Source organism: Eretmochelys imbricata, chromosome 14 (assembly GCF_965152235.1).
Source record: "Eretmochelys imbricata isolate rEreImb1 chromosome 14, rEreImb1.hap1, whole genome shotgun sequence".
NCBI classification, from domain to species: Eukaryota; Metazoa; Chordata; order Testudines; family Cheloniidae; genus Eretmochelys; species Eretmochelys imbricata.
The window spans coordinates 42588464-42659889 of record NC_135585.1 but is presented as its reverse complement, the minus strand read 5'-3'; the positions used below and the strand labels follow the sequence as shown (position 1 = coordinate 42659889).

The following is a 71426-nucleotide window of genomic DNA, read 5'->3' as shown; positions in this document are numbered from 1 at the left end:
TTCATGCTTCAAAAAAAAAATTCCGACTATCACCTTCTAGGAGCAGAAGGAAATCAGGACAAAAAGTAACAAACTTTTGAATTAGAATGCAGTCTTCGGCAGGCTGCAGAGTAGATTCTCTCTAACCCTCCTCCCGAGCCCGGCAACAGAGATGCCAGGATGACACAGGGCAAAAGAATGTCTGCTGCATGAAGCATCATCTAAAGTCACCTTCCAAGGAGTTCAAGAGAAACCAGGATAAAATCAAGGATTCAAAATTCCTATTGTTACTGCTAGGTGGGGTAATAATTTGCTACCCAAAGAATACATCTGATGTTGTTGGTGGTGGTATTGTTTAGATGAAAAAACAATCTCCATTAAAAAGAACCCAGCTGAAAATTTCCAACCAGCAGTAAATGTTAAATAAATTGGGGAACATTAATCTTGCCTGATAAGAGCCTGATTTCAAACTCATTGATTCGATCTCATCTCTGTGATTTCTCTTTCAAGGGGATAGTTGTGTGGAGGTAACAATTGAATAAGCAGTAAAGTTGGCAGCACACAGAATGTTTTTTACAGAAGAGCCCCTTTAAACCCTGGCTTAGAGTTGAACCAAGCAGCCAAAGCCTGTCTATCCTGACCCCGTTCAAGGACACACGGGAGCTGACTGGGAGTGGAACCCAGAGTTCCTGGCCTAGCTCCACACTGCTGCTGGCTGAGTATAAATGGTGTAAATGGGTGTACAGAACTTACACAGAAGACACAGAAGACATGGGGCTGTGTTGGCATTTTATTCTATTAGATTCATGCCCAAGTGGTAAGCTTGGTGATGGTCGCAATGGAGGGACCTTCTTTGCAGGAACTGTTGGATTTGGAGTGTGCTTTGTTCCATCCTTCATACTGTATTTTATCAAGCCACACCTTGTGCCAAATCCTCAGATTGGGTAAAGTGATGAAGGAGGTTACACAAGTGTGATAATATTACTGATTGATTGTCAGAGGTGAGGAGCACTAAGAACACCTAGTCATTGTAAGTGATGAGTTCTATGTACCTTTGACATTCCTAGAATGAGATATTAGGGAAAGGAGAAACAGGGCCATTCCCTCCGTCACTCTAGTCCTGATCATTGTCCTTCTCATTCCCTCCACAGCCATCACACAGTGTACTGAGGAAGAAAATGTCCAACCAAACCTCCATGATCGAATTCTTTCTCCAGGGATTCTCTGATGTTCGGGAGCTGCAGATTTTACAAAGCAGTGGTGTTTCTACTGCTTTACCTGATATCCCTGCTGGGGAACCTTCTCATCATCACAGCCAGAGCCCTTGACCGCCACCTTCACAACCCCATGTACTTCTTCCTGATGAATCTGTCCATTCTAGACTTTGGTTCCATCTCTGTCACCATTCCCAAATCTATGGCCAATTCCCTCATGAACACAAAATCGATTTCTTATTCTGGATGAGATACCCTAATCATTCTTTTCTTATTCTTTGCTTCAGCAAATTTTCCCTTACTGACCATCATGCCGTATGATTGATACATCGCCATCTGCCAACCATTGCCCTTGGAGACAGTAATGAACAGGAGAGCTTTCGTCCAAATGGCAGCCAGTGCCTGGATCAGTGTTATTCTCCACTCTGCAGTGCACACCAGGAACTCGTTTGCAATATCCTTCTGTGGAGGCAACGTGGTGGACCAGTTCTTCTGTGAAATCCCCCAGCTCCTCCACCTTGCCTGCTCTGACTCGTATCCCAGGGAAATTGTTGATATTTCTTTTTACGTGCTTTTAGGTTTAATCTGCTTTGCTTTTATAATTGTGTCATATGTTCAGACCTACTAAACAGTGCTGAAAATCCCTTCGAAGCAGGGCCAGCATAAAGCCCTCTCCACCTGCCTCCCTCACCTCACTGTGGTCTCCTTATTCCTTTTCACGGGCACCTTTGCCTTCCTGAAACCAACCTCCAACTCGACCTCAGATCTGAATCTCTTGGTGGCTGTTCTCTATTCTGTGTTGCCCCCAATGATGAATCCGATCATCTACAGCATGAGAAACAAGGAAATGAAAGGTGCACTGAGTAAACTGATAGGTTGGAGGTTATTCAGCAAGAATATAATGTCTATATTTCTCCACTGATCGCAAGTTCATTCTATGTTTCTTTATAAATAGAATCATCTGATGACATTATTGCCTTCATGACAACATACTTTGCAATCTTTTTATGCAGAATTGGGTATTTGCATTCATAAAAATCCAGACAAATTTAACCCAAGAAAATTGGAGTTACTCTAGGTTTACATCAATGTAATTAAGATTGGAATCTATCTATCTATCTATCTATCTATCTACTGATAGACACCACCATTCTATGTGATAGTCAGTAGCCATAGCAAAGTTCCTAGTGGGTTCTCTGGCTCTTCTTTGTCAGGATAATAACTCTGACGGAGGTATCAACACATTTGTTCTTTGGTTTTTGTGTGTTTGTCAGTTTTTTAGTTTAATTTTGTTGAGTTGTTTGTTGCTTTTATTTGTTTCTTTGTTCCAGGTGGGTTTGCAGGTGGGAAGGCCTGTTGAGACGGTGAGAGTTTAGTTTGACAGGATTTTCAATGTTTGCCTTCTCTTGAGAGTGTTCATATGTCATCTCTTTGATGGGATTTTCTGAGTGAGCTGAAGGTTTGCTCCCCACAGTGATAAAAGGGTGCAAAAGAAGTTTCTGCGTGGCTAAGTTCCTCCTGACTCGATTATGTATATACTGTTGGGATATTATTGTATTATGAATGACGTCTTAGGGGAGAAAGAGCCTCAGGTAGCTGTCTTTTATTATTTTAACCTGAAGAAGAGCTCTGTGTAACTCAAAAGCTTGTCCCTCTCACCAACAGAAGATTGTCCAATTAAAGTTATTACCTCACCCATCTTCTCTGTCTAAGAGCTGTGTCATTCTTGCTATGGTGCAAAGACTGTTTGGAAGAGAAACTTTTTCCAATGTTTCCTAAAGAAAATCCAACTTGGGATAATGAGGCCAAGTTTGGATCCCATTGAAGTCACTGAGGTTTAGCCCCTCACTTCAAAGAAATTAGGATTTGGCCAAGAGCTTGTCTACACAAGGATCCAGAATTGGCTGACAGACCCCTGGAGAAAGTGAGTGTGACCGAAATGTAAGGGTCTGATATCCCAACTCATCTGAACCAGCGCCAATGTAGAGTAAACACATTCATATCACCAATTTAATACTTCTGAGGTTCTGGCCCAAAGTCTCTGGGCTACACTCAGCAGTGACATGAACACTGGTGTAAGTTACTTGGTTGGGATCATTTTGTTCTAGCCTCGATGTAAGTGGAAAAGTGCCGTCACATGCACTGATCTGGTGTTCCATACGCTATCCCATGTAGATCTACTCATTTCCAAGCTGAGAAAGGGTCTCAGAAGTTGTTACTATTAGAATACCATCTTTGTGCATGGTTCTGTACACTACATATATGACGGACAAAAACAGACCATGTGATTAGATAGAGAGACAGACAGATAGGATCATTTATTCTCCTAACACACAACCTCATTTAGTCATAATGACAGATTTCTCTTTAATTGTGAATTATGTTAGCTAGCTAGATAACAAATCACTGATGAAAATTATTGTGCTTCTTCCTGTCAATGATTGTCTTTGTCCACTTCATGATTCTCTTATAAGTACTCGTTATTAAACATTATTTAGCAAAGATTGTTTATGACTCTGTCTTACTCCATCACTCATTTACAAAGAGCTCATCAAAAGTACTCGGTGTTTAGACTTCCAGATGTTTTGACTGGATACATTTTAAACATGCTGTGTTTTGTTTCTCTGAATAAATGAACATATTACGCATGGGTTCCTGAAAAACCAAGGGGCTAATTCTCAGCTGGTTTAAATTGTCATCGCTCTGTTGAAGTCAATAGATCTCTGAGAATTTACACCAGCTGAGGATCTGGTCCAAACACATGAGTGGCCCCATTGAAGGTTTAAAGAAAAACTTATACTTAAGTCCCTGTTGGTAATGGGTTAGGGCTATGGATAGGGCTTAAGGATAACCCCAAACTGGTGTCAGACCCTGACACTGTGCAAGGTACTCTCCTTTCCCAATCAAATAAAGCCCTGCAATTGGTGCACTGGAATTATTCTCCCTTTCTGGGTTCTGGGTGATTAACGTGAAATAACAGTTTATCCCAAAGCCAGAATCTCTGGGTCTTCTTCTCCAAACTCACCAGTACAGTGTGCCGCTTCCTCACCAACCTCTCCCTCCTGGATTTCCTGCTCACCAGCATGGTCATCCCCATAGTGATCAATCAGGAGACGAGTTCCTTCCCTAGCTACCATGCCCAGGCCTACTTCCACTGCCTGATGGACAGCATGGAGTTCTTCTTCTTTGATATCATGTCCTCAGACTTCGAAATGGCATCTCATACCTGCTGCAATACCTCACTATCGTGAGCAATCGGATCTGCCTCTGCCTGGTGGCTGCCTCATGGCGAGGGGTGACATTTGCAGAAACACTTCTGTGACAAGTGCAACATGCCTTAGTCACTCAGGCCAGATTTTTAAAGGTATTTAGGTGCGTTGTGAGATCTTCAAAAACATCTTATCACTTAACACCCATGGATTTCTATAGGTATTAAGCATCTAGGTTCTTTAGGTAATCCTCCATAGGCACCTAAATACCTTAAAAAATATGGCCGTTATCATATGTAGAAGTGCCAAAGTCACGTTTGAAAATAAGATTTTGGTACCTAAATAACTGGGTGAGGGATGATAATTTTACCCAGTGGCTGTAAATGGAGGAGAATCTGTGTGTGTGTAAGTGTGTGTGTGTTTATATGAGAAGAAGAGGGAGAATGTCTAGCGAGACAAGGTAGAGCCAGGTCTACGCTGGAAAAGTTTTGCTGATATAGCAATACAAACAAACTCTCCTACTGTAAATGGACTAGTAGTTTTGCTGGTATTACTTACACTGGTTCTCTGAGAGAAACAAGCCACACCGCAGAAGCATTTGTAAGCTGGTTTAACCATGTTTATACGAGGGGTTTTACCAGCATAGAAATGTTCCCCAAAAAATCACACTTCCAAGCTGACATTGCTATGATGGTGAAAGTTTCTAGTGTCGATCTGTCTTATGTGTTTCTTTTTGTGAGATTACATGATAAGTGCAATGTACTGAGACATTGCTTTCAGTGTGTGTTTGCTAGTCAAGTACACTGCTCACATGTGTGGTGTTGTCAGTGTACATTATTGTGAGTGTATACCTGAGTTGCAATCAATGTGCATATGAGTTTTCTGTTCGTGTGTGTCCATGAGAATGTACAAAATCATGTGTTTATGGCGAAAAATATTGCGTAACTTTTGTGTGTGTTGTCAGTGCTTCTTCTGGTGTGCAAGTGTGCATTATTGTTGTGTTTGTGAATACACAATATTGTGTGTTTATTAGTGAAAAATATTGCGTGGCTACATGAGTGTTATGACTGTGGATTATTGTGCGTGTGTTTTTACGGGTGCATAGAATCATAGAATCATAGAATATCAGGGTAGGAAGGGACCTCAGGAGGTCATCTAGTCCAACCCCCTGCTCAAAAGCAGGACCCATCCCCAATTAAATCATCCCAGCCAGGGCTTTGTCAAGCCTGACCTTAAAAACTTCTAAGGAAGGAGATTCCACCACCTCCCTAGGCAACGCATTCCAGTCTTTCACCACCCTCCTAGTGAAAAAGTTTTTCCTAATATCCAACCTAAACCTCCCCCACTGCAACTTGAGACCATTACTCCTTGTCCTGTCCTCTTCCACCACTGAGAATAGTCTAGAACCATCCTCTCTGGAACCACCTCTCAGGGAGCTGAAAGCAGCTATCAAATCCTCCCTCATTCTTCTCTTCTGCAGACTAAACAGTCCCAGTTCCCTCAGCCTCTCCTCATAAGTCATGTGTTCCAGACCCCTAATCATTTTTGTTGCCCTTCGCTGGACTCTTTCCAATTTATCCACATCCTTCTTGTAGTGTGGGGCCCAAAACTGGACACAGTACTCGAGATGAGGCCTCACCAGGGTCGAATAGAGGGGGATGATCACGTCCATCGATCTGCTCTCTATGCCCCTACTTATACATTCCAAAATGCCATTGGCCTTCTTGGCAACAAGGGCACACTGCTGACTCATATCCAGCTTCTCGTCCACGGTCACCCCTAGGTCCTTTTCCGCGGAACTGCTGCCTAGCCATTTGGTCCCTAGTCTGTAGCTGTGCATTGGGTTCTTCCGTCCTAAGTGCAGGACCCTGCACTTATCCTTATTGAACCTCATCAGATTTCTTTTGGCCCAGTCCTCCAATTTGTCTAGGTCCCTCTGTATCCTATCCCTGCCCTCCAGCGTATCTACCACTCCTCCCAGTTTAGTATCATCCGCAAATTTGCTGAGAGTGCAATCCACACCATCCTCCAGATCATTTATGAAGATATTGAACAAAACCGGCCCCAGGACCGACCCCTGGGGCACTCCACTTGATACCAGCTGCCAACTAGACATGGAGCCATTGATCACTTCCCTTTGAGCCCGACAATCTAGCCAACTTTCTACCCACCTTATAGTGCATTCATCCAGCCCATACTTCTTTAACTTGCTGACAAGAATACTGTGGGAGACCGTGTCAAAAGCTTTGCTAAAGTCAAGATACAATACATCCACTGCTTTCCCTTCATCCACAGAACCAGTAATCTCATCATAGAAGGTGATTAGATTAGTCAGGCATGACCTTCCCTTGGTGAATCCATGCTGACTGTTCCTGATCACTTTCCTCTCATGTAAGTGCTTCAGGATTGATTCTTTGAGGACCTGCTCCATGATTTTTCCGGGGACTGAAGTGAGGCTGATTGGCCTGTAGTTCCCAGGATCCTCCTTCTTCCCTTTTTTAAAGATTGGCACTACATTAGCCTTTTTCCAGTCATCCGGGCCTTCCCCCGTTCGCCACGAGTTTTCAAAGATAATGGCCAATGGCTCTGCAATCACAGCCGCCAGTTCCTTTAGCACTCTCGGATGCAACTCGTCTGGCCCCATGGACTTGTGCACGTCCAGCTTTTCTAAATAGTCCCTAACCACCTCTTTCTCCACAGGGGGCTGGCCATCTACTCCCCATGTTGTGATGCCCAGCGCAGCAGTCTGGGAGCTGACCTTGTTCGTGAAGACAGAGGCAAAAAAAGCATTGAGTACATTAGCTTTTTCCACATCCTCTGTCACTAGGTTGCCTCCCTCATTCATTAAGGGGCCCACACTTTCCTTGGCTTTCTTCTTGTTGCCAACATATCTGAAGAAACCCTTCTTGTTACTCTTGACATCTCTTGCTAGCTGCAGCTCCAGGTGCGATTTGGCCCTCCTAATTTCATTCCTACATGCCCGAGCAATATTTTTATACTCTTCCCTGGTCATATGTCCAACCTTCCACTTCTTGCAAGCTTCTTTTTTATGCTTAAGATCCGCTAGGGTTTCACCGTTAAGCCAAGCTGGTCGCCTGCCATATTTACTATTCTTTCGACACATCGGGATGGTTTGTCCCTGTAACCTCAACAGGGATTCCTTGAAATACAGCCAGCTCTCCTGGACTCCTTTCCCCTTCATGTTAGTCCCCCAGGGGATCCTACCCATCCGTTCCCTGAGGGAGTCGAAGTCTGCTTTCCTGAAGTCCAGGGTCCGTATCCTGCTGCTTACCTTTCTTCCCTGTGTCAGGATCCTGAACTCAGCCAACTCATGGTCACTGCCTCCCAGATTCCCATCCACTTTTGCTTCCCCCACTAATTCTTCCCGGTTTGTGAGCAGCAGGTCAAGAAAAGCTCCCCCCCTAGTTGGCTCCTCTTGCACTTGCACCAGGAAATTGTCCCCTATGCTTTCCAAAAACTTCTTGGATTGTCTATGCACCGCTGTATTGCTCTCCCAGCAGATATCAGGAAAATTAAAGTCACTCATGAGAACCAGGGCAAGTGATCTAGTAGCTTCCGTGAGCTGCCGGAAGAAAGCCTCATCCACCTCATCCCCCTGGTCCGGTGGTCTATAGCAGACTCCCACCACTACATCACTCTTGTTGCTCACACTTCTAAACTTAATCCAGAGACACTCAGGTTTTTCTGCAGTTTCGTACCGGAGCTCTGAGCAGTCATACTGCTCCCTTACATACAGTGCTACTCCCCCACCTTTTCTGCCCTGCCTGTCCTTCCTGAACAGTTTGTAACCATCCATGACAGTACTCCAGTCATGTGAGTTATCCCACCAAGTCTCTGTTATTCCAATCACGTCATAATTCCTTGACATCACCAGGACCTCCAGTTCTCCCTGCTTGTTTCCGAGGCTTTGTACATTCGTATATAAGCACTTGAGATAACCTGCTGATCGCCCCTCATTCTCAATATGAGGCAGGAGCCCTCCCCTCACAGACATTCCTGCCTGTGCTTCCTCCCGGTATCCCGCTTTCCCACTTACCTCAGGGCTTTGGTCTCCTTCCCCCGGTGAACCTATTTTAAAGCCCTCCTCACTAGGTTAGCCAGCCTGCTCGCAAAGATGCTCTTCCCTCTCTTCGTAAGGTGGAGCCCGTCTCTGCCCAGCACTCCTCCTTCATGGAACACCATCCCATGGTCAAAGAATCCAAAGCCTTCTCTCCGACACCACCTGTATAGCCATTCGTTGACTTCCACGATTCAACAGTCCCTACCCAGGCCTTTTCCTTCCACTGGGAGGATGGATGAGAACACCACTTGCGCCTCAAACTCCTTTACCCTTCTTCCCAGAGCCACTTAGTCCGCAGTGATCCACTCAAGGTCATTCTTGGCAGTATCATTGGTGCCCACGTGGAGAAGCAGGAAGGGGTAGCGATCCGAGGGCTTGATGGGTCTCGGCAGTCTCTCCGTCACATCGTGAATCCTAGCTCCTGGCAAGCAGCAGACTTCTTGGTTTTCCCGGTCAGGGCGGCAGATAGATGACTCAGTCCCCCGGAGTAGAGAGTCCCCGACCACCACCACCCACCTCCTTCTCTTGGGAGTGGTGGTCGTGGAACCCCCCATTTCAGGACAGAGCATCTCATGCCTCCCAACCAGCGGAATCTCCTTCTGCTTTCTCCCCCCAGACATATCATCTGGTCCACAATCCGCAATGGTACCTGTGGAGAGAACATGAAAGCGGTTAGTTACCTGTGTCTGCGTTGCTGGAACCCGGACATTCCCCCTTCTTCTTCTAGAGGTCACATGTTGCCAAGCTTCTTCACTGGCCTCTTGGCTCCGCTGTGCAACCTGCTCTAAATCTTTAGAGCTTTGTGCCCATAGAAGCATACCCTGACTTTTGTTACATGATGGCGTATTTATGGCAAAATATGATTTTGTGCATGTGTGTGTTTGGAAGTGAACATTAATAAGGACTTACCGCTGAGCCTGGGATAAACATCAAAAGCTGCTGTCTTCCTGCAGCTCCTAAGATAGTGAGATCTGAGTCCGTTCAAAGGTGATGCCTCCAATGCATCATTTCCTCCCATGCCAAGTGCAGCTCATTTCAGGAGTCCTTCAACGTTTGTATTTGCTGTTTTGTTAATTTTAAAACAAAATTTGCAAGAATTATTTTGAGCCACAATTTCAAATGCCACTTTTATTCTGCATCCTGAAAGGACTCCAGAATGGTGCAAAAAATTCCATATTTGGGCTTTTATTTTCAAGGGAGTCTAAAGAAGTTAGTGCAGTAGATAGGAGTTCAGAACTTGTTCCAGGCCCAGGTCCTCCAAGGTATTATGCACCCAGCTCTCATGGGACTTGCTTTTGGTTTTGCCACTGACATACTTGGTGGCTCTGGGCAATAGCCAATACTTGGTGCTTCACAGCAGGTGAAAAATCAACTCATCCAGTGCTGAACATGAAATGTAACTTATTTCTTATGCCCAGAGGCCAGCTCAGAAGATCTCAGGTCCCATTCAGGCATCAAATGAAATGGTGCCCATGGATGAATTTAATCTGAGAATGACATCAGCCTCATGATAGCTTCGAATGGACGGAACTGTTATAATTCAACTCTATAGATGATGTGAAAGTAGAATGAATGATATTGAAATTATAATTCATTAAAGAAATATAGTTGTCAGGAAGAGAAACATTAAAGAGTGTGAGACAATGGGTCCTCAAACTAATTAACTTAGAGCTCCTACTGAGGTAGGAGATTGGTAAACGTTAGTATGCAAATAAGATATGTACGTATATTTGTCAGTTTCTGCTTCCTTTTGTCTCTTATGTTAAATTGGCTTTGGCTTATCTGTTTAAATAAGTTAGCTTGAGCTTTTGCAAGAGGCACACATATCTGGGTGCATTGGCAAAGCGCTTTGCTAATAAACAGAGTGGTCTGACAAACCTTCTGAGTCTTGAATCTGACTTTGACAATGATCAGGAAAAAAAGTCCCATTATTCACAGCTCTGTCTATCTAAAGTGTCCATATGGCTGCCATGACTGCATTCCATCACGATGTTTTCCGAAGTATAAATTGCAGGTTTCACCAAACAAAATTTTCACAGAAAGTCTTCACTTTCCTTGAACATTTTCTGTTTTTCATTTAAAGAAATGAAAACTGGAAAAACAAAGAGTATTGCCTGAAAATAGTATTTTTCATTTAATTTATTTAATTTAGTTTAATGTTTTTTGACAGTTTTCAGAGAAAAAAGTTCAGTTTTGAGAAATGTTGGGGATTTTCTTTAACAAAAAAACACAAAATTTTCATGAGGAAACAAAGTTTCCAACCACCTCTGTTTTAACCACTAACTCTTTAATATATTTATCCTCCCCGCAACCCTACAAGGCAGGGCAGTACTATTATATCCATGTTATAGACGGGAACTGTTGTCCGGACAGAATGACGTGCCCAAGATCACACAGGAAACCCATGGCAAAGCAGGTAGCTGAGCTGGGTCTCTCAGGTTCCATGTTAGCGTCCAGACCACCTCGACCATTCTTCCTCAGTCATTGCTGTCACGCTGTCTGGAACAGCTCACAACCATGAGTGCCAATCGCAGGTCAGACGGTCAGAACACAGGGCAGACACCCCAAACTGGTGGTATATTCGGTAATTAGATTTCACCAAGCCAGTAATAAATGTGAACTCCTGGATCACTATATTAGTATTACCATGGAGTCACAGACAGTCCCCTAGGATCTCCAGCCACTTTTACCAACCAGATAAGCTGGACTTTGTGATAAAAGGTTATTAAAACAAAGAATCACATTCTATTGGGTTACTCCCAACCCCAATGGGTCAGTCACTTATCCCAGGTCAATGGATCCTCTTGATCTCACAGCAAAGGCAATGCTGGCAGCAAATTTCTCTAGTAAACTAACTAAAGTTTTATTAGCTAAGAAAAGAAATGAAAGTTATTGAGAGTTTAAAGCAGGTAAAATACATTAACAGGTTTGGACAGTCCAAGTTTGTCAGTCCAAAGTGACAGCAGAGATGTGGTATCTGCTAGTTTTCCATAAGTCTCTCAGGGTTACCCAAGATAACTTTGGGGATCTCTGTCTTGCATCTTTTCAGGTTTCAGAGTAGCAGCCGTGCTAGTCTGTATTCACAAAAAGAAGAGGAGTACTGGTGGCACCTTAGAGACTAACCAATTTATTTGAGCATAAACTTTCGTGAGCTACAGCTCACTTCATTGGATGTATTTAGTGGAAAACACAGTGAGGACATATATATACACACAGAGAACATGAGAAAAAAACCAAACAAAAAAACCAAACCTGTAAGGAGAGTGATCAATTAAGATGAGCTATTACCAGCAGGAGAGCGGGGTGGGAGGAAGGAGGGGGAAACTTTTTGTAGTGATAATCAAGGTGAGCCATTTCCAGCAGTTAACAAGAAGGGGGGAAACTTTTTCTAGTGATAATCTAGGTGGGCCATTTCAAGCAGTTAACAGGAACAACTGAGGAACAGTGTGGGGGGGGTGGGGGGTAAGAAATAAACAAACATGGGGAAATAGTTTTACTTTGTGTAATGACCCATCCATTCTAAGTCTCTATTCAAGCCTAAGTTAATTGTATCCAGTTTGCAAATTAATTCCAATTCGGCAGTCTCTCGTTGGAGTCTGTTTCTGAAGTTTTTTTGTTGTAATATAGCGACTTTCATGTCTGTAATCGCATGACCAGAGAGATCGAAGTGTTCTCCGACTGGTTTATGAATGTTATAATTCTTGACATCTGATTTGTGTCCATTTATTCTTTTACGTAGAGACTGTCCAGTTTGACCAATGCACATGGCAGAGGGGCATTGCTGGCACATTGCTTGCATCTGGAATGTTCCCTGAAAGTGTCCAAACAGCTCAGAGAGACAGAACCATTCCCTGGATCCATTCTCACAGCTGTCTTCCCCGGAAAGCAATCTGGCAAGTGTTTCCATCACAGCATGGGTTTTTCCTCTGATGACTAAACGCAGACTGGGTCTGTGGATTTCCATTTGTGCAACACAATGACCCATGCTTTGAAGGTAGCATGTTCTTCATTTACATTTCCAAGGCTCCAATCGCATTTGAGGAGCAAACGTAATTACCGGGATACATGCGATGTAAATTACAATGTAACAGCAGACAACAATCCTTCCTTAGTTTTCATGAAGTTCACACATCAAGTAAATTCACACTTTTGATCTAGGGTTAATTAAGCAGAGGGATATACATAATGTAAAGGGATAGCATTCAACAGGTTACAGATAAGTGAAGGCAATATCATTCCCATTTCCTTTGAACTAAACACTTGAGTGAATTAGTACACTTAACATTTCTTTGATAGTCATACGTTAGTGATGGTGATATAGTATGTAGTCCTGTTTATTTGCCTGAGATAGAATTTTGGGTTTTGTTTGCCCACTTGAATTTTGAGGTTTTTAAATAGAATTGTTTGTGTCTTATACCCTTATCAACATATGTGAACAAGGGGTGGGGGGGACACCACCGTGTGTTGCTTCTGCCTACAGATGCAGGTTTTTCAATACAAAGAGAAAAGATAAGAAATAGGGTTCCAGTGTTGCTGGATATGGTGGGAGTTTGATATACAGTCTATAATTGACGCCTGCCTGACTCCTCTCCCAAGACAAGGTCAAGTAACCAGTTTGGGGGGGCCAGGGAGATGGGGGAAGCTATAAGGAATACTAAAAACCAATGAAAAAGGTAACCCTGACCGGTGCATAACTTCACTCCCTACCCCTCCCATGGGGTACAAAAGAGGTGGTACCAAAGCCCCCAGACTCAAGACCCTCCAAAACAGAATATGACCATAAATTGCAAGGGTGGTACCAGGGTTCAGGGTACCGGGGCGTACACTACAGGTATAATTAAGCCCACTACAAAGGAGGAGGGAGAGGAAGCTCTGTTGGTGTAAAGAGCTGGGGTTATGCATTGCCAGAAGTTTGGACACTGGCTACCTGCTTTCTGTCTGCATGACAAGAATCAAGGGAGGGTAGGGGAAGCCCTAACAACACACAAGTGAATCGGCCTATTGCTCTGACCTGAGCTGGCCTGTCAGTGTCACAATTGCTACGTGACCAGAGGGAGCGACATTACTCAGGTGTGCCTTCACAGGGATTAATAAACCCATGGCTGGCCTGGATCCGCCGACTCGAGCTCATGGGGCTTGGGCTCCGGGGCTGAAAAATTGCTGTGTAGACATTTGGACCCAGGCTGGAGCCCGAGCTCTAGGACCCTACACAGCAATTTTTAGCCCCACAGTCCAAGCTCTGCAACCCCGAGTCAGATGACCCAGGCCTGCCGAAGCCATGCCACAGGGCTTTTATCCCCGTGTAGACATACCCGAAAAGACTGGGACTCATGACACCCTGGTTATATTCCTCAAAACTGCTGTGTGACCTCTAGCCAGTCACTTCCCCTCTCTGTATACTCTGAAAAATGAAGATGATGATCCTGACCCGGCTTGATAAATCACTTTGAGATCTACAGCTAAGTTGTATTGTTATCTCGATCTACAGGGTAACCAGGCACAGAGCAGGGAAGAATACCTGAAGAATGCAGCTGGTTGGGAAATGGGTTTCCCATCCTGCAAGACTTTTCAAGATTTTGAGAGAGACAAAGAAGGTGAGGTATCATTTTTTATTGGACCAACTTCTGTTGGTGGATGGGACAAGCTTTTGTGCTTCACAGAGCTCTTCCTCTGGTCTGGAGAAGAGAACGATAGTATCCAAGATCAGTACAAGGTGGGACAGATTGTTATGCATAAGGGGATCACACATATTGTAGGAGACCATTTAAAATGAAGTGGGCAATTAACATGAGGTGGGCGATTAACACTCTGCAGAATAGGCAGCAGGGCCCATTGACTCCAAAGGAGCTACAGCCAATTTACACCTGCTGGGCGATAAATGTGAATTCAATATTTTTTAAAAGTCATGCAGCGTTGCATCTGCAGCCCATTGAGCTTTTTAGTTTAGTGCTGTCTGTAGTAAGAGAAAAATTAATGTAATGGCTGAGAAAGAAAGAAAAAGAAAGAAAGAAAGAAAGAAAGAAAGAAAGAAAGAAAGAAAGAAAGAAAGAAAGAAAGAAAGAAAGAAAGAAAGAAAGAAAGAACGAACGATTTGGGCCATTCATCCCAACAGAAGTTGAAGATGAGATACTTGAAAACTGTGCAACACTGAATTCCTCCAAAGTTCTATCCCTAGTGGGATTGAACCATTCTTCGCCACCAATAAAAGTTACACTTGTAATTAAACCCATGGGGCAAAGAGCTAAGAAAGTGCAGACGGGGTCAGAACTTTTGAATCAGCTTCGGATCACATTTGCAGGCAAAAAATATGGATTTATAACTGTGTAATGGGCTAGATCCCCAGCTGATGTAAATTGACATTGTTTGACGGAAATCCAAGGCCCAGATTCCCCGTTGGCATAAATAGGCCAAACTACCATGAACTCAATGGAAGTGTAACAATTTACACAAGCCCATGACCTGGCCCTTAGTTTTTAGTCTTCACCTCTGGGTACCTCTTGGTGACTGACTTCAGTCAGACAAGGCAGGCTGAGCTGTGGGTTCCTCTAGCAGAGGCATCCCAAGAGCTGCTGATACAATGCAGGAGGAAAAAAATGTCTCTGCTCCCCCAGAAGTGATTACGTGATGTTAATGAAGGAACAGGCTATTCCAGGCCAGCTGAGATTCTGGTGCGACAAGGCTCTTCGCTATTGTGGATCATGTGTCTCTGTTAGAAATCGCTGTTTTAGTCCCTTCCAACCCTGAGATTCTATGATTCATTCATTCTATGATTCATTCCACAAACACCTTGGGACATGCTTTGGGCCTCTGCCCTGCCTTGTTTTTAGCCAAGGGTCCTTCCAGGGATGCTGCCATCAAGTGAGATAAAGGGCGGGTACTGTTCTCCCTCTGTGGGGTTAGAGTTGGGCAGGTTGTCAGGGTGGTTTGCTCCAGAGGTGAGATCAGAGCTGGGCGTAAAGCCTTGGAGACCGGATTCAACTATTTAGCCCAGAGTAGGGACATCCTGGGCTGTGACAATATCTGAACCCTGCACAAGACAGGATCAGCTCTAGAGCTGGGAGGAGTTTTCAGTCTCTGATCCCATTTAGTCCTTCGTCTCCCAGCCAAGCCTGTCCAAGGAGGGGAGCAGGGAGCACCCCTCTGTGGAGTGGATCCCTGTCTACTAGGAACTGCAGAGAGACTCAGGAAATCCAGCGAAGGGACATGGAAACTGCTGCTGGATAATACAGTGATGGGGGCATGAGAGAGAGATGACCAAAGAATCCTGGTGCTGGAGGATCAAAAGCATCGCATGTTGGGAAAAAATCCACAACGACCAACAGACTACATTTTTGCTTTCAATTCTACATGTGAAGGTATTAATATACAGACAAATGTAATAATAGAGATATGAATTGTAATTGGAACTTTTAAAGACTTTTATTATCAAACAGCTAGAGCCTGTCAGATTTCTTTTCAGCAGAATGTAAGAACCGAAATATAAGTTACAATTTGAACTCTTTAAGGAATTAACTCTCAGTCTAGTCAGACATCTAGATCCAGTCAGAGAAAAAGAAGGTGGACAATGACTTTGCATCAGAAATCAGAAATGTTTGCAGGGTTTAGCAAGCAACAACTAATTTTTTTTTCAGCTAAAAACTACTGTAAACTGGAAATTGCACATTGCAAACCAAAGAATATTGGGATTTGCAGATTTCAAAAAAAAAAACCAAAATATCTGAGTATCGGAGATACTTTCCCTGAACATTTTTGTTTAGTTCAAAAACTCATTTTCCTACAAAAAACTCATTTTCCTACTACTACAAAAAAAATCTAAATTTCCAAACATCTCTAATTTAGAATGGAGCTTTAAACAAGGGAGGGGAACACTAATACTGTTCAATAATAGCATAATTTCAAAACCATTTTTTTCTCTTGAAACTGGGTTTGTTTCTGTGTCAAAGGGATAATTACTGGAAGGTCAAAATTGAATAAGCAGCAGAGCTGATAGCCACAGTTGATATGTTATACACACTAGCACCTTTAGACTCAGAGTTGAACCACCAGTTAAAGCCAGTCTATCTTAATGTTGCCAAAGGACATACAGGAGGTAAATGGGACTAGAACCCATATTTCCAGGATTTCCTAGGAAGTTAACAAGATAGACACAGGCCCAGGATTACAAAGGGTTTAAGCACCTAAAGAAGGAGAAAGGCGCCTTTGGGGATTTACAATAGCATCTGAGCAGGTTAGGTGCTATCTTTTAATCACAGGTTTCAGAAAAAGAAAAGGAGTACTTGTGGCACCTTAGAGACAAACCAATTTATTTGAGCATAAGCTTTCGTGAGCTACAGCTCACTTCATCAGATGCATACTGTGGAAACTGCAGAAGACATTATATACACAGAGACCATGAAACAATACCTCCTCCCACCCCACTCTCCTGCTGGTAATAGCTTATCTAAAGTGATCACTCTCCTTACAATGTGTATGATAATCAAGTTGGGCCATTTCCAGCACAAATCCAGGTTTTCTCACCCTCCGCCGCCCCCCCCCCCCACACAAACTCACTCTCCTGCTACTAATAGCCCATCCAAAGTGACCACTCTCTTTACAATGTGTATAATAATCAAGGTCTCACCCCCCACCCCCACCCCCCAAAACACATACACACAAACTCACTCTCCTGCTCATCCAAACTCACCACTCTCTTTACAATGTGTATGATAATCAAGGTCGGCCATTTCCAGCATAAATCCAAGTTTAACCAGAACATCTGGGGGGGGAGTAGGAAAAAACAAGGGGAAATAGGCTACCTTGCATAATGACTTAGCCACTCCCAGTCTCTATTTAAGCCTAAATTAATAATATCCAATTTGCAAATGAATTCCAATTCGGCAGTTTCTCGCTGGAGTCTGGATTTGAAGTTTTTTTGTTGTAATATAGCGACTTTCATGTCTGTAATCGCATGACCAGAGAGATTGAAGTGTTCTCCGACTGGTTTATGAATGTTATAATTCTTGACATCTGATTTGTGTCCATTTATTCTTTTACGTAGAGACTGTCCAGTTTGACCAATGTACATGGCAGAGGGGCATTGCTGGCACATGATGGCATAAATCACATTGGTGGATGTGCAGGTGAATGAACCTCTGATAGTGTGGCTGATGTTATTAGGCCCTGTGATGGTGTCCCCTGAATAGACATGTGGGCACAGTTGGCAACGGGCTTTGTTGCAAGGATAGGTTCCTGGGTTAGTGGTTCTGTTGTGTGGTATGTGGTTGTTCGTGAGTATTTGCTTCAGGTTGGGAGGCTGTCTGTAGGCAAGGACTGGCCTGTCTCCCAAGATTTGTGAGAGTGTTAGGTCATCCTTCAGGATAGGTTGTAGATCCTTAATAATGCGTTGGAGGGGTTTTAGTTGGGGGCTGAAGGTGACGGCTAGTGGCTTTCTGTTATTTTCTTTGTTAGGCCTGTCCTGTACTAGGTGACTTGGAGAGTGAGTTTGTGTGCGTATGGCTGTGGGGGGGGGGGGTGAGAAAACCTGGATTTGTGCTGGAAATGGCCCACCTTGATTATCATGCACATTGTAGGGAGAGTGGTCACTTTGGATAAGCTATTACCAGCAGGAGAGTGAGTTTGTGTGTGTGTGTTTTGGAGGCGGGGGGTGAGAAAACCTGGATTTGTGCTGGAAATGGCCCACCTTGATTATCATGCACATTGTAGGGAGAGTGGTCACTTTGGATAAGCTATTACCAGCAGGAGAGTGAGTTTGTGTGTGTGTGTTTTGGAGGCGGGGGTGAGAAAACCTGGATTTGTGCTGGAAATGGCCCACCTTGATTATCATACACATTGTAAAGAGAGTGGTCACTTTGGATGGGCTATTACCAGCAGGAGAGTGAGTTTGTGTGTGGCGGGCGCGGAGGGTGAGAAAACCTGGATTTGTGCTGGAAATGGCCCAACTTGATTATCATACACATTGTAAGGAGAGTGATCACTTTAGATAAGCTATTACTAGCAGGAGAGTGGGGTGGGAGGAGGTATTGTTTCATGGTCTCTGTGTATATAATGTCTTCTGCAGTTTCCACAGTATGCATCCGATGAAGTGAGCTGTAGCTCACGAAAGCTTATGCTCAAATAAATTGGTTAGTCTCTAAGGTGCCACAAGTACTCCTTTTCTTTTTGCGAATACAGACTAACACGGCTGTTATTCTGAAACCTGTCATTATAGGAAGACACAATCCATCCCCAAAAGAGTTCACATTCAAAGTACACAAGACAGACAAAGGGAAGGGGAGGAAAGAGAGGCAGCAGTGACTGCTCCATGGTCACAAAGTGACAGAGTAAAGACTAGAACCGAAGTCTCCTGACTCAAACAGCACAGAAATAAAGTCACGGAGGGGAATCACACAACAAAGCCCGTTGCCAACTGTGCCCACATATCTATTCAGGGGACACCATCAAAGGGCCTAATAACATCAGCCACACTATCAGAGGCTCGTTCACCTGCACATCCACCAATGTGATATATGCCATCATGTGCCAGCAATGCCCCTCTGCCATGTACATTGGTCAAACTGGACAGTCTCTACGTAAAAGAATAAATGGACACAAATCAGATGTCAAGAATTATAACATTCATAAACCAGTCGGAGAACACTTCAATCTCTCTGGTCACGCAATTACAGACATGAAGGTCGCTATCTTACAACAAAAAAACTTCAAATCCAGACTCCAGCGAGAAACTGCTGAATTGGAATTCATTTGCAAATTGGATACTATTAATTTAGGCTTAAATAGAGACTGGGAGTGGCTAAGTCATTTTGCAAGATCGCCTATTTCCCCTTGTTTTTTCCTACCCCTCCCCCCCCCCCAGACATTCTGGTTAAACTTGGATTTATGCTGGAAATGGCCCACCTTGATTATCATGCACATTGTAAGGAGAGTGGTCAGTTTGGATGAGCTATTGCCAGCAGGAGAGTGAGTTTGTGTGTGTATGGGGGTGGGGGGGTGAGAAAACCTGGATTTGTGCTGGAAATGGCCCAACTTGATTATCATGCACATTGAAGGGAGAGTGGTCGCTTTGGATAAGCTATTACCAGCAGGAGAGTGAGTTTTTGTGTGTGTGTTTTTTTGAAAAAAGGGGGTGGTGGGGGTGAGAAAACCTGTATTTGTGCTGGAAATGGCCCACCTTGATTTTCATACACATTGTGTGGAGAGTGGTCACTTTGGATAAGCTATTACCAGCAGGAGAGTGAGTTTTTGTGTGTGGTTTTTGGAGGTGGGTGGGGGGGTGAGAAAACCTGGATTTGTGCTGGAAATGGCCCACCTTGATTATCATACACATTTTAAAGAGAATGGTCACTTTGGATGGGCTATTAGCAGCAGGAGAGTGAGTTTGCGGGGGGGGGGGGGACGCGGAGGGTGAGAAAACCTGGATTTGTGCTGGAAATGGCCCAACTTCATGATCACTTTAGATAAGCTATTACCAGCAGGAGAGTGGGGTGGGAGAAGGTATTGTTTCATGGTCTCTGTGTATATAATGTCTTCTGCAGTTTCCACAGTATGCATCCGATGAAGTGAGCTGTAGCTCACGAAAGCTCATGCTCAAATAAATTGGTTAGTCTCTAAGGTGCCACAAGTACTCCTTTTCTTTTTACAACCTAGCAGTAACTGAGCGATGTGACCAGCCCACCATCACCCAGCAGTGGGAGTGCAGCTGGGATCTGGTGCCATAAATCAACGTGTAAGTAGGCATCAGGCGGTATGTGGGATGTTGGGGTGGAATCATCACAGAAAAGCTGCCATGCGGGAAGCTGGGTGATTCTGTGCTGTATTTCTCAGTTAAGTGGGAATCAGACTGTGCTGGCATTTTAGTAGTGAGTTGAGTTGGCCAAGTTGTGAGCCTGCTGTCTGTAGCAATAGGGGCATAATTTTGGCTCAAATTGTTGGATTTGGGTTGTACTTTGTTCCATCTTTCATCCTGCATTTGATCAAGCCACATCTTGGGCCAGATCCTCAGATTGTGTAAACTGACCCAGCTCCAGTGACTTTAAGGGAGCAGTGCCAATTTACACTCCTGTGATAATGCACCAGAGTAGTGCCCTGGTTGTAAGCGGTGAGGAGCTCTCACTACTCCAGACAATGGAAGTGACAAGTGCTGTGCACCTTTGACATTCACATCATGAGATATCATGGAGAGGGGAATCAGAGTCATTCCCTCTCTCACTATAACCCTGACCATTGCTCTTGTCCTTCTCTCCACAGCCATCACACGATGAACCAAGAACGAAAATGTCCAACCAAACCACCGTGACCGAGTTCCTTCTCCTGGGATTCTCTGATGTTCGAGAGCTGCAGATTTTGCACTTCATGGTGTTTCTAGTGCTTTACCTGGCAGCCCTGGCAGGGAATCTTCTCATCATCACAGCCATAGCTCTTGACCACCACCTTCACACCCCCATGTACTTCTTCCTGATGAGTTTGTCCATCCTAGACCTCGGCTCCATCTCTGTCACCATCCCCAAATCTATGGCCAATTCCCTTATGAACACTAAGTCCATTTCCTATTCTGGATGTGTCGCCCAAGTCTTTTTCCTCATCTTCTTTGTTGTAGCTGACTTCGCCTTACTCACCATCATGGCGTACGATCGATACGTCGCCATCTGCAAACCACTGCACTATGAGACTATAATGAACAGGAGAGCTTGTGTCCAAATGGCAGCCAGTGCCTGGATCAGTGTTGTTCTCTATTCTTCATTGCAGACCGGGAACACGTTTTCGTTAACCTTCTGTGGAGGCAACATGGTGGATCAGTTCTTCTGTGAAATCCCCCAGCTATTCAAGCTCGCCTGCTCTAACTCGTACTTCAGTGAAGTTGGGGTTATTGCATTTGGTGTGTGTTTAACCGTAAGTTGCTTTGTTTTTATAATTGTGACATATGTTCAGATCTTGACCACGGTATTGAGAATCCCCTCTGAGCAGGGCCGACATAAAACCTTCTCCACATGCCTTCCTCACCTCATTGTAATTTCCATGTTTCTTTCCACTGGTCTCTTTGCCTACATGAAACCCATCTCCAGCTCTCCGTCAACTCTGGATCTCGTGGTGGCTGTTCTCTATTCCGTGCTGCCGCCAGTGATGAATCCGATCATCTACAGCATAAGGAACAAGGAAATCAAAGCTTCCCTGAGGAAAATGACTGGGTGGAGGTTATTCAACAAGAATAAAATGTCTGCATTTCTCTGATGAACATGGTTTTATCTGTTTTTTTTACAAATACAATCAACTGATGACATTATTGTCCCCATAAGAATATGGTGTGTGATTTTTTTATGGAAAATGCTGTCTGTATAGTGGTAAATCCACGCTAACTCCACTCAGTCAGTGGAGTTCTTCCAGTTTTATAGCAGTATAAGAAAGATGAAAATCTATCGATCGCCTGCTTTTATACTGCCACCCCTCACCATGTTATCTGAGTTCCTTCCACGTAAAATCAGTAGCCATTAGAAAGTACCCAGTGGACTTCATGGAGTCTCTGGTTCTTCTCCTTTTTTGGGGTCAAAACTTTGCTTGGGGTATGATGGCTTTTGGCTTTCTGTTTGCTGATGTGACAAGGTGGGATATGACAGCATCAGATCATGAACTCTGTGTTTTGCTATCTGGGTAAATATTGACATGGTGACTTCAGAAGCCTGGGCTTGTTCAATAGCCGTCTATCGCTCTTTGTTCATGGTAGCTCTCCTACCTGAGAAAGGTGCATGTTACTTTGCTGAAGAAAGAAGAGAAATCACTCAGAGAAATCAAGACTGAAGTCTGGGGCCTTTGATTTTTGTTGCCTTTCACCTACAGGCCCTGCTGCATGGAACAAGTCTTTTGCTGTATAGGGAGTCTGGAAGTGAGGGCGGGGGGAGGGCGGGGGCATGGCTGGTGGGTCTGGAAGTTTTAATTTTAGCACATGACAAAGAGACAGGCGACCTATTTAAGTGCAGAGTCCTACCCTGTGTCAGGTGCCAACCATAATCCCATGTAAGAAGGACTTGCAGGAGTTCGTTCTATCTAATCTAATCTATCTGTCTATTGTAGGATTTCACACTGTCACCCACCACCATGCTATCTGAGCACCTTCCACATAAAATCAGGAGCCACAGCAAAGCCCCTAGTAGACCCTAAGGAGCCAGAGACTCCATTCCTTTTTTTGTTCTTCCCCTCAGGATAAAAGATATGATTGTGGTATCAGTGCAGTTGTTTGGTTCTGGCTTCTTTCTCAGATTTTTTAAATTTTATTTTAGGGGTATTTTTTGTTTTTTTTTTACTGGTGGATTGATTTGTTTCTTTATGAGGTGGGAGTGCCTGGGGACAGGAGCGCTGGAAGCTCCCTAGAAGTGTGGGGGAGGCACCGACACCTGAACCAAGGCCCCACCCCCACATGGCCTCTTCCCCTGAGGCCCCACCCTCATGCCGCCTCTTCCCCCCCGAGGCCCTTCCCCATGCTTGCTCCTCTCTGCCCCCTCCCCACCATCGCTCACCCTTAAGGCCAGTAAAAAGTGGGAGAACATACCCCTCCCACTTTTAAAAGTGATGGGGCCATGGCCCCCTGCCCCCCCACCCCCATCTCCATTCTGGTTCCTCTGCCTGGGGAGAGGCTGAGTGTTTGGATAGACAGTGTTGCAAGTGTTTTCTCCTTTATTGGGCGTGCCCGTATCTCATCTCCTTGATGGGGTTTTCCGAGCATTGGGTGAAGTAACATCTTGTATTGGCCCAATTTCTGTTGTTGGGAGAGACAAATTTCCAAGCTTACACAGAGCTCTTCCTCGGGTTTGGGAAAGGTGTCACAGCTAAATACAAGTTTCAGAGCGGTAGCCGTATTAGTCTGTATCAGCACGTTTTAAATTTTCATCCAGATTTGGGATAAAAACCAATTTCAAAATATTGGAATTTCCTCTACAATGAAAATTCCAACCAGCTCTAATTAGGGCTGGGACTTCCAAAGAGGCCAAAGGGACATAGGTGCAAAAATTCTATTGAAACTCTCTCAGGTTCCTTTGGTAAACCCAGCCTACGTCTTTACACTCCTTTGAAATCCCCAGCCTTAATAAGTAAAACACTTTCCAAAAGGTAGGGGGATACAAAGGTAAAAGTTAAAGTTTATTTACACTCTGATGATAAGACTGGTCTAGATACAAATATACAAAAATACAAATAAGTCAGGCATCAAGGGCAAGATATGTAAAGGTATTTAGGAACCTAGTGGGATTCTCAAAAGCATCTAGGTGTCTACCACCCATTAAAATCAATAGTTCCCATCAACAGATGATGACACTAAACTGGGAGGAGTGGTAGATACGCTGGAGGGTAGGGATAGGATACAGAGGGACCTAGAAAAATTGGAGGGTTGGGCCAAAAGAAATCTGATGAGGTTCAACAAGGACAAGTGCAGAGTCCTGCACTTAGGACGGAAGAATCCCATGCACCGCTACAGACTAGGGACCGAATGGCTAGGCAGCAGTTCCGCAGAAAAGGACCTAGGGGTGACAGTGGACGAGAAGCTGGATATGAGTCAACAGTGTGCCCTTGTTGCCAAGAAGGCCAATGGCATTTTGGGGTGTATAAGGAGGGGCATGGCCAGCAGATCGAGGGACGTGATCGTTCCCCTCTATTCGACATTGGTGACATCTGGAGTACTCTGTCCAGTTTTGGGCCCCACACTACAAGACGGATTTTTAAAAACTGGAGAGAGTCCAGCGAAGGGCAACAAAAATGATTAGGGGTCTGGAACACATGACTTATGAGGAGAGGCTGAGGGAACTGGGATTGTTTAGTCTTCGGAAGAGAAGAATGAGGGGGCATTTGATAGCTGCTTTTAACTACCTGAAAGGTGGATCCAAAGAGGATGAATCTAGAATATTCTCAGTGATAGCAGATGACAGGACAAGGAATAATGGTCTCAAGTTTCAGTGGGGGAGATTTAGGTTGGATATTAGGAAAAACTTTTTCACTAGGAGGGTGGTGAAACACTGGAATGCGTTACCTAGGGAGGTGGTGGAATCCCCTTACTTAGAAGTTTTTAAGGTCAGGCTTGACAAAGCCCTGGCTGGGATGATTTAGTTGGGGATTTGTCCTGCTCTGGGCAGGGGGTTGGACTAGATGACCTCCAGAGGTCCCTTCCAACTCTGATATTTTATGATTCTATGAACAGTTATGTTTTGAGAACTATCAGTTAGCCAGTTTTTAATCAATTTACTGTTGTTTTTGTGTAGTGTTATTTTTTTAAATAGTGTGATGTTACCCTGAATCAAACCTTTAGAAAAATGCAAGTCTATTACATAAACACCATTGCCTTTATCAATCAGAAATGTCACAGTTAAATCAAGTTCATTTGATAAAAAACATTCTGTGAAAACATATTGATCACCATTAATTGAAATTCTTTCTCCCTTGTAATTCCTTTTTGTTGAAAAATGACCATTTTCAAAAATGAATTTTTTTGTAAAGAACTGTTGATTTAGTGAATTTTTGTTTTCTTTTTTTAATTAAATTTTTCATTTCAATTTTTGACAACATTTAAATGGAAAACTTTGTAAAAAACGTTATTGAATTATTTCCATTTACCAACATGTAGGACCCCCAAACTTAGAACCCTTAAAAAGGGAAATAAGTTTGATTTTTTTAAATTCTTCACTAATTAAAAAAAAAAATCCACCATCGTTGTTCATCATTCTGTATTTCCTGCATGTTGTTCTTTAGTCTGCTGTTTAATAATTTTTCAGCTATTGAACCAGGAAACAGACACAATGTCGTGTGAGTTGGCCAACCAGTCATACATCACAGATAATGAAAACTCTGGAGTTGCTACAAATTTAAACTTAGAACAAACTTCTGAGTGCAGATTCAGTGTCACTAAGGTCTTGATCCTGCACACGCTTTATGCCCAAGCTTTCTTTCCTAGTGTGAGTAGTCCGTTAGAGTCAACTGGACGACTCAAAATAATATAATTTAGCACTTGAGTGAGGATCTCAGGATGGGGGCCTAAATGTGAATTGCTAAAAGTAATGTCCACATAGGGCCTGATCTAAAGGCCATTTAATTCAGTTGAAAGATGTTTATTGATGCCAATGGGCTGTTGATGAGACCTCTTGAGAGATTTTAAGGGACAGATTTTCAAAAGTATTTGTAGCTACCACTGAAATCAATGGGATTTTGGTGCCTCATCTGCTGAAGTGCTTTGGAAAAGCCCACTAAACAACTATCTGCATCTTTAGACACCTAAATATCTTTGAAAATATGCCCCTTAGGAGCTCACGTCCGGTAGATTTTCAATAAAAATTAGGCTCCTAGAAGCTAGATCTTTAATGATATTTAGGGGCCTATCTGAAACTTTAGGTGCCTAAATTCCTTTGCAAATCTGGCCCTTAGGCACTTCTGAACATTTTACCCAAATACCAAAGTTGTAAATGTAAAATTGGAACCAGGATTAAAAGAACAACAACAAGGACAGTTACTACCAAAGGGAACATGAGCACAGGCTGAGAATCAGACCCAGTAACATCTAAGCCATTCAAAAACAACTTCATGGCCCACTGAATACCTTCCATAAAGCCTCCTTCACCTCTTTGTTTCTCAGACTGTCAATGAAGAGGTTGAACAGTGGAGTTACAATGGTGTTCAAAGTGTTGACAGCCTTGTTCATGTCCAAGGCATTCTGTCTGGAAGGCCTGACATACAGGAAGATGGTGGAGCTGTACCATATAATCACAAGAGTGAGATGGGCAGAGCAAGTGGAAAAGGCCTTTTGCTGGCCTTGGGCTGACGGGATTCTCAGTATGGTGGAGAGGGTGTAAATGTAGGAGACCAGAGTTATTGAACATAATCCCAGGATGACGATGATCTAGATGATAAGAGCTGCCATCTCAATCACATAGGTGTCTGTGCAGGAGAGAACGATGAAGGAATCTATGCTGCGGAAGAAACGAGTAATGACATTAGTGCCACAGAAGGACAATCTAACTCTCAGAGATTCTGGGATAGAAATAGCCAGGAAACTACACACCCAGGAGCCAAGGGCCAGCTGAGCAGACAAGATGCTGTTCATGATGGTGCTATAGTGCAATGAGTAGCAAATAGCCAGATAGCAGTCATAGGCCATGGAAGAGAAGAGGAAATATTCTGTGCCCCCCAGGGAGAAAATGAAGTATATCTACAGGATGCAGCTACTAAAGGGGATGGTTCTGCTTTTCCACAGGAAAATCGCAATGGTCTTGGGAACACAAGCTGTGGTGTATCATATCTCCAGCAAGGAGAGGTAGCAAAGGAAGAAGTACATGGGGGTGCGGAGTTGATGGCTGGCCCTCACTAGGACTAGGATGGCAACATTTCCTGCAACTGTCAGGACATACATCACGGTAAACACCACAAAAAGAGAGATCTGCAAATATTGACTACCGGGGAAGCCCAGAAGGATAAATTCCTGTATCCTGGACTGGTTTTCCTTCTCTATTCCAGTCACAGGCTCCATCTGTCAAGACACAAGAGACCATAATTCAGGAGAAGCTTTGTTACATGGATTATTAGACATCGCAGGTACAGTTTTCAAGGGTGCCTGTCAAGGTTCCTTCCCCACTCTGAACTCTAAGGTACTGATGTGGGGACCTGCATGAAAGACCCTCTAAGCTTATTCTTACCAGCTTAGGTTAAAAAAATTCCCCAAGGTACAAACTTTGCCTTGTCCTTGAACCCTATGCTGCCACCACCAAGCGTGTTACACAAAGAACAGAGAAAGAGCGCACTTGGAGAAGTCTTCCCCCAAAATATCCCCCAAGCCCTACACCCCCTTTCCTGGGGAAGGCTTGATAAAAATCCTCATCAATTTGTACAGGTGAACACAGACCCAAACGCTTGGAACTTAAGAACAATGAAAAAGCTATTAGGTTCTTAAAAGAAGAATTTTAATGAAAGAAAAGGTAAAAGAATCACCTCTGTAAAATCAGGATGGTAAATACCTTACAGGGTAATCAGATTCAAAACATAAAGCATCCCTCTAGGCAAAACCTTAAGTTACAAAAAGACACAAAAACAGGAATATACATTCCATCCAGCACAGCCTATTTTACCAGCCATTAAACAAAAGGAAATCTAATGCATTTCTAGCTAGATTAATTACTAACTTTTTACAGGAGTTCTGAGTTGCATTCCTGATCTGTTCCCAGCAAAAGCATCACACAGACAGACAGATAGACCCTTTGTTCCTCCCCCTCCAGCTTTGAAAGTATCTTGTCTCCTCATTGGTCATTTTGGTCAGGTGCCAGCAAGGTTATCTTAACTTCTTAACCCTTTACAGGTGAAAGGGTTTTGCCTCTGTCCAAGAGGGATTTTATAGCACTGTATACAGAAAGGTGGTTACCCTTCCCTTTATATTTATGACAGTGCCTAAATGATATAGAAGCCTAAATCCCATTACAAAATCATGTAAGTTGCTTAGGAGCCTAAGAGCTAGAGTTGCAAAAGTGTTTAGATGTCAATGGTGCTGACTGACAAAAATGCTTAAGCAGGTTAGGCACCTAATCTGGTGAGGGGTTTTTGAAAATCCCACTCAGCATCTATCTGAAGCTTTAGACATCTTCATACTTTTGAAAATCTGACTCTGAAAGATTAAAGCTCTTTTGAAAATTGGATTTAGGCACTCAAGTCACCCAGGGCCAGATTTTAAATGGCATTGAGGCATGTAGTGGGATTTTCAAAAACACCAAGGCACCTAAACTGATTGATTTCATTGATTCATAGATTGCAAAGCTAGAAGGGACCATTGTGATCATCTAGTCTGACCTTCTGTATAACACAGGACATAGATCTTCTCCAAAATAATTTGTAGAGCAGATCTTTTAGAAAAACATCCAATCTTGATTGAAAAATTCTCAGTGATGGAGAATCCACCATGACTGTTAGTAAATTGCTCCAAAAGTTAATTACTCTCACTGTACACCTTATTTCCAGTCTTATTTTGCCTAGCTTAAACTTCCAGCCATTGTATGGTGTTATCCCTTTCTATGCTAGACTGAAGAGACCATGAAGGAATTTATAGACTGTGATTAATTCACCCATTTACCTTCTTTTTGTTAAGCTAAATAGATTGAGCTCCTTGGGTCTGTCACTATAAGGCATGCTTCCTAAACTTTTAATCATTCTCATGGCTCTTCTCTGAACCCTCTCCAATTGATCAACATCCTTTTTGAATTGTTGACACGAGAACTGGACATAGTCTTTTTCCTGTTTATGCATCCAAGAATTGCATTAGTCCTTTTGGCACAGCATCACACTGGGAGCTCATGTTCAGCTGATTATCCACCATGACCGTCAAATCTTTTTCAGAATCACTATTTCCCACAATAGAATTCCACATCCGGCAAGTATGTCCTACATGCTTTGTTCCTAGATGTAGACATTCACATTTAGCCATAGTAAAATCATATTGTTTGCTTGTGCCCAGCTTACCAAGCGATCCAGATCGTTCTGTAACCCTGTCCTCTTCATTATTAACTACTTCCTCATTTTTGTGTCATTTGCAAACTTTATCAGTGATGAGTTTATGTCATCTTCCATATCATTAAAAAATGTTAAATAGAGTTAGGATATGAACAGAACCCTCTTGGACCCCACTGGAAACATACCTGTTCCAAGACAATTCCCTTTAACAATTACATTTTGAGACCTAACCGTGAGCCAGCTTTTAGTCCATGTATTGTGTGCCATGTTATTTTTGTATCCTTCTAGTTGTTTATTCAAAATGTCATGCAGCACCAAGTCAAATGCCATAGAGAAGTCTATTTTATCAACACTATTGCCTTTATCAATCACAACTGTAATGTCATCAAAAATGATACCAAGTTAGTTTGACAGGATCTATTTACCATAAACCCATGTTAAATGACATTAATTATATTACTTTATTTCTTTATTAATTGAGTCCCTTATCAGTGTAACGATGCTGGTTCTGGTGGGACCCAATGGAGAGTGCCCATTCAGAACAAATTGCTTCAAGCAGGGCAGTTACAGCCCAAGGCTGGGGTTTCTGTGCACACCAAGGCAAAGCAAACCAGCCAGACAGAGAAGACTTTGCTTTTGCCCCACTGGCTAACCACAAGTCACACAAGCAATTCCCTTAGACACCCCAGTTTCACCACCAGTGCCACTCGTTATGGGGACAAATGGTGATGAAAACCAATAGCCCAGTAAAAGAAAAAAGGTTCTCTCCATCCCAAAGGACCAAGCCCCAGACCCAGGTCAATATACAAATCAGATCTGACCCACAAATCACGCTGTTGCCAATCCTTTAGAATCTAAAATCTAAAGGTTTATTCATAAAAAGAAAAGATATAGACGAGAGCTAAAATTGGTTCAATGGAATCAATGACATACAGTGATGGCAAAGCTCTTGGTTCAGGTTTGCAGCAGTGAGAGAATAAACTGCAGGTTCAAATCAAGTCTCTGGAGAACATCCATAGCTGGGATGGATCTTTCAGCCCTTGGTTCAAAGCTTCAGTGTAGCAAAGTCCCTCCAGAGGGATGAAGCAGGATTGAAGACAAGATGGAGGAGCTGCAGCAGCTTTTTATAGTCTCTTGCCATGTGGTCTTTCTTTCTTTGTGCCAAAGACAAGCTGTCCATCACCTGGCCTGGAAACACCTGAGAGTTCTGTCCATAGGTAGGGCCCTGAATACCTGGCTGAGTCCCAAGGTGTGTCTGCCTTCTCTCAATGGGTCAATTGTATATCTGGTGGTCCTTAATGGGCTATCAAGCAGGCTAGGCAGAGCTGACACCAACTTGTCTGGGGTGTCACGGAGAAGCGTAGCATAAGTTTGAAATACAGACAGTATAGAGCCAATATTCATAACTTTAACTACAAAAATAATACACACAAATAGACAGCATAATCAGCACCAGCAAACCATAACCTTGTCTTTGACACCTTATTTGACTCCCTTTATACAAGATTTGGTGCCACTACAGGACTTTGGTTGCAACAATGATCTATACGGTCTCAGCTTATGTCAATAACCTCACAATCAGCCACTCCCTTATCTTGCCTGACAGGCCTATAATTACCTTGGTCCTCCCATTTACCCTTTTTCAATATTGGCACAACATAAGCTTTCTTCCAGAGTTTCAACAGTAAAGGCCCAGTGAGCTCCTCAACTAGCATTTTTAAACCTCCTGGATGCGGGTTATCTGGATCTGCTGATTTAAAAATGTCTAACTTTAGTAGCTTCTGTTTAACATCCTCCTGAGGTACTAGTGGATTTGAGTGGGTTTTAGCCACCTTGATGCTATTGAAAATCCCACTAGGTGCCTAAATACCTTTAAAAATCTGGCCCTTAGCTGCTGTTGAAAATTTTACCCCACCCCACACAGTGACCAAATTCATTTGGTCCACAGATTTTCTAACATCTGGAGAAACAAAGGATACTTTGTATTGAATTCTGTTTTTCTAAGTCCTCCTGATGAGAAACAATCTCATCATCCATGGGAGTGGACGCTTCCTTCTGTATGCAAATAGCAGCAATAGGGAAATCCAGGACTCAGAGGGTGAAAACCAACACACCAAATCAGTTTTCCATCTCTACCCCAATCTTGAATTCTGTAGGTCACAAGAGATGCTCATGGAGTTAAACAGTTAAAATGCATTACTGGATGTTCCTTGAATGTTCAAGTCAGAATCCTAGTGCCTGAATAATTATTACCACCTCCCCTATCTCCCTAAGCCTCAATCAGCTACGACTTACATCTAGAGTTTTTCAAGAAACAGGGCAAGGGAAGGGAAGGGGATCCTGATCATTTCATCATTTTTCCCATTGACATTGGAAAAGTTGATGGCACTTTTGATCTACTAATTGTTCATTCAATCTTCAGCCAGTGCTATTCCTTGTCAAAAGTCCCTCCATGCTCTTAGCTGGGATTTTCAAAGGGGCCTAAGAGAGTTTGGTACCCAATACCCATTGAACTCCATTAGGTTATGGACACACGGCATGTAGAATTTCCCTTGATTCTGGATGTCCATATTTAAGGGATGATCTTGACTTGCACTCTGGAGAATCACTGATATGCAAATCCCATTTTAACAGATCTACGGAATTTAGCATGAAGAAGAATAGGAAGAAAAATATCCCAGTTTCCCTGAAAATTTCCTTTCTTCTAATATTAAGGTAAATGGGTCAGTCTTGTCCTCTGCTATTTTCTCCTTCATGAATCTCTGCTGTGCTCTGCGGCAGGCAGGACTTGTCTTTGTTCCTCAAAGGCTCTACGATGAACATTTTACATTGCTATATTCCAAGGCAGAGAATCCTAATCTCTAGTTCCAGCACAACATTGCCAAACTTGAACTCCTAATCTTTTCTCCTAGATCCTCCCTCATTTTCCATTCTCCAGCTCATTTCAGAACTCAGCTACCCTTCCCAATACACACCTTTGGAATGCTGGGGTTATTTATGTGTCTTCTTCTGAGTCCAGGACCATGATTTTTGTCTTTGGTGAAGATTTTCAGAGGCAAAGAGGGCAATTCTGTGGCCCAACTCCCATTGAAAATCCTTTGACAGTCTCCCCCTTTGTACAGAACATGAAAACTGATTTTACAGTTTGCCCAGGATCAAATTCTAACAACCAAGGAACAGACGTCATGACTAGGCTTGGAAGGATTAGATTTGTATTGGTGAATGTTGGTAAATGTTGATTTCACCACACACACACACACACAAACTGATGAAAATGTATTTCCATCGATAATACTCAAAATTTACAGATAGGCAAAGTAAGAAAAATACTGCAGGAGAACTTATTAGAGTCAAAATCCAGTGATTTAGACTTTTGAATTAGGCTTACAAATGGATTAGTGAATGAACAGTAAAAACAGGTATGATCTGTTGAATTAAGGATATTTACTTTCTATAGTTTAACACATGATGTTGACAATTTGTGTTTTAATGGTTTATAGAGCTTTCACTTTTTGAATCTCAGTGTTAACTATCATTTGTCTGACAGTCTCCCACGCCCCACCCCCATAATTTTGAACAACTATGAACACTGAAATAAATAAAAAGTGGAGAAAATGCTTAAAAACAAACAGTGACAGTACCCATCAAAATTATAAATAATAAAAATAAAATGCTGCCAAGCCTATCCATGACATATTAACATACAAGTGAGAACAGAACAAGAATTTCATACAGAATTATGTACCAGACAGTGCTTAATTGTCAATGCTCATTAAGTATAATCCCTAGCTTTTGTGCAATGCTTTTCATCAGTAGATCTCAACACATTTTACAACTGGAGTCAGGGTCATTGTCCCCATTTTACAAAAGAAGAAATTATAAACCAAAATAAATGTACCTGATTTTGCAGTGCCGGACCTTAGAGGCACATTCCATGCTCAGCTGAGACGGAAATAAGACTTTGCCCTCAAGGATAAACGATTGATTGTCACTGTGCAATGGGATTTTCAAAGGAGTTCAAAGCAATTAAAAATTCAAATCTCCTTGTGATTCAGTGGAATGTAAATGCCTGATTCCCACAGACTCTTTTAAAAATCGCACCCATAATGATTATCCTCCTTATGCTAATCTGAGCTAGTTTGGCAAAGATAATAATACCTTGTAATTATAAACCTCTTTACATCTTCAAATCACTGTCCAGTCATAAGCTATTTTATTCTACAACAGGTTGAAAAGAACTTCCTTTGTAGCCATAACTTCAGTGTTGTTTGGAATGGGCCCAATGCCCTTCTGTAGTAAATAATTAAGCATTATCAATCCTCTGCCATATGAGGAGAAATTAGGGCAGAGGGGTAAAGGATCTTGCTTAGGGATGCATCGGAAGTCAGGGGAAAAGCCCAGAACAGAGACCATCTCCTGCCTTCTAATACCCTAAACTTCATAGTTACAGAGGGCCTGATCCAATGACGGAGGAAGTCAAAGTTATTCTATTCATTCACTCTAGTAGACTTGGGAAGAAATTCATGGTGCTTTTTCACCTGTAGATTTCAAACCATTTTATCAAGGTGGGTGAGTGGTATTATTTCATTTATTTACAGATGGGGAAACTGAGGCACAGACAGTTAATCTGACTTTCACACAGTAAATGAGTGACAGAGCTGGGACAAACTCCAGCTCCTTATTTCCCATCTACCAGACCAGGCTACAGCTGAGATTTCAAAAGCTGCCTAAGGGATTATGGGGCAAATTCTTAAAGGCTTTTAGGTGTGTAGTGGGATTTTTCAAAGCAGCTAGGTGTCTAATACCCATTGCAATCAAGGATTTTTAGGTGCCTAGATACTTCTAAAAATCTCATTAGGTGCCTAAAAACCTTTAAAAATCTGGTTCTTAAACAAACAAATGCCCGTGAAAATGAATGAGGAGTGGGTGTCCATGTGGCATTTGTGGCTATGAAAACCTAAGTCTACCTCTTAGAGAAATATCCAATCCATTTTTACATTCTTATCTATGCGACTCAATAAATTACAGCAGCAGTGAGTTCCACAGATCTATCATATAGTTATTTTCTCTTCTGCAGTCAAGAGTTGAAAAAGATGAGTGAAATTTAGAAAGTGAGAAAGTAAGTGAGAGAGAAGGAAGTATGTTACAGATGAACCAATTACTCACTGCGAAACCTATTCCTTCCAACCAGATATGGCCCAGTAGGTCACATTACCAAGTATACAAAAAATAGGTCTTAATACAAGTGGTTTAAAGTATATTTCTGGGATCCTCTCTCTCTCTCTCTCTAGTGGACCTAACTTATTAGCTTTTGCTGACAGAACTAGCCAGAACAGACCCCCTTCACATATTATATTCTCTCCTTAGAATGAGGCGTTCTTGGATTCTGAGGAAAAAAATGCATTGCAAGCCATATTTTTTCCTCCAGCTATAAATCAAACATTTAAAGGTTTCATACACAAAATCCTCCTACTATTGCATAAATTTCTATATTGATTAGAATCTCATTGCCTTACCATTTTGTCATCACCCTGCTGTCTTTTTCCCTTACCTGCTTCGTTTATGTATGGCAACTCAACAGGTTCAAGAAAGAAGACGAATTTACGTTCCTCAGAAGTGCTCTTGGGATTTGGTCTCCACAGAATTTCACTGTCTTCTCAAGAATGTGCCAAACCCCTGGCTTAGTAAGGACGGTGTCCTTGTTTAAAGAAGAGCACTGGAAGTTAGGAGAGCTTGGTTCTGTGTCTCCATTGACTTGCTGATGTACCACTGTGAAATTGTTTAAGTTCTTTGTTCCTCAGTTTCTCCATTTGTAAAAGACAAAAGGCCAGATTTCTCAAGGTATTTAGATGCCTATTGAAATTTCCAGAAGCACCTCTGAACCTACAACTCATTGATTTCTGTGGATGTTAGGTGCCTCTGTCCTTTTAATAATCTCACTAGGTGACTAAATACTTTTTAAAATCTGGCCCTAAGTGGCTGCCCAAAGTTAGGCAACTACGTCCACATTTAGGCAACCTAATAGGTGGTCTAAGATACAGAAGTATAAAGCACCAGAGGCTAAAGACATTCAGACATCTGAAGATAGGCAGATAGGCACCGAGTGGGAATTTCAGAAGTACCTATGCAGGTTAAGCACATAACTCCAATTGAATTCAATGGGATTTAGGGACCTAGGCCTTTGAAAATCCCACTAGACACCTAATAACCTTTGAAAATCTGGTTCTAAGACACTTTGGTGCTTTTGAAATATTTGCCTCTAGTCTACACAAAAAGTTGTACTGACATAATGAAAGGTGTGATTTTATACCAATTTAGCTAAAAGAGTGCAACTTTGTATATGGATATTATATTGGTTTAAACCTCATGTATATCAATTTTCAGGTGCAAACTGAACTGATATAACCAGTTTTCAACCTAAAGAGTCCACAAAGGCACAAAAGTTGCAGTGGACTAAATAAACATATTGAAGTTAAGTTGCTGTGTCTTCTCTGTATAGACAAGGCCTAGGGCCAGATTTTTAAAAGTATTTAGGCACCTAGTGGAATTTTCAAACCTTCTAGTTGCCCAACATCCATTGAAATCAATGATTTAGGTACCAAGGTGCTTTTCAAAATCCCACTAGGTGCCTAAATACCTCAACTAATCTGGCCCTAAATCACTTTTGAAAATAGGATTGACAGTTAAATTTTCAAGTGCAGCTAATTGCCTAAAGAGCCAATGAGACTTAAGCTCCTAAGTCACCTAGGTGCTTTAGGAAATTTTACCCTAAGGCTCCCTAGTGTGCTTGAATGTGGTATAGTTTGAATTCTAGGGACTTCAATGGAAGTTAGACACCAAGGTGCTTTTGAAGATCCTGCTAGGCACCTGCTTGTCTCTTTAGCACCTTTATACCTTTGAGGTTCTCAGCCCAAGTGCTTAGCTATCCAGTTCCACCGGGTTGTCATTGTGCTCATGAAATCCTGAACTGCTCAGAGCATTTGCCATCCACATGGGTGTGAAAATTACTGAGCAATATCAGGCATTATCCCGGTAAATAAAATGGGAATTTGCTGGGCTAAGGACTGAATAAAATTTAAGTCAGGGGTAAAATAATTGCTGAAATTATGCACCTGATCTCCCTTCCCCTTCCAGAGATTTAGGCTGGGATTTTCAAAGGCGACTAAGGGAGTTAGGTTTCCAACTCCCATTTAAATTAATGAAATTTGGGCACCTAAATTCCTTTAGGCACATTTGAAAATACCAGTCCACTTTGGCATGGATTTAATTGAGGCAGGACTGGCCCCTAAAACAGAAGCTACTCCCCATAATAGTGTAATACATGTGAGAAGAGAATCAGGATCTGTGACTTTATGGCCCTCAGCTCAGTGAGAGATTCATGATAACATCGTTAGGCTTGGCAACATGGACACCGCATTCTAAGTGATAGGTCAGAGCTCCTAAATGTAAATGAGCTGCAAAGATGAGAGCATGTGTGTTTGTGGCTAGAATACAGAAATTGTGACTTATTCCAGTTCAGAGCCAGTGGGCAGATTCCATATGCCTTAGGGTGAAAATCGTCCAGTGCAGAGAAGTACTTACCTTACACCTAACCCTCACAGAATCACTTAAGGAGGTCTTCAGTAGTGCACCGGCTGAATTCAATTCCTCATCTCAGCATGGGACACAGGACCAAAGACATAGGTTGATAGAAATTTAAAGCTGATATAGTGAGTTGATGACCTGTATGATATGAATTAGTAAGTCTTTGCTCACATAGTGGTGGTGTCATAAATATAAAGGGAAGGGTAAACCCCTTTGAAATCCCTCCTGGCCAGGGGAAAGCTCCTCTCACCTGGAAAGGGTTAAGAAGCTAAAGGTAACCTCGCTGCCACCTGACCAAAATGACCAATGAGGAGACAAGATACTTTCAAAAGCTGGGAGGAGGGAGAGAAACAAAGGGTCTGTGTGTCTGTCTTTTGTCTGTCTTTGTCGGGGATAGACCAGGAATGGAGTCTTAGAACTTTTAGTAAGTAATCTAGCTAGGTATGTGTTAGATTATGATTTCTTTAAATGGCTGAGAAAAGAATTGTGCTGAATAGAATAACTATTTCTGTGTATCTTTTTTGTAACTTAAGGTTTTGCCTAGAGGGGTTCTCTATGTTTTTCAATCTAATTACCCTGTAAGATATCTACCATCCTGATTTTACAGGGGGGATTTCTTTATTTCTATTTACTTCTATTTTTATTAAAAGTCTTCTTGTAAGAAAACTGAATGCTTTTTCATTGTTCTCAGATCCAAGGGTTTGGGTCTGTGGTCACCTATGCAAATTGGTGAGGCTTTTTATCCAACATTTCCCAGGAAAGGGGGGGTGCAAGTGTTGGGAGGATTGTTCATTGTTCTTAAGATCCAAGGGTCTGGGTCTGTAGTCACCTAGGCAAATTGGTGAGGATTTTTACCAAACCTTGTCCAGGAAGTGGGGTGCAGGGTTTTGGGAAGTATTTTGGGGGGAAAGACGCGTCCAAACAGCTCTTCCCCAGTAACCAGTATTAGTTTGGTGGTGGTAGCGGCCAGTCCAAGGACAACGGGGGGAATATTTTGTACCTTGGGGAAGTTTTGACCTAAGCTGGTAAAGATAAGCTTAGGAGGTTTTTCATGCAGGTCCCCACATCTGTACCCTAGAGTTCAGAGTGGGGGAGGAACCTTGACAGGTGGAGAAATATCAACATTGCATTTGTCACCAGTTTGCACCCTGTTGTTGGAGTCTAAGGAAAGCATCTGTAACAGTGACCAGTGCCTGGTGTTGGAAGAGTCCTACACATGGGTCTAGTCTGGTGAAGAAATGTGGACAGGCCAGGGTAATACTTATGCTAAGCTCACTGGCTTCAGCCAAGTCTTTGCTTGACATGAGTGTTGCTTGAGAAATTCGTCCGTGTGGAGAGACTTCTTTAAAGAATGCTTACAGCGGCTGGGTAAGACAAGGGTGTTTTCTACTGTGTTGAAGGACATAGATAAAAGGAAGTTAATCAGTAGAATACATAAAAGGTATTGCCAAAAAGTCCCTATATTGTGAAAAACAGAAAAGTCCCTATATTTGAGTGGTACGATCCAAGTAAATAAACCAATTGGAAAAGGGACACGATGACATAAAAGTAGCCTGGACAGACAAAGTTTTGTAAACTGAAGCCTGCACATGTATATACTATGGGTTAGGTAAGACACAATGCTTAATGTTGATTGGACGGTCAGATAACGTGTAAAGGTATAAATATGCTAGAGTGTAAGGGAATAGTCAGACCCTCATAGGAGAAATCGAGAGCGACTAAGCCCCCAAGAGAAGGTAATTGGGCAATATCTTTTTCTGTATATCTGTCATTCATTGCTTTTATGGTAATTGTAACGTGCAGGGCCTTGCTTTTGGTTCAAAGAAAGATTTGAATGAATAAACCTGACTGTCTCAGTCTCGAGTGTATGGTAATCCTCACCAAATGCTCGTCCTTCAGAAAGAGCTGTAAGAGGCCACATGCAGAAGCAGTTATGGGAACAGCCTGCCCATACTGGAAGTTTCTTCTGTTAGTACAAGCAAATGTGAACAAGAACAAATGTAATGCATGATAGCAACTGTGAGCTGAACAGAAAGTTCAGCCACCCATGGGATCATAAACTGTTCCTGAGAAAGTACCTCATGTGTGACTTTTTCATATGACCTCAGAAAGGATGTAAACATTCTGTGGAGAACTAATCATAAGGGAGTTTGCAAATCTACAAAATAACTCTTCCTCTCCCAAAGACCTTGTATTTTCCATCAATATCTGAAGCAACCACCTAACCTGATCTGAGGTTAGAAAATTATTTTAACTTTGTTAAAAGGGTATTATCTAGACCATCCCTGACAGTGTTTGTCTAACCTGCTCTTAAAAATCTGCAAAGATAGAGATTCCACAACTTCCCTAGACAATTTATTCCAGTGCTTTACTACCCTGACAATTCAGAAGTTTTTCCTAATGTCCAACCTAAACTGCCCTTGTTGCAATTTAAGCCCATTACTTCTTGTTCTATCTTCACAGGTTAATGAGAACAATTTACCTCCCTCCTCCTTGTAACAACCTTTCATGTACTTGAAAACTGTTATCACGTCCCCCCTCAGTCTTCTTGTCTCCAGACTAAACAAGCCCTTTCCCTCTCCCCCTCTCCCCAGTCTTCCCTCATAGGTCATGTTTTCTAGACCTTTAATCATTTTTGTTGTTCTTCTCTGGACTTTCTCCAATTTGCCCACATCTTTCCTGAAATGTGGTGCCCAGAACTGGACACAATACGCCAATTGAGGCCTAATCAGCACAGAATAGAGCAGAAGAATTACTTCTTGTGTCTTGCTTACAACACTCCTGTTAATACATCCCAGAATGATGTTTGCTCTTTGTTTTGAAACAGTGTTACACTACTGACTCATGTTTAGCTTGTGACCCTCTATGGCCCCAAGATCCCTTTCCACAGTACTCCTCCCTGGGCAGTCATTTCCCATTGTGTATATGTGCAACTGATTGTTTCTTCCTAAGTGAAGTACTTTGCATTTGTCCTCATGGAATTTAATCCTATTTACTTCAGACCATTTCTCCAGTTTGTCCAGATCATTTTGAACTTTAATCCTATCCTATCTATCTAATCAATCGTCATCTTAGTGTCCAACTTGGTTCTGAGTGCTTACAGTTCACTACCTGACAAACAAGGTATTTTTTTAAAGGAATTCCATATTTTTAACATAATTTACTGTGAAAGGCATACAGTTCCCTGCAAGCCAATAAGGTCTCGTTGGTACAAGGAAAGTCTTGAAAAGATTAACTCTACCATTCAGCTGAGATGAGTCCTTTTTATGGAGAAAATAGAATATCACGGCTGTTTTCATCATTTTCATCATGATAAAGGGCAGGCAAGTAGATTTTGTCAATCAGGTGTTTTAACTGTTCTGGAAATTTGCTCTTTCCATCAGTGGAGACTGAATACAAAGAGCCAGATCCTCAGCTGGTCTAAATAATCGTAGCTCCATTGACAGGTCTGCTGAGAGAAATTTGGAGGCCCGGTAAATTATGTTTTCCCCCTCCCATTTCACCCTAAATAGATAGTTTTGCGGGGGCACTGAGCTCAGGACCTCAGTACAATTGTTCCACCTTCCCTCTCTCATCAGCCCTGTCTATTGATAATTCACACCAGCTGAAGGTTTGCCCAGTGAGAAGATTTGCTGAATGATGAGTTGCAGTAAGTTCCATTGTTTAAAAATGTTTAAAAATTTTACTTATTTTCCTCACTTTACTCATGTGAGTGGAACCCTTGACTTCAAAGGAATCATTCATGTGAGTAAATTTAGGCATTTTTATTTTATATATGTCTATATATGCAAGTTTATTTATGTATTAACTGTTTGCAGAATCAGGGCATTAGATGTTATTCATAGGATATTATTCATAACAAAATAAATGGTTTATATTGAAGAGGGAGAAAATATAGTTGTTGATTGCCCGTGTTGATTAGACTTCGATACAAAATATTTAAGGCTGGGATTTTCAAAGGTGTCTGAGGGAGTTAGGCACCCAACTCCATTACATTTCATAACTCCTTTCGGATCTTTTGCAAATTCAAATCCAAATAGGGAGGGGGACTAAATTTAGGTTATGAAAAATGAAAAATCAGAACACCCAAAACAAGCAATCAAACAAAAATTCAGAATATTCACTGTAAAAGTCATTGTTAGATTTCAAGGAAGGGACAACTTTTTCAAAAGTGGCTTCTAATTCTGAATGCCTCAAATTTGAGACCTCAGCATTAATCCATCTGTGAAGGAAACTTTTGGCCAGCACTGGGAACCTGATATTTTTTTCTGAAGGTGTTTTAGAAACTCGGCATATTACAGTTTTGCTGTATTTGTGGGGCTTGCGGTCTGTTGTGTGGGAGTGAGGGTACCTGGATTCTGTGCTGAGCTCCATTAGGGATGCGTAGAATAGCTGTTCTATCAAAGGAACAGGAATCAGTACACTTGGGTTCTATTCCCATTCTTTGAGGTGAGTTAGGATAGTGGTTTGAGCAGAGCAGGGGCTGAGAATCAGGGCTCCTGGGTTCTATTAACGGTTCTGGTCGAGAAGTATGTTCGAATGACTAAACGGGGAGAAGAATTGCAGACTCCTGGCACAGCTGGTCAAAAATGTTTGAAATTCACAGTTTTGAGGAAATTCTTCATCAGAATTTAAAATTCTGATAAAAAAGGGATGCATTTTTTGATTTTTTTTTTTTTTTAGGAAAATTGCTTCCTTTTGTTCTTTGGTCCTCTCTGGCCCTGAGCTTTGCTGTAATTGGCGCATTGCATGACCTTGCACACCTCAATATCAATTGGTCAAAGGAGGTTGCAACTGACTCATTTTCAACCACCCAAAATGAATGCTGGTTTATAGATGTAAATGGTTATTTATGCTCCAAAATTGAGTAGCTGTCCTCTGAACTGCAACTTTGTATAACATCCCCACTCCAACCTGGGACTTCAGCAGGCTTAGAACCTGAGACTTTCTGCACAAAAAGAATTAAAGGTCCTCTTGCATTGTAGGAAGGAAATTGACAGGTACAAATCTCATGTGTTCAGTATTGACCTAAGTTTGCTCCCACTGACTCAATGACAAAAATCCTATTGACTTCCTTCCTCGGGAGCAGAAATAGGCCTATACTGAGAACTTTTGAAAAGCTCACCCTATTTAGCAGGGATTTTCAAAAGAGACGATGGGGTTTTGTTCACTTCTAAAGGAATCACAGATTGTGCTGAATGCCTAACACCCATAGGTCTCATTTGAAAATGATTTGGCTCCTGAATCCTGAAGAATCTACAAGAAAAATGTTGTTTTTTTCTGTTGAAATTTTTCAGGGTTTTGTCAAAAGGACAACCCCCACCCCCCCCCCCACACACACACAGAAAACAACTTTTTGTATTTGAAAATTTTCAATTTAAAACAACAAAAATATCAATTAAAATAAAATCAGTCTTGGGCTTTGGATGCTGACCGTGGAAAAAACATGTTTCATTGACAAAAACTAAAAATTGTGTTTTTCAAGGAACACCTGAAAATGGAATTTCTATCCTGAAAGTTTCTTTTTGGTCCAAAAGCCACTTTCCACTGGAAAAAAAGTTTCCACAGGAAAATTTAGGACAAGCTTAAATTCACCCTGTGAGCAGGAAGGCTCCAGAAATGTAATAGCAGTAGGATATTTTCAGCCTTAAACCATTATTTCCTGCCTCTTTTAATTATCTGCTCTTTCTGTGCATCAAAATCATCTGTAACCCACAAAGCCACGGTTGTGTTTAATCAGTTTAATTTCATGTCTTCATTTGTTTTGGCAGGTAAAACAGCTGACCGCACTGGAAAAGGGCTATCACACCAGTGTGAAGGAATTTATTCTCCTGGGATTCCCTGCGACCCAATATTTGCAGATCTCGCTCTTTGTGCTCTTCCTTGTCACAGGAAATGTGGCGATCATAGTCCTAGTGGCAACCAGCCGTCCCCTTCGCACCCCAATGTACTTCCTTCTCTGCAATTTCTCCTTCCCGCAGGTATGGCAGACCACAGCTTGTATCCCAAAGACGCTTGCCAACCTTGTGTCCCAAAGCAAATCCATCTTCTTCGTCAGCTGTGTCCTACGGATGTATTTTGTTTTCTCCCTAGGATGCACAGAGATTTTCTCTTGGCTGTCATGGCCTACGATTGCTATTTGGCTATATGCTATCCTTTGCTCTACAGCTCCATCATGAACAGCACCTTGACTGCTCAGCTGGCTGTTGGCTCTTGGTTGTGTGGTTTCCTGGCTATTTCTGTCCCAGCATTTCTGATCACCAGGTTGTCCTTCTGTGCCCTAATGTCATCCATCACTTTTTTGGGGACATAGCACCGTGGATAGTTCTTTCCTGCACAGATACCTACCTTATTGATCTGGTGGCCTTTATCATCTCCTTCATCGTCCTCCTGGGCTCCTGTGTCATAACCCTGCTCTCCTACATTTACATCATCTCCACTGTACTGACAATCCCATCAGATAAGGAATGGAGAAGGGCCTTTTTAACTTGCTCTTCCCATCTCACAGTTGTGATTATCTGGTACGGTTCGACCATTTTCCTACATGTCAGCCCTTCCATGCAGAACTCATTGGAATTGACCAAAATAGTCACCGTCTTGAATACTATTGTCACACTCCTGTTGAACCCTTTCATCTATACACTGAGGAACCCAGAGGTAAAAGAAGCCCTGAGACATGTATTCAGGGAAGCGATGTTTTTCAAAATGTGCTGGAGGTCATTGGCTGTCACAGAAAATGTGGTGAAAGAAAAATGAGTCTGCACATGGAAGATATACCAAAGTTGATAGGGTACTGAAAAAACAACAACAATCCCTGAGGGCCAGAAGTCTAAAGGTAATCAGATGCCTAACTCTAATGGAAATCAAAGTGAGTTAGGTGACTAAATACCTTTAACAATCTGGTCCTTAGTGTCTCACATCCTTAAACATTTACAGCCAGATTGTTAAATGTATTTAGGTGCCTAATGGGATTTTCTATGAGTTTTAAGGGCCTAGATACTTTTTAAAACCCCACTAAGCACCTAAATACCTTTCAAAATCCAGCCCTTATGCATTGTTATCCTCTTACTTTGTATTTAATTTAAAATGAAACAAATTGCACATGTGCCAATTATTTATTTCTATTAAAGCCTGGCCTGTGGAGAGGATAGAGATATCGATAGGCTTGGCAGAATTCAATTTTTATTTTTTATAATTTTGACAGAGAATATCAAGGTTTATTTGTAAGCATTTTTTAAAAAAATATTGTCTATTTCTATTTTCACACTTGTGGGAAATTACTGTGGCGTGTCAGACAACAAGGTGGGTCAGAGAATAATTATTTAATGACAACTGGTTTTTTTGGTCGGTTGACATTCTGCCTGGCAAAACTGGCATTTCCCGACATTTACTGATAAAAATTTAACCCTTCCAAACCAAGGTAAGATAAACCCACAGGAACCTCAAATCAAGACCCCAGTGGATTTTGAAGGGGATTCAGAATAAAGTTCCGGTTCCAGTTCCAGACTGGGTAAAAACCCAGATGGGTATTTTTGTAGGCTTTTTTTTTCTTTGTTTTTAGTACACGGGCATTCCAAAATTTTGGAAAATTGATTTCACACGGATTCTGCCGGTTTGGACTGAAAATATGTGAGAATACCTTACAAAATTTTGATGATGTCAAAACTGAATCCAGAATCTTAGTCCTGATTCACCTTTAAAATCACAGTGTGAGAGGATGGGGATCCCCACTCCCTGATACCCCCTCACCCTCGCTGCGAGCATCCCAGCAAGGAGAGGAGACGTCGTTAGAAATCATGAGATTGGCTTTAAATAATAAATGTTGGGTTCTTTTGATTTGCTGTCTGGTTTTTGAGTCTGTAGGGTGTTTTTATGCTTTTCTCTGTAACCATGAGTATGCCCTGGTGGCAAGAGGACTGGACTGCAACTAGGAGAGTGAAGTGAGCTGTAGCTCATGAAAGCTTATGCTCAAATAAATTGGTTAGTCTCTAAGGTGCCACAAGTCCTCCTTTTCTTAGTTCTGTTCCTGCCTCTGCCATTGGCTTGGTGGGTGACTTTGGGCAAGTAATGGTGTTAGGGGGCTGTATAGTCTGCAGTCCATCAGGAAGTGAGTGGGTGGGTGGGTGAGTGGGCAGTGGGAAATGGGAACAGGGATGGGGAAATTGGAATCATGTTTAGCTAAGGGCAGGAACGGGAACAGGGACACAGGTGTAAGGCTGTGTGGTATCAGAGCTGGGAAGAGGGACACTAAGGAAGGAAAGTGGAATCATGCTTGCTGGAAGTTCACCCCAATAAACATTGAATTGTTTGCACCTTTGGACTTCGGGTATTGTTGCTCTCTGTTCATGCGAGAAGGACCAGGGAAGTAAGTGGGTGAAGGAATAAGCCCCCTAACAAATGGCTTCTCTCTGTGCCTCAGTTTCCACATCTGTAAAATGGGGATAATGATTCTCACCTCCTTTATATAGTGCTTTGTGATCTATGGATGAAAAGAACTACCAAAGAGAGAGGGATAATGATTATGTAAAAGAAAATATGAAAGCTGATCTGTTGATTCAAGCAGTTGAGATTTGAAGAAAAGGAACAAATATTGTGAGACAGACATTAAAAATCATAAGAAGATCCTAGCCCCACTGACGTCAACGACAGAACTTAATTTCAGTGAGGCCAGGATTTCACCCTACATTGTCCAGAATTTTATCTTAACCCAACATTCAAACCCTTTGAGGCTTGCCTGCTGTCTAGGGCCAGACCTTCACTGCCAATTTACAGTAGATTAGCATCCAGTCTACCAAATGGACTTAAAACATACGGATGTGCTATGTACAATTAATATCGCTTCATAAAATAACATGGAACTGGTTAAGATTTTGTGCCATCTGATTTACCTAATATTCACATAAAGATCATTGTAAGTGGTCACTCACTGATTCACATAAGCAGTGTCCATGTTTCCATTGAATCTTGAGCCCATTGAGTTTCGTGAGTGTAAATTCTAACGTTTCCATGCACTCACAGGCGTTAGAATAGTGAAGTGCCTCTGAAATGTGGTGCTTTTGTGGATAGCTATCACTTTGGGCCTGGTGGAGGCTGTTTTCAAAATGTTAAAGGTTATGAAAGTGATACGTACAAGGAAGATTATGTCCACAAATCGTTCTCAACCAATTTAGTTTATTCTGTGAATTCTACTTTTTTGAGACACTATGCACTTGATCAGTCTGGATTTATTTATTGTTGGAATACCTAGATAGTACAATAAATTTGATTAGATAGATAGATGTGTATGGGGACACAGAGAGAGAGAATTTTTGTTAACTGTGATCACCATACAGTTAATACACCTTCATTTCCCCTGATACTTGAATAGAATTTTACTGGTAGCTTTGGTTTCTCTTGGCAAACATGGATGTTTCAAATGGAATTTCTAGACTGTGCTTCACTGGACCATCGGAGCACCTGAAACAATTCAGGAAATATTATTTGATGGTTCACAAGGATAAAAGAATAATTCAAGTTACTGATTTCACAACGTACTCAACTCAGTGTACAGTGATAGCAAGACATAGAAATACAGCAATTAATGTGAATGAGGGACCTGATCACCTCATACGATATGATTTTTATTGTGCGCTTTTTGTCTAATATGCAATATAAATCCGAGGCTCATGGTTTGAGGATCTGAGTATTTAAATTAAAGACTTATTTATCCTTCCTATGGAGTGATTATCAAGTTGGGATACAAGCTTGGATACTGATGTTACAAAGGGACATTGAACCAAATTCACATCTGGTGTAACTCACTTGACTTTGGAGAATTTGCCCTAGTGTCTCACAGGAACAGAGTGGGTGGACAAATATCTCCTTCAACATGAGCCCTATATAAATACAAAAGAGGGATACACATTGCATTGTAACTGCAGTCCTCTTACTTTAAAGTGTAATGGCCCTCTGAGCTGAGCGGTGACTGAGCCTAAGGCTGTGACTTCCTCTGCCTCCATCAGAGGGGAAGGGCCCGTCCCGCTCCCTGCACCCAGACGGGGCGGTGGCTGAGCTGAGAACCCAGCTCCCACCCCAGAGCAACCAGCTCAGGATGGCACGAACTCTCCTTCTGCTTGTGCTGGGTAAGTGACCTCCCTCGGCCCGCATCCCTCTGTCTGTCTGTCTGGAGATCCCCCCGTCCAGCATCCCTCCATCCCTCTGCACCCCCATCCCCTCCCTGGAGCTCTCACCTCTTCTCTTCTCTTCTCTTCTCTCTCCAGATTCTCCCCAGGCTGGAGTCCCCCGCAGATAACAACCTCTTCTCTCCTTGCTGAGAGGCTTGTAGCGAGGGTGAGGGGGTATCAGGGAGTCAGGGGTGGGGATCCCCCTCCTCTCACACTGTGATGTTTGGAATTGCAAGGAAGGGGGGATCCCTGGGTGCCCCCCGTGTCATCCCCTGGGTGGGTCAGGCTGCCCCGTTCACAGGTGCCTCCTATGAACCTGCCTCAGCAGCAGCTACGGTCCAGAGCCACTTCCATGGGGGTGGAAGAGCGACCCCAGCTGAAGCCTGCTTGTGGGGTCCATTTGGTGGGTCCCAGCTAAGGCCGTAGGGGAGAAGATGCCCCCATCCCCCTGGGCGCTACCTCATTGGCAGCCTCAGCAGAGAGAGCGAGGTCTGGAGGAGCCCTGGAGACTGACCTCCCCATTACAATGAGTCCCCCCAGGCCAGAGGTCCTTGGGTGTGGGGCTGTGTGTGGAGGGGGGCCTCTCTCTGCCCCAGCTCTGGGCTCCCACCCACAGAGGACTCAGGGCCGGGGGTCAGATCCAGCACCATCGAGCGGGACATTAAAAGCAGGTTCTGCAGAGACCCCAGAGGAAACGCGGTGGGTGGAAAAACTCCCCCCTGCCTTCCCCAGATCTGGCCGAGCTTCCTCATGTCTCTCGGATGCCTTCTCGCTACTGAGAGGCAGGTGTGACGGTCGACTGACGGGTTCTCCCCGCTCTTCCACCACTGCCCCTGGATGGAGAGTGTGGGGTGAATACCCTGATGGGAAAGGGGTATCTTGGAGTTGAAACATTTGCATCCACAATCCTCCCCGCTTTTTGCACCATAAAGGGGGAGGAAGGAGCAAGGGGCAGTCTGGAGACCCCCCCCCCCTCCCCAGCCCCAGTTCAATGGGGGGACATGGCAGGATGTGTGGAGCGAAGAGTTTGCAGACAGTCCCTGGCTCCCGGCTTGGGGGGCGTTGACTGTGCAGACGGTCCCTGGGTTATAGAAGCTGGGGACGGGGAGCTGGCAGACGCTCCCTGGCTGGGTTGGGTGGGGGGGTGAGGCGTTTGCAGACGCTCCCTGGCTGGGTTGGGTGGGGGGTGAGGCGTTTGTAGACGCTCCCGGGCGGGGCTCGCGGGGACACTCTCCCCCCCAGCCTGGCTCAGGGCCTCGCTGCTCAGAGACCGAGCGAGAAGGTACCGGGGGTGCGGATCGGGCCCCAGTCGAGCCCCTGCCCTTGGGGGGCCTGGCCCCAGCCCCCTCTTCCCCTCCGTGTCCAGGGCCCCCCACCCCCTGGTCTGGGCCCCCCACCCCCGCCCACCCCGCCCTGCGGCTCCCTCGCACCCCAAGAAGCAGCTGCTGCAGCAGGAGCCGCCGCCTGTGAATCGGCCGAAGTTTCACGCCGACTCCCTTCCTCCGGGCGGGGAATTAGGCATCAGAGTTCAGTGCCGGGACCAACCGACCCGCCCCCGCGCCCCGCTGGAGCCCTGCCCTGGCCTCAGCCCTTTCCCAGCCTAGGGAGCGCAGCCCAGAGAGGCGGTAAATACCTGCGGGGGGAACGTGGCCTGTCCTGTGGCTGGGAGTTGCAGGCAGATGAATTCAGGCGAGGAGGGAGGCTCACCTGTCTGGCGGGGAGGGGGGGGAATTAGCTGCTGGCCCAACCCCCCGGGGCCTTGGGTGGATTCTCCATCCTGGACCATGTGTGAAGCCGGGCGGGAGGTTTGTCTAGAAATCTGCCTACGTTCCCCCCCCCCCCGACCCCCCAGGTGATCCCAGTCTCCCCGTCCCACCTTCCAGCTGGGAATTCTCCAGGGGGCTGGAGTGGTGGCGAGCAGAAACGAGGCTCGGAGAGTGGGGTTGGGAGCCCCTCTCGCTCACGGCAGCTCTGGCGTTCCTCGCCCCCATCCCACCCTCAGCTCCCCGCTCCTCCGCAGAGACTCCCTGCGCGCCTCAGAGCCAGATTTCTGCTGCGGGAGAAATCAACCGGCTGCCGTCCTCTAACCCCGTCGTAAGGGAGCAAATCCAAGGCCCAGGCCAAACGGCTCGGGGGCGTGGAGCAAGAACGCCGGGAGCCCCTGGGCACGGCCAAGGGCTGGATTTCACCCCCGTTGGGGCGGGGGGTCTATGGCGACTGCTCCCGCCTGGGGTGAAAGCTGAGTAAATAGCAGGGCCGTGTCCCTGCCAAGAATGTCCAGGAGCTGGAGCCTGCTCCACAAACCTCCGCTTCTCTGCAGGGCGACAGTGGGGAGAAGGGCCTAGCCGGGTTAACAACCCCCCAGTGACCGAGCCGGGTCCCCTGCAACCCCTGTCGCTGTTCCAGGGGCCCCCCCAGGGGCTGGGGATAAAACCCAGCAGTCCTGGCTCCCAGCCCCCTCATTCTAACGCACGAGTCCCCCATCCCCCTTCATTCCGTCTGTCTGTCTGACCCCTGCACCTCTCCTTCCTTCCATCTGTCCATCCATCCCCATACACCCCCCTATGTTTCTCTCTCCATCCCCCAACTGCCAGCTGTACCCCAGTCCCTGCCTGCCCCTCCCTGCGGGGGGCTGGCGCAGTTGCAGCAGAGCCGTGACTCTGATCTTAGGAGCTTGGGCCTGTGGGACTCCCTGCCACAGGACCTGGCTGAGCAGAGGGGTGGGGCTGGGGTCTCAGAGCCATCGCCGAGTGTGTGTGTGTGGGGGGGGGGGTGTCAGGGCACCCTGTGCCCATCAGATTCCATGGGAACCCCGTATCTCACCCCCCAACCTTCCCCTCACACAGATCCCCGACCCCAGAGCCGAGATGATGAGTTGCAGCCTCCTGACCAGCTCCAAGGAGCCGGGTGAGTCAGGGCTGCGGGGGAGGGTTGCCCCATGGCTGACGTGGCTCCTCCCCCCGGTGCCCGTGGGGGGTCTGTGGCTGATGTCCCCCTCCCCCCAGTGCCCCTGCACCGCAGCTCGGTGTCGGTGTTGATCTGAGGCTTTGTGGCGGACATGGGCTGCCAGCTGCTCTGCAGGAACGAGGAGCCGGGGCCCGTGGAGTCTGTGTTCAAATTCCCCGTGGACGCCGAGGCGGCTGTCGACGCCTTCCAGGCCTGGCTGCAGGGGGCCTGGATCCAGGCCCAGCTCCAGGAGAAGAGGTAGGTGCTGGGGGCAAGGGTCCCGGGGGGGAGAGAGGAGGGGACCGGGCTGAAGGGATCTCGGGGTGACCCCATCTCTCCCAGCGGGTGCATGAGCTGTACAGGGATGTGCTGGTTGGGGGGGGCAGGGGATCTTGGGGGACAGGGATCTCGGGGTGACCCTGTTTTTCCTGGCAGGCACAGGAGCTGTACGGGGACGGGGCCACCCGCTACGTGCTACCGACCGTGCTACACCCTCGCTACACGCCCCACAGTGAGACCCACAGATCCCCCTGCGCCTCTGCTACATGCCCCACTGTGAGACCCACAGATCCCCCTGTCCCCACTCCGTGCCCTCCGGTGAGACCCACAGATCCCCTACCCCCATCACTGTGACACCAACAGACCCCCGCCCACCCCGCACATGCCCCATGGTGAGACCCACAGATCCCCCCATACTCCCCTGTACCCCAGCTGTGTGCTTCCAGCCATGCTGCACCCCTTTTACATACCCCATGTTGAGACCAGACCTTTAGGTGCCCTAGATCCCGCATAGCTCCCTGTACCACGTAGCCCCCAGAACCCCAGCTACACACCCCACTGTGAGTGACCCCGCAGCCTGTACCCCCTGAAACCTCCATAGCCCCTTCTACGTACCCCACAGTGAAAGACCCATATAGCCCCCATAATGCCCCATAGGCCACTACTGTCTTCCCTGAGGTAAGTGTGCCCCACCCCCCCAGGGTCTGCAGTCCCCGCCCCAGGGTATATGACCCACCCCAGCCATCCCAAAATCCCCTGATATCCAAGCCCAATACCCCCCCAATAACTCATACCCCCCATCTTCCCCCCACTCTCCCAGCCCCCTGGCCCTCACCCCTGTGTCTCTCTCTGCAGGGTGGGATGGGGAGAACATCACCCAGGAGGTCCCACGGGTCCTCCAGGGGGAGCTGCCCTACACCCTGAGCCGAAGCGCCATGCTGCAGTCGCCCCACGGCATCGACCACGTGCTCTCCAACTGCCCCCTCACCCCCCTGAGCTATACAGCCGGGAACCTAACCACTGCCCAGGTAAGGGCTCACCTGGACACCTGGGTCCCAGCCATCCCTGCTGGGAGGAGGGTGCTGGGGGTGGGGCAGGGGGAGGGTTCTGGGCTGAGGGGTGGGTTCCAGGGAACGGGGCTGTGGGTGGGGGGAAGGTCCCGGGGGTGAGAGATGTGGTGTAGGGCGGGGTGGGTCCCGAAAGGGGGAGCATGGGCCAGACTCTTTGGGTGATTGAGGGGGTGGGGGATCGAGTGACAGCAACGGATCTGGGGAATTTCCCAGAAATCTGCCAGTTTGGGGATGAAATCCCTGGCAGTCGCTGGGCTCTGTAAGTCTTTAGTGTCTGGGATTTTCCCTCTTCTTGTTTCTCAATGGAAGTAAATGGAGGTGGGGGGACCAGGAAAATGTCACCCCCAAATTGGAAAGATTTAGACTCCCCCAAAATGTCAAACTTTTGCAATTTTTCACCAGGAAAAGCCAAGTTCCCACGTTGGCCTTTGGGGTTGTTTTTCCTTCTCTTTTCTCCACCTAACCCAGGGGGCCCAGCCAGCGTTCCCAGGGTCTGCCCCTCACCCCGTCTCCATTGGGGGGTGCCGAGCCGGGCGCGAGAGCCAGCGGGACCCTGCCCCCCCCCCGGAACCGTGTGGAGGTGACTGTGTGTCTGTCACCCCCCAGGTGTCGCTGGCCCAGGCCCCCTGTGGGACAGGGAGTTGGAGCTGCTGGTGTATTACACGGAGCCACCCAAACCCAGCGCGGTGCTGGAGGCCGGGCTGCCCGGAGCCGAGCCAGGTGCGGGAGGGGATCCTGAACCCTACTACCCCGGGCGGGGGCGCAGAGGGGGATCCATAGGGTGGGAATCTGGGGAGGGTGAGGTAGGTGCTGAGCGGTGACATAGGATCGGGGGGGGGCATGGTGCAATGAGGGGGATGATGGGGGAATGGGGAGTCCTAGGGCTGCTGTAGGTGGGTGCTGGGGGAATCTGGAGGCAGGCGAGGGTGGGGGGACAGGAGCGGGAGATCTTGGCAGAGCTGGCGTTGGCAGGACGGGGTGTCTGGGAGCAGGCGGGCACTGGGGAGCACTGCAGGTTTGGGAGGCATGGGGGAGAACTGGGGATGGGAGAGCAGGCACTGGGGGGCTGGGTACGGGGGTGGGGGGGATTTAAGGGGAGAGGGGGTGGGGAGGGACAGAGCAGTGGGGGTGGGTCTCTGGGGACAGTCATGGGGCTCTGAGGGGGTGGCTCACAGCGTTTCGACCCCATGCCCACCCTGTTTGGGGGCTGGCCCCCATCTCCCCGCAGGCTCCCGATGGGCGACCCAGCCGTGATGATGACCCTGCTGCCCAGAGTGCCCGAGGTGGTGCCGGCCCAGAGCCAGCCGGGGAGTTCGTCCTCCTGCTGGGCCGCTCCAGCAGCACGGCCTGCCCCATGGACGCAGAGACCTGTCCCGCCAGCGCATCAACAGCACCAAGGGACGCGCTAGATGGGCCCGTGGGGCCGTGCCGGGGGAGCAGCCCAGGCTGGCTGGGCCCGTGGGGCTGACTCTCCATCCGTCTGTCTGTCCCCAGGAGACCCTGGTCCTCCTGTTGAAGAGTTTGCCCCTGGGCTGTTATTTCAACATCTATGGCTTTGGGTCTGAGTTCGAGTCCTTCTACCCGTGAGTCCGAAGGGCAGGGAGGGGGCTGTCTGGGTTAGGGGGCAAGGCTGGTTAGCGGACAGAGGGTGTCTCTTAGTTAGGGGGCAGGGTGTGTCTGTGGGTTGGGGTCAGGGCATGTCTGTTTGTTGGGGGCAGGGGGTGTCGGTGGGTTGGGGACAGGGCTGGTTAGGGGGCAGGGCATGTCTGTCTGTTGGGGGCAGGGCTGGTTAGGGGGCAGGGGGTGTCTGGGGCTTGGGGCAGGGCTGGTTAGGGGGTGTCAGTGGGTTGCGGGTCAGGGCATGTCTGTTGCGGGCAGGGCTGGTTAGGGGGCAGGGGTGTTGGTGGGTGAGGGGGCAGGGCTGGTTAGGGGGCAGGGTGTGTCTGTGGGTTGGGGGTCAGGGCATGTCTGTTTGTTGGGGGCAGGGCTGGTTGGGGGACGGGTGTCGGTGGGTTGGGGGCAGGGCTGGTTGGGGGACAGGGGTGTCGGTGGGTGAGGGGGCAGGGCTGGTTAGGGGACAGGGGTGTCGGTGGGTGAGGGGGCAGGGCTGGTTGGGGGACAGGGGTGTCGGTGGGTGAGGGGGCAGGACTGGTTGGGGGACAGGGGTGTCGGTGGGTTGGGGGCAGGGCTGGTTAGGGGACAGGGGTGTCGGTGGGTGAGGGGGCAGGGCTGGTTGGGGGACAGGGGTGTCGGTAGGTGAGGGGGCAGGGCTGGTTGGGGGACAGGGGTGTCGGTGGGTGAGGGGGCAGGGCTGGTTAGGGGACAGGGGTGTCGGTGGGTTGGGGGCAGGGCTGGTTGGGGGACAGGGGTGTTGGTGGGTGAGGGGGCAGGGCTGGTTGGGGGACAGGGGTGTCGGTGGGTGAGGGGGCAGGGCTGGTTGGGGGACAGGGGTGTCGGTGGGTGAGGGGGCAGGGCTGGTTGGGGGACAGGGGTGTCGGTGGGTGAGGGGGCAGGGCTGGTTAGGGGACAGGGGTGTCGGTGGGTTGGGGGCAGGGCTGGTTGGGGGACAGGGGTGTTGGTGGGTGAGGGGGCAGGGCTGGTTGGGGGACAGGGGTGTCGGTGGGTGAGGGGGCAGGGCTGGTTGGGAGACAGGGGTGTCGGTGGGTGAGGGGGCAGGGCTGGTTGGGGGACAGGGGTGTCGGTGGGTTGGGGGCAGGGCTGGTTGGGGGACAGGGGTGTCGGTGGGTGAGGGGGCAGGGCTGGTTAGGGGACAGGGGTGTCGGTGGGTGAGGGGGCAGGGCTGGTTGGGGGACAGGGGTGTCGGTGGGTTGGGGGCAGGGCTGGTTAGGGGACAGGGGTGTCGGTGGGTGAGGGGGCAGGGCTGGTTGGGGGACAGGGGTGTCGGTGGGTGAGGGGGCAGGGCTGGCTGGGGGCAGGGTGTCCCTGGCTCCGGCTGTCCCAGCCCCAGACCTGTCGGCGCCCCCCGCAGGCAGAGCGTGGAGAATACCCAGCAGACCAAGGCCGAGTCCCTGCAGCGCCTCCGGCTGCTCCAGGCTAACCTGGGGGGCACCGAGATCTTGGAGCCGCTACGAGCCGTTTACCGCAGCCCCTGCCGGGACGGGCACCCACGCCAGGTGCCGGGGCGCCGGGGCCAGCCGGAGGGGCATCCTGGGGCGGGCCTGGAGAGTGATTGTGGGGCCGAGGGGTGATGTGGGGGGTCGCAGAGAGGGATGCGGGCCTGCGGGGACAGACTCACAGACTTTCAGGATAGAAGGGACCGTCCTGACCATCTTATCAGGCCCCAGCTCCTCGCTCCCCCCGGGGACAGCCCCACCCCTCAGGCTGAGTCACCGGCACCCCCAAACCCTGAGTTACAGGCGTCAGGTCACAGCGACTCCCCCCAGTTGCTCCGGTTCAAACCAGTGAGTGCCCCAGGCTGCTGAGGGAGACCAACCCCCTCGGGTCTCTGCCAGTCTGAGCCAGGGGAAAATCCCTTCCCCACCCCAAACGTGGGGGTCAGCTTGCCCGGAGGATGGGGGCAAGACCCCCCCCAGCCAGCCCCCTGGGAAGGATTCTCTGCAATAACTCTGAGCGCCCCCCCACTCCCAGTGCCCCGCTGCCGCCCATGGGGTGTTTGCTCCCAGCTGTCGCTGTGGGCCATACGCCATTACAGGCCCCTCTTTGCCCACCTTCCCCCCCACACTCCCCTCAGAGGCTGTTCAAGGGGGAGACCCTGGGAGAGGGGATCGGAGAGGGGCTGGGGGCCCTGGGGGGCAGCCGAGCGGGGCCAAGGGGTTGCTCAGAGTGGGCCTGGGGCTCTGGGCCAGATGGGGGCCACTGCCCCTGGGGGTGTGAGCAGGGCGTGGCACGTAGCAACCCGGGGGGGAGGTACCTCTGTATAGAGCTGGAGGGGCAGCGCTTTGTGCTGTGCCCAGCTCTGGGGGGTGCCCTGCAGCCGGGAGGGGCAGGGAGGTCACTGGTGGGGGGTCAGGAGGGAGCTCCTGGAAAAGTGGCCACAGCAGTCGGTGGGTTCTTGTCTCCAGGGGCCGGTGAACAGGTGATGGTTTGGGGTCATGCCTCGGGGTTGGGGGTCACAGAGATAGGGGAGGTCAGCAGTCCCCGTCTGTCAGCCCCTCAGGGGAGATCTCTGGGAGGGGAGGGATGGGGCTGGGGGTCTCTGGGAAGGTCAGTGGGGCAGACTCTCCAAGGGGCTGCTCCCGTTCCCAACAGGGAGGGGGTGTCTCTGAGGAGGTTGGGGTCCCTGGCTCTGACAGCGTCTCTCCTCCCCTCAGCTGTTCGTGTTTACGGATGGGGAGGTAGAGAACACCCAGGACATAATCGCAGAGGACCCACAGGTAACTGGGGGTGCCTAACCCCCCCCCAGCCCTGCCCCCATTAGCATTGCCATCATGTGGACCCCCACCACCATAGTGCCCAACATCTGCCCAACCCTTTGCCTCACCCTGCCTTCCAGTCCCACGAGCATAGGGAGCCCCCCCCCCCAGTCCAGCCAGCCCTACTGGCCCCCCTCCAACTGCCCTGCCCCCACCCAGCACTGGATGGGCCCCACCAGCTCTGCCCCTCCCCCTCCGGTCTCTGCCCCCCCCCCCCAGGTGCTTCTCCTTCGGCATTGGGGACGGGGCCTCCACGGCTCTGATCAAAGACATTGCTCGGGCAGTCGGGGGCAGCGCCGAGTTCATCACCGGCCAGGACCGCGTGCAGCCCAAGGTGAGAACCCAGCAATCCTGGCTCCCAGCTCCCCCACTCTAGCCTACTAGACCCCACTCCCCTCCAGAGCTGGTGACAGGACCCAGGTGTCCTGGCCCACCGTGTGTGCCGGTTCCCCGCCAGGTGCCGCAGTCTCTGAAGTGGGCCCTGCAGCTGGCAGTGACCGGGATCTCACTGAGCTGGGATCTGCCCCCTGGGATCCAGGCGGAGCTGCTGCACTGGGACCCCGAGGTGATCTTTGCTGGGCAGCGGTGCCTTGTCTACGCCCAGCTCCGCGGGCAGCCCCAGGTGGGAGAGCGAGGTCCCCCGAACTGGGGTGCCCCCAGGGCTCGGGGTCAGTGACTGAGGCAGGAGCCCCACAGTCCCCTCCTGGGCGATAACTCTGGCCTCTAATGATGGTCATTGGCTGGAGCTCCCCGAGCTACCCCAGCCCCATTGTTCTGAATGGGGAGAGTTCACTCTGACCCCTAACGATGGCCATTGGGCCAGGGATCTCTGTGTTACCGCAGCCCCATTGATCTGTGTTGGAATTGTTAAATCTGACCCCTAATGATGGCCATTGGGCGGCAGGTCTCTGTACCAGCCTGGCTGCATTGATCTCAGGGCAAGTCTACACTATAAGTTTTCATCGGTGCAGCTGCACCGCTGTAGCACGTCTGGTGAAGACGCTCTAAGCCGACGGGAGAAGCTTTCTTGCCAACGTAGCACCGTCTGCACAGGGGGCTAAGGTCCGTGTAACTACGCCACTCATGGGTGTGGATTTTTCATGCCCCTGAGCGATGTAGTTCTACCAAGGTATGTAGTGTAGACGAGACCTCGGTGGGGATCGATAACTCTGATCTCTAATGATAGCCACTGGGCTGGAAGTCTCTGAGCTGCCCCAGCCCCATTGAGCTCAATGGGGATTGTAATCTCTGGACCCTAATGACGGCCATTGGGCTTACTAAGCCAGCCCCCCAAGTGGTGTTCATTGGGTGTATTTGCCCCCTTTGTTCTGTAAGCTGGGTCTGAGGGGTCCCAGGGCATCTTCTCCCCCCTTGCATTCTACCTCTGACCACCTTTCTTTCCCCACAGCCCCCAGACATTCCCATGGGGGGCATCACCCTGCAGTATCACATCCAGGACCAGACCTACAAGGAGACGCCGCAGTTCTCCCTGCAGCCACAGGATGGAGACAGGTGACAGCAATGCTCCCCTGGCTCCCATCCCCCACCCCAGGCAGCTGTGTCCTGCCCCCCCACATCCTCACCCCAGCAGCACAGAGACAGGATGGGACCAGCCCCCCTTCTGTGACCACTAGACCCCACTCCCTTCCCGGGGCCAGGATAGAACCCAGGAGTCCTGGCACCCACCCACCTCCATCCCACTAGACCCTGCTCCCCTCTCCGTAGCGGCTAGAACTCAGGTGTCCAGGGCTGACCCTGTGAATCTCTCTCCCTGGCACAGGCTGCCCGTACATCGGCTGGCCGCCAAGTCGCTGCTGCTGGAGCTGGAGCGGGCCGTGGGCGCGGGGTCGGAGGGGGACGGGCGCCGGGCACTGGAGGCCAGCCTGAGCTCGGGGATCGTCTGCTCCCTCACGGCCTACGTGGGGGTGGACATGGAGCGGGGGCAGCTGGTGAGGTGGGATGTCCCGCTGGCAGGTAACCCCCAAAGCAGCTGGGGCTCCTGGCGCCAGGGGAGGACTCAGCATGTGGGGGAAACTCGGGTGGGAGGGGGAACCTGGCACTGGGGGCGGTATGGGGAGGTGGGGGGAACCTGGCGCGAGGGAGGGATCCCAGCACAGGGGGATCCCAGTGTAAGAGGGGGGGACCCAGAAGGGGCATGCAGGGGGCATCATGTTTATGGGGTAATGTCCCTTTGCCCCTCTCCCTGCCCCCCTGACTCCCGGGGGCTGTGCTGCCCCCTCCCTGCTCCAGGGTGACGGCGACCCCAATCCCCATACCTCCAGGGCATGGGGAGAGCAGGGGCACTAGCATGGTGAGACGGGGAGTAGCACCGCCCCCCACCCCAGCCGGAAGAGAGGGGTCTGTGCCAGACAGACAGACAGAAGTAGACAGGCATGCGGAGACCCAGAGTCAGACAGGGACAGAGACCGAGAATCAGCCGACAGACCCAGACGGGGACAGGACGGAGAGACGCAGAGAGAGAAACAGACCCAGTCAGACAGACAGACCGACCCGGGCAGATGCAGGGACAGGAGGGGCGGGCACATTGCTGTCATGAGCAGACCTGGCTAGTAGGGGCCTCTCGCCCCCCAGCATCCTGCCCTCATCCATGGAGTGCAGCACCCACCCCTGCATCCCCTGGGGCTGGAGGAGGGGTCCTGGCTGGGGGGAGAAGAATGGGGCTGTGGGGACTGGATCTGGGGGTCACAGCCAGGGGGGAAGGGGCAAGAGCTGGGAGATCCTGGCTGTGATGGAGCTGCGGGGAGAGGAGGATGGGGCTGGGTGTGGGGGGGTCCCAGCTCGGGGAAAGGGGCTGGGGGGTACGGAGGAAGGGTCCCAGCGGTGCGTTGGCTCTAAGTGTCTGGGGGGGGACGGAATTCTCTTCCCTCCCTTTGCTTCTCTGGGTCTGTTTTCGTGTCTGTCTGTCTCTGTGTCTGTCCATCTACTCGCTAAATTTCGATTTCATCATGGACTATATGGAGGCGATAGACTGGGTCTCCATAGACCCCATCTGCGAGCGGCCGGCGAGCGGAGTGCGCCTGGACGAACCGAACCAGCGCAGCGTCTTCGGGCGCTTGTCCCGTGACTTGGCTGCGGCACGTGAGTACCTCTGCCCCGCATGCCTGCAGCTCCCAAAGTCCAGCGCCGGCCATCTCCTCCCTCGCAAGCGCCTGTCCTGGCTCCGTGGCCTCCCAAAGCTCAGCCGGGGGGGCCCAACACAAGGGCAGACAGTCCTGCAATCAGGGGGCCCCACCAGAGACGGCACCCCAGAACGGTGAAGGGGGCTGGGAGTCAGGACTCCGGGGGTGGGCAAACGCCAGGGTGACGCTTCATCGGGTTAGAGACCCATGTGCCCTGAAGGTCACGGAGCTGTGCAAGTCTTTAAAAACGACATAGAAAACGAAGGAAATTCCTGGGTGAAAAACCTTTGTGTCGCTGAGGGAGGGGGATTTCTTGGCTGTTTTTTTTAGTGTTGTGAAGCAAATTATCTCGAAAGAAAATGACTAAAAAAATAAGGAAACCCCCAGGCAAAAAACTCTGTGAAGGTGGAATTTGGGGTGTGAGTTTGTGTCAGTGAGCTAAGGGGGTGTGTGTGGGGCAGGGATCAATAGTTTTTCGTAATAGGAATGTCTCTGAGCAGTTTTCTCTGAAATAAAGCCAGAGGGAAATTCCCAGGCAAAAAAACCTTGTGAAGCTGGGTCTGAGCTTGGAGGTTTGTACAGGCTAGTTCAGGGGCAAAAGTCTTTCTTGGCACCTTCTGGTTTATAAACGAAGAAACCCACGAAAGGCAGAAATTTTAAAGTTACCTTAAAACCTGCATTTGGAGAGTCTGGAAATACAAAGTGACTGTAGCCCAGATAACTTTAACTCTGCCCCGTAACCCTGGCCCATGCATGGCTATAATATCATATAAACTCTGTAACATCCCATCCCCCGCTACCCCTTTAGACTCTTGTGTCTCTCTCCGGCCATAGGTCTGTATCGCAGGTTGTAGTGGGGGATAGTCCCGGGGACAGACTGTGTTTGAGAAACACCGTGGGGTTGTGGAATTAATGCCTGGGCAGGAACAGTCACAGGGAGTTGGGTGCCCATCTCGGATTGAAAGTTAATTGTCATCCCATGGGTGCAAGAAGGGGCAGAGTTAAGGATGACTGTGGTGGGGTTAAGGGTGCAGAAGAGCAGGTTAAGGACACCCATAGAGGGACAGAGTTAAGGCCACACAGAGGGTGACCGTTAAGGCTGTTGGCTGTCCCCCAGCCTGGACAGGCCATGTCGCTGTTCGGTACCCACAACCCTGTGCCAGCCCCATCTCCCTGTGTCTCTCCCCAGAGCGGGCACCGGAGGAGTCTCCCTTGCTGAGGCTGGTGTCTCTGCAAAATGCCGACGTCTTGTGGAACCTGGACCCCTGGCTGGCTGCTGTGCTGGGGGTGAGCGAGACTGACGCCAGGGGGAGGATACCCAGTGAGGTGAACGGGGGTGCAGAGGAGAGGGGAGAGATCTGGGGCAGGTGCCATTGATTGGGCCTGTTCTCTGCTCCCAGATGAGATTGGGGGCGACCCATTTGGGGGGGGAGTCTGAGGGTGACTGGATTAAAGGACCCCTGAACCTGGAGCCCAGTGGGCGAGACGGGCCCAGATCGGGGGGCTGGGAACCCCCTAATGGGGTCGGAGCATTGGATCGAGGGGGCCCAGGGCCAGATGTAGGCGCCCAAGTTGGGCCCTGTCTCAGGCCATCTCTCTACTCCCTGGACACGGCACTGGGCATCTGGGTAGAGGGTCCATGGTGCTGGAGCGGGGGCCATAGGAACCCTCCGAGTCGGGGTGGGGGGATGGAGTAGGGGGTCCCTAGAGAAGGGGGAGGGCTGGGTGAGGGATGGAGGTCAGGGGAGGGGGCCAGGCTGGGCGCTGACTCAGGCTGTCTCTATCCTGCCCCCCACAGGACGTGACCCCCAGCATCTGGGCCACGGTGCTGGCCATGGTCTGGCTACACGACTGGGCCGTGGGGTAGCGTGACGAGTCGAGCTGCTGGAGGCCAAGGCTGTGGTCTGGGTGCAGGACTGAGCAGGTGAGAGGGGGCCTGGTGGGTGAGGTGCAGGGACAGTGTCCAAGGTCTCAACCCTGAGAGTCCCTGCCCCATGGGGCCCCTGAGCCTGGACCCCAGGAACCTCCATCCTCATGGCCCAGAGCCATGAGCCTGCCCCTCATGTCCTATAGCCCAGCCCCCTTCAGGGCCCTGAGAGCCTGTGCCCCATGGGTCCCCATTCCTGAGATTCCTGCCCCCCAGGGTCCCACAGCCCAGCCCTCGAGAGCCCCCGTCCCCAGCCTCTCCCCATCCCAATCCCAGCACCCTTCCGGGGTTTCCATGCCCCGCCCCCCAGCACCTTTACTTCCCAGCTTCCCAACCCCCACACCAGTCCCCCACATGCTGTGAGCTCTGTTCCTTTTGCCCCCAGGCCCTCCCCTCGTTCCCTGGGCTGGTGTCTCTCCAGTGCCCCCCTCTCATTTCAGGGGCCCGGCTAAGCGAGTGCCTGGAAGCCGCCAACGCCCTGCTGGGCTGCAGCGTTGGCCCTGCCATCTTCGGGCTCTGAGCCCCCTCCAGGATCCCCGCACCCACTCCCCAAACTACCCTGGGCGTCCAACTGGGAGCCCGAGGGCCAGCAGGGGACACTGGGTGCAGACCCACCTGGGCGGCCTGTGCCCAGCCCGGAGCAAACCCCCAGCTGGGATCCCATCTCTGCCACCAGTTCGGATGCATCTGCCTCCCACTGAAGAGGAGCGATGGCTGAAGAGGAGCGATGGCTGCCCCCCAGCTCCACCCCACTCTGACCCACTCTTGAGTAACCCCCACGCTGCTCACAGCCACCGCCTCCTCTCTGCATTGTGGGGGAGTCCTCGGGATTGCCTGCATCAGTGTCGCACATCTCTTCCCTTTTTACAAATGATTGAGGGGTCCCTCTATAAACAGCCCCCGGCCCCCACCCCAGAGGTGGCTGCACTGACCTCGCCCTGCATGAGCCATCCAGTGTCAACCTAGTCCCATCTGCATGGAGTTCAGCTACTGGACAGCCAGCCAGACCAACAGGATCTTTCCTTGTCCAAACACAACCTCACTTTGTCGTAATGGCAGTTTTCTCTTCGTTGGACAATCCTGAACGCAAACATGAGCACAGTGATTGGCTTAATTCTTCATTTCCTCTCTGCCTAGGTCCAGACTAGAGCTGGTCAGTCATTTTCCAGCTGAACAGTGCTGTGTTGGCAAGTGCAATTCTGTGGTGAAGGCTGAAAGGTGGAATCAGGCAGCAGATGGAGGAAGCTTGCCCCGTGCTGCGTGTTGTGAATCCCTCCCCGTTCACCAGCTGCTGAATTCTCTACCACAGGAAGAAATGCTTCAAAACCTGACCGTCCATCTTGATGGTTAATGCTCACGCTGTGTCCATCCTGGGCAGCACTGGGCCCTTCTCAGGACATCCTGGGACTCTAGCAAATGATGAAAGACCTCAGCTGGTTAATTCCCTGGAAAGAAAGTGCTGTTTTTATCAAGAAACTGCAGGAACATACGGAAGAAGCAAACAGTTTTCCCACTTCATGTTAACCAGCACTGACCCCCTTTGAACAGTTTTCACCATATGACTCTGTGCTGGGTGGTGTCCCTATTTCAGCCTTTCCATGTCTGAGAAGGCAACTCAGCAAATTCAATTTACAGCCACATTGCGCAGCGACTCCAGGGAAGGATTAAGATACCAGGTAATGGATTAATTGCCTTAAGGCCTGAAGGAATGCTGCCCTGGGACGGAGATTTCCCCAAAGGCCAGACGGAATTCAGAGATCTTAATTCTCACTTCCCGCTATGAATAATGGAACTTCAATACCAGCAGTGACACCCTGGTCCATTGAAATCAAAGGCGGTTTTGTCTTCGACTTCAACGGGCACAGTATTTCAGCCCATATTACGAGGCTTTCGCAAATTACGAGGCGTTTGCAAATTGAAAATCCCAACCTACTATCCTGTTCCAAACCCAATGAAGTCAGAGGAAAGGCTCTTTCAGAGAGAGCTGGGGAACCAACTCCCATTGAAAACTCCAGCCAGAGTGAGTCTTTCCAGTGGTCTTTAGATAAACTCCGTTGGTAGAAGCTGATTACCTAGCTCCCTTCGGCGCCTTTGGATATCCCAGCTTCCAGCTGACTCCAGTGGACTTTGAAGCAGACCCAGTCTGTATTTCTGAGCCTTTAGATAGATAGATAGATAGATTTGATAAAAAATCCACACACAGAATAACAAAATAAAATCATACAACCGTCTGTACTCACACGTATGTGACCATAAACAGCCTCATGTACTGTAGCACACCCATTGATGTATGAACCCTCCAGCCTATAATGCCCCATCCGTTCCCGTCTGGTCCTGGCTCCTAGGTCCTCTCCTTGGCTCTGGCTGGGCTTGGCATGCTAGCGACTAGAGCAGGGGACTGGCCCATGGCGTTCCCGGGTTCTGTTTTGGTTCCTGGAGGCAAATGTGGCCTAGTGGGTTGAGTCGGGGGGACTGGGACTCAGGACTTCTGGCTTCTACTGTGGTAAAAGCATCACAGAGAAACCAAGACAAGAAACCGATGTAAACACACTGAGCATAGCAGGAGTCACCCGTCAGTCTTATGGGGCCCCAGCAGGTCAGAGTCTTTCCAACGCTTCCGCCAGCCCAGAAGGTCCTGTCCGTCGATGGGTCCGAGTCAGTTCAAGCTCATCCTTTCAGAGCAAAAGTCCTTTCTTTGTTTCCTCGTTTCTGGAAAAGCCAGCTTGACCCAATGTGTGCGAACCCCCGTGAGGGCATGGAACTTCTGTGGAGCGGATCAGTTTGCGGTGGGGTGTCTACACTGCATTGTAAACCCAGGCTTGTGGACTCGGTGTTTCCAAGCCCGTGCTTGAGTGTCCACGCTGCATTGGAAGCCTGGGTTTACAATGCTGAGTCTGGGTTAGCTGTGCTAACGTGTCCATACTGCACTGTGCAGACCTTCTGACTCGGGTCTGCGGCTTGACCCGCGTCCACACTGCACAATGACAGGGCTTGGACCCGAGTCTCAGTGGGAGTCGGGCTCTGACCCATCCCCCGAGCAGCATCCTAGGACCCTGGGATCCTGAGTGCTTCCTGCGCTGAGTCAGACTGACCTGTGTGCACACAGAAGGGGGCCTTGGGCTCAGACACGAGTCAGAGTCCGGGCGTAGGGTGCAGTGTAGACATAGATAGTGAGCTGCTTTGCTTTACTCACTCCTCCCCTGGTATTTTTGGTTCCTGGAGGAGCTGGTATAGCCCTTTCCCATGGATTTATGTAAAATTCCTGGCCCACAATGATACATAAACTTAATACAGTGTGGTCCTCGAAATATTGATGGGGTGCGATATCGAAGACTGGCCTGCAGAGAGCATCCCAGTGATGCCCTGGATTGGGGAACATGGGTGCTGAGTTCGATTCTCAGCTCTGTCACTGAATCGTAGCGTGATCTTGGGTAAGTCTCTTCATTGCTTTGTGCCTCAGTTTCCCCTTTGAAAAATAGGGATGAGGATGATATTCCCACTTCCAGTTGTGCTATGAGGATAACTCGAAAAATACTGGGGAGTCAGACATGACAGTGCTGGGTGCGGTATAATCCCTAGGGTAGATACATGATGGGTAACATCTTGGTCAGTTACTGCAGCAGAAATAGTTCTGAGCAAGAAACTTCACTTATCAAATGTATATTTCACACCTCCTCTTGGAATAAATCCTTTAATCTTTGAGTCAGCGAGAGTAAACCTAGATCATCCCTGACAGGTGTTTGTCCAACCTGGTTTTAAAAACCTCCAGTGACGGGGATTCCACAACCTCCCTTGGAAGCCTGGTCCAGAGCTCGATTACCCTGAGAGAGAGAGAGAGAGTTTTCCTAATATCCAACCTGAATCTCCCTTGCTGCAGATTAAGCCCATTGCTGCTTCTCCTCCCTTCAGTGGCAATGGAGAAAAATGGATCACCGTCCTCTTCAGAACAGCCCTTTGCTTATTGGAAGCCTGTTGGCAGGTCCCCCTCAGTCTTCTGGTCTCAAGGCTAAACATGCCCAGTATTTTAACCTTTCCTCACAGGTCAGGTTTTCTAACTCTCTGGTCATTTTTGTTGCTCTCCTCTGGACTCTCTCCAATGTGTCCACATCTTTCCTTAAGTGTGGTGCCAAGAACCGGACACAGTACCCCAGCTGCGGCCTCGCCAGGGCTGAGCAGAGCAGGACAGTTACCTCCCGCGTCTTACATACGACCCTCCTGTTAATACAGCCCAGAATGCGACCAGTGCTAGGGCCTGTGTTACACACGAGGGAAGATGAGATGGTCCCATAGTTTCCAAGGCCAGAAGAGACCAGGGAGTCATCCCCTCCCGTCCAGTCCCTATAATGCTGCTTCCCTCTCATTCCTTATCCTTTGCTGCCCTCTGACGACTGCAAGAAGCAACCAGAATTTCATGGAGATCTGCTGTATTCTCCATCTTTTCTCTTTACCGGTTCACTTCCAAATGCTTCCCATTTGTCACTCAAAACTCCTGAGCAGCAAGGGCTGGTTGGGGCGCTTGGACTGTGGATGGGATCGCAGCGCCCCAGGCACCCGCTGAGATTTGCCTTTGTATTAAGTCACCAGCAGGGAACACACGTAGGCCCCAATGCTGGTGAGACAGGGCCAATGGGAGGTTGGCCTTTGATCTCAGTGAGGACAGGTTTTGCCCTCACTGTCTATCTAGGTAGGTAAATGCCTCTGAGCACGGTCGTGTCTGAGCACACACAGGGATGAGATGAGTCCAGTGGAGCTACGGCCGGGTCACACCACCTGGGGATCTGCCCAGCGACTCCAATGGAGCGACGACTGATTGTGGGCCAGATCCTCAGCTGGAGCCAGAGTTTAAAGTTGATATTTTCCAATCCTGACAAGGTGATTTGGACACACAATTCCCATCACATTTAGTTTGAAAACATCAACCTAAGCGTCGTGCTTAGTGCCACACAGGGAGTCTGGGGCAAAGCCAGGAACTGAGCTTGGAGTTCCGAGGGCCAGTCCAATGCCTCCAACACATGCTCAGCCGTCACCGCCACGCTGGGGTCCGTGGGTGAGGGTCTCTGGCCTGTTCTATGCCCAGAACAGACTATATCACAGGGGTCCCTTCCGGCCTAGGAAGAGCTGGGAACCTATGAGTCTCCTGGCGAAACTGATCCGTGGCTGTTCAAAAGAATCGTTTAGCAAGAAGTGTCCTGCTCCTCAATGAAAATTGCAACCTCTGCTTCTCCCAAATGAACAGCTTTAGGAAGATGATTTGTGGCCAACATTTTCAAATTGGGGGACCTAAAATTAATAATAATAATTAGGCTGGAATTAGGCACCTAAATCCAACTGAATTTCAATGGGATTTGGACATCTAGCTTCTATAAAGCTGCTTTCAAAGTGCCAAACTTCGCTCTCATCTGGCACAACCATAGACCTCAGCCCCATCTGGCGAAACTGAAGCACAGAGAGGAGATGGGTCACACTTTCCAAAGCATCTAATCCTAGTATCCAGAGGGACAGGTTTTTAAAGGTATTTAGGTGCTTTGTGGAATTTTCACAAGTGCTTAAAGAAGTTAGATGCCTAACTCCCCTAGAAATGAAGAAAAATTGGGCATCCAGATCCCTTCGGCACTTTGAAAATCTTAGCCTTAACGTCTCTGTTTTAGTCTGGGTGTGTTTTTCAGGATTGCTGGGCAGCCCTGGCTCCCAGAGAGGTCACTGAGAAATGCAGGTGCCCAACACACCTACAAGTCTGGCCACTTTGATTAGTAAGGATTTTTGCTGGCTAACTTTAGGCACCTGAGTTTGAAAACTTTTGCTGAGGTGACTTGGTTGAGGTCGCAAAGAAAGTCAGGGCCAGCTCCGATATTAAAGCTAAGGTCTCTGGATCCCCATCACGTGCTCCAAACTATTCTTATGAATTATTCTTCTCCAGACTTACACCAGTGAGACCAAGGTTAGAAACTGACCTCTGGAGACAAATCAGGGTCTCAGGTACCCCAATGCATTAGCCCCACTTAAGTCACGGAAGGTGAATTCTGATTCACACTATGAATACCCAGAACTATAACAGAAGTTTAACATTTTTGGTGATATATTGTATGTGTATATGTGAGGAAGGGGGAATTTTTGGTAATATTTTTACGACCTCGCTATGTGCCTCGGTTTCCCCTCTATGGCACGTGGTTACCCAGTGCGGGGAAAAGGACTCCGTGTGTTTTCAGGAAAGGCTAAAAGACAGAGGAGTGTGCCTGTCAGCTCCATGTCTGGGTGGCATGAAGAGTCGTTAAGGAACTGGTTGAAAGTGACCCAGATGAACAAGGGGGCCAGGGAGACAATGCCAGGGCTGCCTGGATTTCCCCCCTTCTCGCAGGGAAGCTGAGCCAAGACACCCACCTGCCAGCTGGAGAACGGAGGACTGGGAAGGGGTGAGTTGGGGGTTCAGAGGTGACTTCCAGACGCTCTCTCTCCTGGGAACTGACTACAGAGGTTCGACAGACACAGCCTGGACATGGGGTTCACTGCGGCTGGGCGGGGCCCCGGGCTGACCAGAACGGACGATGTTTTCACCTTCATTTCTCTGTGCTAACCTAAGAGCTTCCTAGGCTGTGTCCACGTGACTGATAAACCCGGCTGTTTTGCACACACTACCCGAGTGTCACCGCGAATCCTGGGGGAGGCGCCCGGGTCCCTGCACAGTGGACACATCTGTCTCAGGAGTCTGGCTCTGCTGGACAGAGTTCACGGGATGAAGCAGGGGGGCTGGAGCCCCAGAGGGTCAGTCCAGGAGGTGGTGAGGCCACGTGGCCTCCCCTGAAGGGAGAGTGAGACCCTTTGGGGGTCTGGCCCATCGAAGGGGATCCACCAAGGGACTGTTCCAAAGCTGGGGGCGCAGCACGGATCCTGTGGATCTGGGACAGTATGTGTGTGTGAGGCTGTGGGATCTGCTGTGTATTTGTGTGTGTGTGTTTTGTTGTTGTCCCCTGCTGGAGGGAATGAGGCCTGCTCAGTGTGTGGGTGCAGGTGCATGCATCCCTGCTGTCCTCTTCTCTCGCTCGGGTGTGGGGCGGGATGCGTATTTCCCTTCTGCGCCCTCTTGGAAGGAAGGACACTGTTTCTGTGAGAGTGGGTGGGTGAGGGGGGAGAAGTGCAAGCTGCTTTGTGAGGCATGGAGACAGCTCAGTTCTGGCCTGGGCCTGGCCTGGCCTGGCAGGGGCTGCCGGAGCTCAGAACTCCACAGAAATACCAGAGCTCTGAGGACGCAGGGCCTGGGCCAGGCTCCTTCGCCTGCGTGCTGCAGACAGGGCAGGAGCGCTGCAGGAGGAGAGCTGCCGGTCACAGCTGTGGTGCATTGACAGAGCTCTGGTGGGGGGTGGACTTGGATCGCAGAGGGTCAGGACAGATGGGAACTGTCAGCGCTGTGTGTTTGGGGCAGGGCAGCAATGACAGCTCCTTGCTGTGATGTATGGGCAGCGTCAGGACGGGCACAACAGGGGTATTGTCAGTCAGGGCTGAGATCCCTCAGCAGAGCTGTCAGGGAGTCAGGGCTGGGACCGCAGGGGGCTGCGGGTCGGGATGGAGGGGCAGCAGCACGGCTGTGTGTGTGTGAGCCCAGAGATGGAACGGGGTGGGGGAGAAGGGGGCTGTGGGTTAGGACCGAGGACATCGGCAGAGGTAGGGGTTGCAGGCAGGACAGCAATGCCCGTCAGTCACGGAGGCCTAGAAACCCGGAATTGCCTTTTGCTCACTGCCCCTGGGCGGTGATGCCTTTGCTAACCTTGTGGGAAACTGAAGTTTGTTTACATGTCTGTTTCACTGTAGCCCACCCCATCACATTCCCTCACTACCTGAGGGTCTGATGGAATTTACGAAGGGAGAGATCACCTGTCACGGGCACTGGGAATGAACGGCTTGACTCCTTTGGCTTTACCCATCGGGGCTATCTGCATAGAAACAGACCCGTCCCTTCCTTTGTCTAACTTTAATCAATGCCTCCGAGTTTCTGTTCTAATCAGCCCCACGAGACTGCCACCGAGACTGGCATTTCCCGGCAGTGTTGCCATTCTAATGGCCCGCAGCGGGACCCATTAAAGCAACGAGTAACTTTGTTTCTGCTGCTGGCCCGTAATTCCTCGAGAGGGTTGTCAGTTCTCCAGGCCAGGCCCAGCCCTGTGCTGGCCTGAGCCCTTCTCCGAGTGCTCATTAAGACATGCAAAGTTGTAATGACCAGTGTGTCCTCCTGTCGGTCTCCATACACTCACAGACACTGCAAGGCTCATTGGAGAGAGTTCTTTTTAGAAGGAGCTTTGCTAACAGGAATATTTTAATGAGCACAGAATGAAGCAGCCTTTTGGGTTTGTCTGGGTTTTTTTGTTTATTTTTTTAAATATTTTTGTCCTCAGCAGAGCGTCAGTGAAATTAATTTTCAAATGAAATGGATCCAGGCTGTACCGAAGGTCACCATCGCCTCCTGCAGCACCCCTTGCAGCTGAGCAGGGCTCTGCTGGGTGCTGCCTCTGTCTTCCCCCCGGAGATCACATTGACTTTAAGGCTAGTAGGGACCATCATGATCATCTGGTCTGCCTTCCTGCACATCGCAGGCCACAGAACCTCACCCACCCACCCACTCCTGGAATAGACCCCCAACCTCTGGCTGAGTTACTGAAGTCCTCAAATCTTGATTTAAAGACCTCAAGTGACAGACAATCCACCATTTACACTAGTTCAAGCCAGCAAGTGACCCCTGCCCCGCACTGCAGAGGAAGGCTAAAACCCCCCAGGCTCTCTGCCAGTCTGACCTTGGGGAAACCCCCCCCAAAAACCTGCATGTTCCCACGTCAACTTTTGAATTAATCACACATGTATCTCTGTGAGTTAACGCTCCATTCACCTTAGTTCATAGCACTATCAGGGTGCTCACAGCAAGAGAATCTCTCCTGTCTCATGCCAAGGAGAATAAACACATGCCAAAAAAAAAAAAAACCACAAACATTGATGTAATATCCCCTCTCTTAGGGTTACAGAGTAACAGCCGTGTTAGTCTGTATTCGCAAAAAGAAAAGGAGTACTTGTGGCACCTTAGAGACTAACCAATTTATTTGAGCATGAGCTTTCATGAGCTATAGCTCACTTCATCAGCTCATGCTCAAATAAATTGGTTACTCTCTAAGGTGCCACAAGTACTCCTTTTCTCTTAGGGTTGGATTTTCAAAGGGCTTTGAGAGGGATATAGAGGCCCAGCTCCCCTGGAATTTCAGCTGGCCCCTGTGAGCCCCTTTGACAATCCTGGGCTCTATCATTTTCTTCACTAACTTGGTGTTTATATCCTGGGAGACAGTGGCTGGGGAGCTGGGAGCCTGCTGTCTATTTCCATGCCTACCACTGACCAGCTGGGTGACCCTGAGCAAATCACATGATTCCTCTGTGCCTCGGTTTCCCCATCTGCAAAAGGGGTTTAGCCAAGCTTCTCTTTCTTTGTAAGGACTTTGAACTCAAGAAAATTGCACTGGGTATGTGGGTGTGATGGGGTGTCCACCCCACACAAGCACTGAGTGGGTTAATGTGGGCTGGGAAGGGCCAATTAACCTTCAATGCTGCACCTGGAGGGAAACCAGGGCTTGATAGGGCCTAATGGCAGTGAAGCCCAGCTGTGGGAGGAGCTGGGTGAGCATTATCAAGCCAGGAAGCCCATGCAGGAATGAGCTGCTGGGAGGCAGAATGTCTGCAGTTGTTCCTTGGAGAGAAAGAGAGTTGGCCTGGGACAAGAAGGAGATCCAGGGGGATAAAGAAGCCCTGGAGTTGTGCCCTGAGCCAGGGAGTCTGACAAGAGATCTAGAGGAGTGAAGTAGCAAAGGGGTGTGGCGGAAGCTCCAGGGGTGAACCCAGGGGAAGGCAAGGAGATAGAGCGCTGGGTTGCAGCAACCGGGTCTGAGACTGAGCAGGCCTAGCGTGCTAGTCAGAGGGTACCTGGATCCCCCCACCGGCAAAGTGGCCTAGGACCTGGCGTTGGGACAGAAGCTGCCTGAGAAGGCAGATGGACAGCCTGTCGGCTGGGACTGCGTTACCCTGGGGTACCACATCGTGACCTGGCCGGAGGGCTGAGTCACAAGAAGGGAGCACCCTGAGTTATAGGGAAGGGTAGTAATGTAAGCAACTAACGGAAGAGGGCACCAGATGGGGAGAGAATTGATTCCCAGACCGAGCCAGGAGGAGGTGTCCCTGCATTGAGTCACTCCCTTCCCAGGGAGATCAGGCTGAGATTTCAAAAGTGCTGAGGGGATTTGGATGTCCACAACCAGCTGAATGGCAGTGAAAGTCTGTGTCTGTACTAAGGTCAGGGCTAGCTCATGCGCATTTACAGAGATGTCCTGGTCACTCCAATTTATGGTCCCCACACAGCTCTGCAGTATTTTTTGGGCCCTGCCTGCCTGCCTGCCTATGGGGGACTGACCCCTTCTTCTAGACTCCTCCTACCTGAATCAGGTTCAAGTGGAGCTTGCCTTTCTGTGGGCCAGGATCTGGGGAGCCCTTGCCCCTCTGGATGGGGGAGCTGAGAACAGGCAGGCCTGGGGCATGCACCGAGGACACACTGCTGAGAAGGGGGGTGCTTTACACACCAGAAACCCTCCAGCCCTGGGGTGGGGGGAGAGGAACCCCCTCTGAAGTGAATGGGGGCAGTTCACATGCCTCAGAGCTGTGCTTTCAGGCTGTATTGAGCCCTCCTGGGTGTTCTCTTTCAGCTGAGAACCTCTCAGGGAGATGAGTGGGCCACTTCCCATCTCTCTGAACCCAATCTGCTGCAGATAGATGGGTGGATCCCCTCCCACTCATTCTCCACCTGCTTCATACAGTAATGGAGTGCCAGGGTAGCTCTGCCCTAGCCAAGGTTGGGAAGCCCTTCTTGTTAAGTGGATGACTCCAAGTGCTCTAAAATTCACATGCTTATGCAGATTGTGTTAAAACTTGCTATGGCAGTCCTGGTAGCAACTGCAAACATTGCGAGGC

At 48.1% G+C, this 71426-nt stretch overlaps 1 protein-coding gene and 4 pseudogenes across 1 annotated transcript; 4 read left to right on the top strand and 1 right to left on the bottom strand.

Moving 5' to 3' along the window:
- Positions 1 to 20753: 20753 nt before the first annotated feature.
- On the top strand, positions 20754 to 21707 carry LOC144275141 (olfactory receptor 14A16-like). Its single transcript, XM_077834279.1, has one exon. The coding sequence runs from the start codon at positions 20754 to 20756 to the stop codon at positions 21705 to 21707; it is 954 nt and encodes a 317-aa protein (XP_077690405.1).
- Positions 21708 to 26028: 4321 nt separating this feature from the next.
- On the bottom strand, positions 26029 to 26973 carry LOC144274086 (olfactory receptor 6F1-like; annotated as a pseudogene).
- Positions 26974 to 38140: 11167 nt separating this feature from the next.
- LOC144274085 (olfactory receptor 6F1-like) lies at positions 38141 to 46834 on the top strand (annotated as a pseudogene).
- Positions 46835 to 49551: 2717 nt separating this feature from the next.
- On the top strand, positions 49552 to 49892 carry LOC144274084 (von Willebrand factor A domain-containing protein 5A-like; annotated as a pseudogene).
- A 399-nt stretch (positions 49893 to 50291) lies between these two features.
- On the top strand, positions 50292 to 60960 carry LOC144274082 (von Willebrand factor A domain-containing protein 5A-like; annotated as a pseudogene).
- Positions 60961 to 71426: the final 10466 nt, after the last annotated feature.

Excerpts from the sequence above, each read along its gene's own strand:
- LOC144275141 (XM_077834279.1), top strand. The coding sequence starts at position 20,754 with ATGTCCAACCAAACCACCGTGACCGAGTTCCTTCTCCTGGGATTCTCT.